The 72,089-nt window shown below is 40.0% G+C and overlaps 1 protein-coding gene across 1 annotated transcript; it reads right to left on the bottom strand.

The window, feature by feature from the left end:
- Positions 1–46,681: 46,681 nt before the first annotated feature.
- On the bottom strand, positions 46,682–47,991 carry LOC142176001 (uncharacterized). The gene is made up of 3 exons (XM_075243025.1): positions 47,911–47,991; positions 47,789–47,830; positions 46,682–46,987 (listed from the first exon to the last, which is right to left on the bottom strand). Exons 1-3 carry the CDS (start codon positions 47,989–47,991, stop codon positions 46,682–46,684), a joined length of 429 nt encoding a protein of 142 aa, XP_075099126.1.
- Between the last annotated feature and the right edge of the window lie 24,098 nt (positions 47,992–72,089).

Below are 72,089 nucleotides of genomic sequence, written 5' to 3'. Positions count from 1 at the left end.
TCATTTATCTAGGCTGGAAAATAGAGGCCATGTCACTGAAGAAGAATCAATCAAAGAAACATTCCCTAACGAACATTTGCTTGCCATCACTTCGGATGAAACACCGTGGTATGCGGATTATGTGAATTTCATTGCAAGTGGGGTGACTCCACCAGAATTCACAGCTGACCATAGAAGAAGGTTCTTACATGATGTGAGATTCTACATGTGGGACGAGCCTTTTCTATACAAGCAATGCGCAGATCAATTGGTAAGAAGGTGTGTCCCTGAGGAGGAGATGAATGCAATATTGCATGACTGTCATTCTTCTCTTTATGGAGGTCATCATGGTGGAGACAGAACTGCACAAAAGGTTTTGCAATCAGGTTTTTACTTGCCAAAATTATTTAAAGATGCACATGCTTTTATTAAAAATTGTGACAGGTGCCAAAGAACCGGAACGATCACGAAGAAGCACGAGATGCCTTTACAAAATATTTTGGCAGTAGAGCTCTTTGATGTATGGGGATTAGATTTCATGGGACCATTTCCGTATTCTAATGGGCACAAATATATTTTGGTTGCAGTGGATTAGGTGTCTAAGTGGGTTGAGGCCATTGCTCTTCCTACTAATGATGCGAAGGTAGTGGTAAGTTTTGTGAAGAAGCACATTTTCACACGCTTTGGAACTCCAAGGGTGTTGATAAGTGATGGAGGAGCACACTTTTGCAACAAAATGTTGAAAAATGTTCTAGCAAAATATGGTGTAAGACACAAGGTTGCTACTGCATATCACCCTCAAACGAGTGGTCAAGTTGAAGTGTTAAACAGGGAGGTAAAACAGATTTTGGAGAAAACTGTGAGCGCAAATAGGAAAGATTGGTCTGGTAAGTTAGAAGATGCATTGTGGGCTTACCGAACTGTATACAAGACTCCAATAGGTACTTCTCCATACAGGTTGGTTTATGGAAAAGCATGTCATTTGCCTGTTGAGATAGAACATAAAGCTTATTGGGCAATCAAAAAGCTAAATATGAATATGGACTTAGCTGGAGAAAAAAGACTGTTACAACTCAATGAACTTGATGAGTTTCGGTTGCATGCTTATGAAAATGCCAACTTATATAAAGAAAAGACCAAGAAGTGGCACGACAAACACATCCAACATCGTGAGTTTGAGCCGGGTCAAGAAGCTCTCTTGTTCAACTCAAGGCTAAAGCTTTTTCCTGGAAAGCATAAGTCCCGTTGGGCAGGCCCTTTTGTTATAGTAAGTGTAACTCCTCATGGAACAGTTGAATTGCGAAACATTAGTTCAACGGGCATGTTCTTGGTAAATGGTCAACGAATTAAAAACTATTGGGGTGGGGACATTCAACGTCACAAAACCTCAGTAGATTTAATTGATGTATAATGCAATATGGCGTCGTGCCGCGACGTAAAATAAGGCGCTGGTTGGGAGGCAACCCAACGATTGTGGTATTTGTGAATATATAAATTTTTTTATTTATTATTTTGTATACTAATAAATGCAGGTGAACAAGGGCGGATGCTAAGGTAAGAATATAAAAAAAAAAACCCAAGAGAAACGTTCAGTGATTAGCGCGGGAGCACATAACCAGCGCATAGCCCGCGCTAATCAGGTTTCTGTCTGCCCTGACCTTCAGTGATTAGCGCAAGAGCGCATGACTAGCGCAGAGCCCGCGCTAATCGGGTTTTAGTCTGCCTCGGAAAAAAATGACTAGCGCGGGAGCGCATAACCAGTGCACGACCCGCGCTAGTCACAGGTAACTTCGTTTTAAATTATTTTTTTTTACTTCTTTAACTTAATAATACCCCCCCCCCCACACACACACACACAACCTAAAAACCCCCATTCTACTAAATCAATCTGAAAACACTCCCCACCTCTTCTTCTTCCCAACTCTCCCAACAAAACCCTAATCTTTTTCTTCTTCTTCTTCTTCATCAAATATCCCTACCTCTTCATTCACTCCATACCCCATCTCCTCTAAGGTATGTCTTCTTCATCTTCTTCTTATTAGTTAATTTTTTTTTATTTTCAGATTAATTTTGTTTTTATGGTGAACATAGTTTTAATTCTCTATTTTTTGTTCGATTTTCAATTTCTTTGCATATATTTAGTATAATGTCTTCATTATTTTCCTTGTTTAGTTTTATTATGTAACATTATTATGTGGTTGTCAAGATTGTATATTTTTAGGATAGTTTCTTAAATTTTTTCTTATTTAACATTAGAATGTAGCATTTATAGAAGATTTAAACATATGTTTGATGTTTGGTTGGGTTGAGGAAGTGAAAAATTAGGAGTATGGTGGTGTAAAGTAGTAATTGGGTTGGTTGATGGTGAATACATTGTGACATAGGGTTGGAAAAAGCTTGAAACTCAACATGCTCACAATGTGTTTGAAAAAATGCCTCTTTGGAGGAAGTGATGTGACCAACTATGTGGTGAAGTCTAAGTAGCCCGGTTTGGTCACCCAACTGAATAGGGCTAACTCTAAACTACTTGCAGGTACCATGGCCCCTCGTAAACGCCCAACATCAAGTTCCTCATCCAAACGCCCAGCTACAGCAAATGTTGGTGGATGACCCAGAAAATCAGTTGATACTAGGCTATTCAACAGTAAAAAGTTTCTGTCAGCCAAGGCACAGGACAGATTTAACAAAAAGGAGGAGAAAACAATAGTGCCTGAACAAGCAACGGATGCAAATGCTTTGGCTATTAATTGTCCCAACATAGCAAACGAGTTGAGGAGGCGTGGGCTTGACATATTCTTCGAGGAGCCAATCGCGGCGAATGTAATGCTAGTGAGGGAATATTATGCCAACCTTCCGGAACATGATAACTACAATGTTACAGTCCGAAAGCGACAAGTCAATGCATCTATAGAAACAATTCGGTATGTGTACATGCTACCCCCAGTGGAGGAAGATTACATGGATATGTTCCAGGCATATAACAGCAAGCTAATACCATGGTCCACGTTCACCAACATAATTTGTCGCCCAGATGCAGATATCCAATGGTATAAATATGGGAACAAGTTCCATGCTAATGCCCTGAAGTTCGAGGCCAAATGTTGGTTGTACTTCATCAACATCCGTCTCTTGCCTTCCAAGAATTTGTCTGAAGTAAACATCCCTTGAGCTTGCTTAATATGGTGTTTCATGAATAGGGGATGGTTTGATGTTCCATTGTTGATACATAAAGAAATGTTCTAGAGGGTTAGAGTTCAACGCTACGGGTTGTATTACCCATCTCTTATCACCCTACTGTGCCTTCGAGCCAATGTACCAAACAATCTTGCTGCAGATGGACGACTAGCTAAAGTCAATCCTTTCACGGCTAATATGGTCACCACAGGTAAGGAAGTTGTACATCCAGCTGAATTGGTTGCTCCTGATTCTGATGACAGTGACGATGAGGAAGGAAAGGACCAACAAGAAGGAGCTTACGATGTGGAGATGGGAGAAGATGCACCACCTGCACAACCACAAGCTTTTGATGCAGCAGGACCGTCTAGGGCTAGTCGGGGACAAAGGATAGACCTCATGGAGCAGGAAATCACTGAAATTAAAACATCAATGACAGTTCTGGGGAGACGTGTTGATGAAATGCAAGATCAGCAGAAGAAAACGGAAAGCCGGCTCTTGGGTTGGCTTCGTGCAATTGGTCGGGCATGCAATGTGGATACCGGTTCTGTCTCCGACCAGGAGTGACTCCTCGGGGAAGTATCTTTGCTTCATCTCTTGTTTATAATGAAAGACATGGGGACATGTCTCGCTTTAAGTGTGGGGTGGAGGATTCCCTTAAACATATGTTTAACTGTTCTTAAATGTTTTGGATGGTAGTAATTATTTTGGATTTTTAGGTTGTTTCAATTGTTTTGGATTGTTGGAATGTTTTGGTGGTGTGGTACAATATATAATATTTTGGGATTGCGTGACTATTTCACTTTTGTTTTTAAATGTTTTGGTGATTTAGTATTGTTGGAGTAATTGTTGTCTGTTCTTAAACATTTTTTTAGTAGTTATATTGGCGCGGCCCGATGACGGATTCTTTTAGATAGGAGTTCTTGAGGGACTGAGCTTATAGAAAACAACAAAAAGATTTTTGTTTTTATTTTTTATTTTTAGGTAGTATAACAAATCCCCCTTGGTTTTTCTTTAAGTCACAGTTCTTTTCCAAGGGTTTATTTTGAACCGGGCATATGTAGTTTTTAATTTCTGTTTTCATTTTTTTGATTTGTATATTAAATAAAGGGATGCAAGCTATAGAAGAGAACTCATAGCGTTGACGCACCTTGACATATTAGACCCTAGAGTGTAACGCTTAGTCCTAATTGTTGAATCTCACTGAAAGTGCCTTCATTTGTATGTTTATACTGAATTGAATGCTCGTAATGGAGTGTCTTGATGAGCTGATCTGGAATGAGTCATATGCCATGTGTGGTGAGTATTTGTGTAGTCCATGTATTGTACTTGTGTCTAGAACTTGCCCAGTATGTGAGTTGAAGCGAAATTTGAGGTGATGCTCGGTTTGAAAAATGATGTTAGGCTTTCTTTGACCTTTTTGAGCTTAATTGCTTATTAAAAATAAAATTTGTCCCTAGTTAACCCTTTTAAGCCTTCAGACTTTTTGTTTGGCACCCGCATTACAAGCCTATACCCTTTTGTTCTTAATTGACATTGTTTTGATCCTTTTACCTCTTAAAGAACTTTAATTGTGAGAAGAGCGCTAAAAGAAGTAAGAAGGAAATAAGTGTGGGGTGACTTTTGAGTGGAACCAATAAAAGGATGAAAGGTGTACTTATGTTGTAAATGAATACACCACTAACAGAAATTGAGTGAAAAAAAAATATAATATAATTAAAAAAAAAATTGAAATATGAAAAGGAAAGAAAAAAAAGAGATGATTACATTGTGTTTTGCTCTAGCTAGTGGGAATGTATTAATAGAGTGCTTAAAGAAGAAGAACATATTTGTGGGATGATATTGTGTATGAATGAGAAGTGGGTTGAAGAATTTACGTTGAAAATTGCTCGTGTGATGTGTTAAAGTGCTTAGGGGTTGAGTCACTATTCCTAAATACATCCTACCCATCCCTTAGCCCACATTACAACCATGAAAAAGTCCTAATTGATTTTGGATCGAGCTAGCCTACCTTAGTAGAGATTTACATTAAGGGAAAGCTTATGGTACCAATTGCATGCATGTGACCTCTTTTGTGAGAGTGAGTGATTTCCTTGATATATGTGAATATATGAATTGAATGTGGTGGATTGAACTTAGTTTTTGTTGATGTAATTGTGAGGGCATATGAATCGTGACGGAGAAGCACGTCTTGATTTCTGTGTAGAGTACTTTGAGGAAGTGTGAATATTGTATGGCACTTGAGAGTTGGCTTTGAGGCTAGGATTGTTCACTGCTAGGCGTAATACATGTACATTGTTCTAGGTGTAATGCGTTAAGGGAAATGGTTAAGCGAAGGATTCTCTAGAGAATATAGTTGATTGCTCGAGGACTAGCAATAAGCTAATTGTGGGGTGTTGATAATAGGCTAAATTGTTTAATATAGCCTATGTTTTAGCTCAACTTAAGGATGGTTTACTATTGTAAATGTTCAAATAATGCAAAAAATTGGCTTTAATCATGACTTTAATGTCTCACAGGAGTTCAATAAACAAATGAGGATTTATGATGGTAATCAAGTGAAAAATGGAGTCAAATGACGAAAGGTTGAGCAGCAACATCTTAACAAGAGAAAACCCCACTAGCGCGGGTCATGCGCTCCCGTGCTAGTTCAATGATTTGGACAGAAAGAAACTCGATATGCGCGGGTCATGCGCTGGTCATGCGCTCCCGCGCTAGTCCTGTCCGGAAAAGCAATTATTGAGGGGTAAATTGGTCAATTTGGGAGGATTCATTCAACTTACATAAAGTAAAGCTCCATTATTGAGAAAGGAGATCAGATTTTGAGGGAGAAAAAGCCATAGAAGAAGGGGGGAGCTTCATCTTGGAGCTAAGAAAGGAGAAGAAGAACAACATCTTGGAGTAAGGATTCAAAGAGTTCTTCCAAACTTTCTTCTTGTTGCTTGTTAATATTATGTTTAAAACTTTTATTGTTGATTTTTGTGTGATTATGAGTAGCTAAAAACTCTAGTATTCTTGGGTCATGGATGTTAGATAATTATGTTATTTGAAGCTTAGATTGAAGATATTGAATTTATTGTTATGGGTTGTTTATTTGATTATGCTTCTAATTATTTTACTGCGTTGCTAACAGTGAAATATTGTTTACGAATCTTAAATTAAACTTGACAAAGAAAATTCTTGGTTACATATAGAATCAAATAGAACAAGTTTTGAATCTCGGGCATCGGGTGAAGAATTCGCAATTAAGATAGACATACTTAACTGCCTTGTTTGGTTGAAAATAGGAGTTGTAAATGCATTCTTGATAATATCAATACCATAGACATATAGGTATTAGTTTAACTTGAATAGATGCATAAGAACTCGAAAGATTCTTATGAATATTATTAACCCTATAATCAATAACCCGGATAATTCAATAAATCCATTTTAAGCTAAAATAGTAGCATAATTTCTAGCAAGTCCATGACCCGGGAATATCTTTACCCAAATTGTTATCAAAATATTGTGTAATTAGTGTAGTAATTTTGTATTGAATTATTGTTTAAATACTAAGTAAATTGTAAATTGTTTCTTTATATATTTTGTGATAATTTAGCTTGAATTGATAATTGTTTGAGTCTACATCAGTCGATAAGTTGATCACAATTCCTCGTGGGAACGATACTTTACTTACTACTATATTACTTGTCGATCGCGTACACTTGCGTGAGTGTTTTGGTCGCAACAGGACCCTAGTGATAAAATAATCTTCGCATTGCACGGTGATGTGCAACGCTTTGTTGTGACTCAACCCTTCTGGTGGCAGCTCATCTTCATGAAAAATGATCTTGTGACTTTCCAATACCTGCTCTACAATGTTTGCCATTTCTCCTCCGGTGATGTTGCTTGGTACATATGCCTCACTCAGCACCTTCAACAAGGCATTCTTATGTGCATCGGAACTCTGCAACAAAGCTAGAATAGAAATTTGTGTCGGTGTTTTGTTCAGCTGATCAATGACTGAGTATTGCTTGTATCTTTCTCCAAAGATCATCGAGCCTGGTTTCAGTGATAGTCGGCCGACCAGAGGCATGCTTACTCGACTCAGCTAAATGCTCTAGAGTATAAACCCTGCCATTTCTTGTCATACCCTGTGCCGCAACTGTTTCCCCAAATTTAGCTTTCCCTTTCCTTCTCGCCTCGTCTATGTAATCCCAAGGTATGGCATTTGTATGGAACGGTGTTACGACCGACATTGCTACTAGGATGGGCACCTTTACTCTGAATGGAGCATGTGTTTTAGATGGTAAAACCGCAACTTCAAACGGTGCGTGTGCATTTTCTGGAGACCCAAACTCGACTTCAATTGGTGTTGGCATCTTTGTAGGGTGTGCTGCTTCAAATTCAAGTGGTACAGACATGTTTACCTCGGCATCCCTAGAAGGCTGAGCCTGGACTACGATCAGATTGAGGGTGACTATCGACTTCTTTGGTTCGTCATCTTTTGTGATTAAACCGATCGATCCTTTGGGATCCCAATCATCCTCTATTTCAATCATCTGAACACATCCACCCTTATGGTCCGGTAGAGGGTTGTTGCAAACATTCGGAGTAGGCTTCTTTGCTACAATGATCTTATTATCGATCAGGGTCTGGATCTTATCTTTCAGAGAGCTACATTCATCAATGGTATGTCCTTTCATGCCAGAATGGTATGCATAGGATTTATTTGGATTGACCCACTGAGAAGGGTTTTCAAGGGTTATAGCAGGGATAAGGGTGACGTAACCAGCAGCTTTGAGCCTTTCATACAGCTGGTCAATCGGTTCAGCAATGGTGGTATACTGTTTGGGGGGTCTGCGGTCGAAATTTGGTCAAGGTCTAGGAAAGTTTTGACGTGTGGGAGGTGATGGATAGTGGGATGGCTGAGCATTGTAGGCTTGGTAGACATGTACGGGTTGGGAATATCTGGGTGAAGTAGGTTGATATGTAGGAGGTGGGGGTGATTGGTAAGTAGGTGATGGAGTTTGGTAAGAGGGTGAGGGTGCTTGGTAATTCGGGGTAGACTGATATGTGAGTGGAGGTATCGGATAGGCTTGGTATTTAATAGGGGATTTGGCCCTTTGTGCAACCATTACGACACCTACGTCCCTTTTATTGGACGTACCACCATACTGTAAAGCCTTATTGGTAGCTTGCAAAGCTTCAAAGTTTTTGACCATACCACTTTTGATGCATTCCTCGATCCTTTCCCCTAGCTTGATGATGTCAGAAAATTTCTGGCTCTCAATCAACATCAGCCTTTCATAGTACTGCGGGTCTTGAGCCCGAACAAAAAACTTGTTCATTTGTTTTTCTTCTAAAGCAGGTCTGACCTTAGCAGCTTCTGATCTCCAGCGAGTGGCATAATCGCGGAATGTTTCCGTGGGCTTCTTCTTTATGTTCTGAATGTAGAACACATCTGGTGCATTTTCTATGTTGAACTTGAACCTATCCATAATGTCAGACGCCATACTCACCCAGTCCGACCATTTCTTCTGGTCTTGGCTAATGTACCAAGATAGAGCATTTCCCTTTAGACTTCTCGTAAAAAGCTTCATGCGAATCCTTTCGTCTTTCCCTACTCCGACCAACTTGTCACAGTATGTTCTCAAGTGGACTCTCGGATCCCCTGTACCATCAAACATCTCGAACTTAGGAGGTTTGTACCCCTCGGGCAGTTCGACATCCCGTTGTATGCAAAGATCTTCGTAGTTCAACCCTTCAATCCCCTTACTTCCTTCGACACCCTGAATTCGAATAGTCAATTTCTTGAGTTCCACAACAATGTTCCCGATGAGTGAGTCTTTATCATCAGACTCGGGTGTGCTTGAGACAGGTTGGGTGGAGTGTGGCATGGTTTCCACATAGATAAGGGTGTTATGGTGGGCATGGAAATGGTCATTTGTGGAATTCAAAGAGAGTAGTGGAGTGTGGCAAGTATTGTAGTGGTGGTGAAGAGAGGGATGGTTTTTTAGTTTTGGGATGTTTTGTGGAGGCGTGGGGTTCTGAGCGTTTGGAAAATTGATATCTGGAGTGGTGAGGGAAAATGACAAGTTTGCCAGATTCCGAACCTGATCAAGTTCCTCTTGAAATTTCAACAGTTTCTGCTCGAGTTGGGATGCACTTTCTTTGGAGACCTGAGCACCATGAGTGACCTCTACCCATTCAGTTGAGTTTTCCTTTTTGATGTTGTTCGAATCTTCCATCTTTCCTTTGTTCCTACTTCTGATAAGACTAGGAGGAGGAGTGAGTAGAGGGCCCTTTGATCTTGTGGAATATGATGACGATGCCAGAGTGCACGAACTAACCTTTAGGGAGGGGAGTAAATAAACAAAAAGGTAACAAGTCATTGAGGATTATAAGAAAGTGTTGCGATATTTAAACACGTAGTGCAAGAATGTAAATCGTGTCCTATTTAGGAGCCTCGTTGTGCCCGAGGTAGGCCTAGCGACAAATTGATTTGGAGAACTTAGAATGCTAAATGTTTTATTTTATTGATAAAATTAGACGAATCCCAAAACGACACTAAATAACAAGGAATAAATGTCACTAGTGGCCATTGGCCTTATTACATTTCATAAAGCAAAATAAAACTCCTATCTATTTGGTCCCAGAAGGGCCTTCCCCAGACTCGGCATCTTTGGCTCCATCGAACAACTTCACCAGCTCGCAAAGTCCCAGCAGCAGGTAGGCTCTATCCAGGTGTCCACCCTCATTTCCTTCAGCATTCTGGCAGTCCTCGATCCTCTTGAGAAACTTCCTTTCCAGCTCCACTAAACCTCGTTCCAGGTATCCTAGTCGTTTGTTGGCACTGACAGCCATGTCTTTCTACTCTTCAATTAGTTTTGGTGGGATTCTTGAATTTCACGGTGCTCGCTTTCACATTCCCGAATCCTCTTGCGCAGTTGGTTGTATTTGACCTATGCTTCAGCCCTTTCATCGATGATTTTGTGACCTCGAACAAACCCGGGTTGGCCCAGGCCATTGTGATTATCGTCCAGCCACCCTGAATAGTGTGGGGTGCAGACAACATGGTATCTGTCTGGTTCGATAGTATCTCTTCCCATGATAATCTTGCAATACCACATATGCTGAGCTTGGCACTTATAAGGACTGTCATCAACTTGGAAGTCGGCTCGGAAGTGACTCATCTTGTCGGCCCTTGGTATAACCTGCTTCCTACCAGCCTGTCTCATAACTCAGAGAGGGACATAAGGGTAGGTTCCTCTCAATCCGATCAGTATCAGAAATTGTGCATCCCTGGATCGGGCGATGAACTCTTCAGTAGGGAACCACTCGAACATCCATTGTATTTGATCCTCAGTTGGATTTTCAAACAGCTCTGCCCACCCCTTGGCATCTTCTGGCTAAGCAAACATGTTGGGAATGTAGTTTATTCGCCATGGTAGATGGAAGGCTATATGATCATCCTAGTCTCTATGCTGAATCTCTTGCCGATATTTACCCCTTTGAAGATGCTCCATGAGCCAGAGCTAGAGTAGCAAGTTGCAACCCTCAAAGTGTGAGGCTCCTTGTTGACACTTTTCCAAGGCTCGGTATACCTCTACGATGATCATGGGCACTATGCTAAATGGTTGTCCACCAATTCCCTCCATCAAAGTTTTGGTGACCATGGCTAGCCTGGTGTGGATCCTTGCTTTCTTCATTGGAAACACTATCATCCCCAAGAAGCAGAACATGAAGACAAAAACCTTTCGGTGAATATGCTCCAACGATGTAAGGGCGAACTCATCCGAATAAGTACGGTAGGATTTGCTGTGACTGTACCTCTCGTATAAATAATCAAAGGGAATGTAGGACTCCTTCAAACATGTCAAGTCTGAATTCTTCTTTAGGCCCATCATTTTGGGAAAACCTCTACCCTTGCAATTTTCCAGCATTAACAAACCCGGGGTCTCCCATGGTATACCAGCCAATCCTCATATTTCCTCTAGCAGGGGTGTCATCTCAATCTCCCCGAAGCAAAACACAAATCTATCACAATCCCAGAATAGAGTAGCAGCTTCTATGATTTTGTTGTTGGGTTGGACCTCCAAGAGGGAAGGTATATTTCCTAGGTATTTTCGGACAAGAGTCTGATCACTGGAATGAAGATCCTCCCACCAGCTTAGCAACCTTGGGTGGATGTTTGTAATCATGCCGAATCTGGGGACTTCATGCCTCATGTTTCTGCAAGACAAAAGGGTTAGGCCCTTACTCCCACCAGACTCGACTATTAAATACCAATAATCGGCATAAGACATTTAGTTCTCCAAATAAATGCACAAAACGTGGTAGTGTTCGTTTGGGTTTTGGGGAAACCCAGTGGACTTTAGACAAGGCTATCTTAAAGAGTCATTATATGGACAACATAACTGACTCGGCTAGGTTTGACCATGATGCATGTATAGTTAAACATAGTAAGGTTTCTATGAGGTTTTAGACTGGTACCCTTGAGCGGACAACTGAAGGGGGAAAGGCACGGAACCATCGACTACACCGTTGATCGACTGGTTTTACTGCAAATACATCTTTTCTGAATTTAGGGTGATAATAACAGAAGAGCGCAACCACTCATTATAAGCGTTGCTATGGTATTTGTTTGGCGCGAGTGGAATATGATGTTGAAAACATGTAGTTGCAATAATTAAAACAAGTTGTCACATATTTGCACATTCATAAAGTAATAATTACAATAATTTAAAACAGTAATAAAGAGTGCAATAAAGGAAACCAGTAAAGAAATAAGGGAAAGAAACAAGAGACAAGTTAGTTTTTGCAGTAGAAGAGGGAATTAAATGCTTAAAGGTATTAAACAAATAAAGGCACATAAGAAATGTAAAGTCATAGTAATAGCTTGAAATGGTAGAAGCCTAAAAGATATCCCCAGCAGAGTCACCCCCTGTCACGCCCCCTTTTTTTCTTGTGAAAATCTGGTTTGTGACATTTGGGAGACAACTCGTTCCCTTTCGGGAATTTGGTTTGAATTGAAGAGTCGTCACCTAATGATTTAAGTGCATTAAGACACTAAGAAAGGTTTGATTTGAACAACCAGAGATTGGGTAAGGGCTTGAAATTATCCCAAGGGGAAGGTGTTAGGCACTCCTCACGATCCACTAGTGTGGTTCCCGGCCAAGCTATTGTTGTGACTTTAGTGCAAATAATACATAGGCAAATAAAGACTTCAAATAGAGGGGATTTTCACGTAATGGTTACAAATAAACAAAAGTAAGAAAAAGGAACTAAAAGGAGTTGATTTTCTTAAAAGAAATGGTTTAAAGAGATTTAAAAGAAACAAAGAAAACAAAGAAAAGGGGGGGGGCAAGGTTTATTAATAATATGGATCACCCCACACAACATCTGGTAATCACTCCTCAATGAGGGGCTACACGAGATGTTATCGCGTGGTCATCATAGCCATATCTACCCTTTCCCACCTTGTTGAGGTATTAAAGCATGGAATAGCCTCGATTACTTATTGCATGCTATTACCCGTCCCCATCTTATCAGCCTTGGAGGCACTTGGGACTACTAATCCTAAAGGGAGGAGGTATTGGGCTTATTTGTGGTTTCAAAAGGTAAAATACTAAGGTGACAATCAAAACACATATGGCAAGTATGGGGAAGCATATAAACAAATGAAAAGGCTCAAACAAACCTCCTTTAAGCAGAGAAAAGCAAGTAATTAGCATGACTTACATATACTATTTAGGGTCTGATTAAACTTAAAGGATCAAGGCAGTCTGTTTTATTACATAGTTCAGATAAGAAGCCCGAGTCAGGCCTGCTTGCTGGTTGTAGCATATAAAATCTGATTTATAAACTTTCACCCTATGGCTTGCCTAAGTGTTAGACGAAGACCCCTATAGGCATGATATCTACTGATTCCAAAAATAATGAAACAAACATGAATACATACCGATTTAAGAAAATCGTCTGTTATTAAAGAAAGGCGAGTTTTAGCAAAAGAGCATACGTCATTGTTACTGGTTTTTTGACCTATAAGCGAGTGAAACGATTCAGATTCGATTAAAGCTCCTATAGGCATGTTTTCTATGTGTTGTCGATTTTTGACACTTTTATAAACGTAGTAACAATGCAGAAATCCTATAGGCATGACATCTAGATGCTGAATTTCGTTTAAAGCCTATGAACATGATATCTAATTGCAGTTGATTATTTAAGACCTACGAACATGTTTGCCTGATAAGGAATGCATATGCAAGATTCAGAAAGAACCTATAGGCAGGATATCTACATGATGTGCAGAATTCCAGAAATTCCTATAGGCGGGATATCTGTATGCTATGCAGAAGTTCAGAAATAACCTATAGACATGGTACCTATATGAGAATGCAGAAATTCATAAACTCCTATAGGCATGTTATCTACCCCTTTTGCATACATAATTAACCCTCCCTCTTCACTAACCATCCCCGAGAGTTTTATTACAAAATTGTTACAACCCAGAAAAAGTAAAGTAAAGGAAAAATACATCAGAAATTAAAAAGCACAATGAAGGAGAGCCTGATTGAGACTTCCTGTTTGAAGTATGAAGTAAATCAACTCCAAGAGCTCATATTTCAAAGCCTTTCTCCTATTTGGGGTGTGTTAGAGTTCCCTAAGAGTCTCATATGAACTCCGGGCAGTGCATACACCCAAATGTATCACGAATTAAGCCATAGTTCAGTGTGGAAGGGCCAACCCTCAGGTGTCAAAGTTCAGAGGGAGCTCGAGGTGCCAAGGCAAGGCTCTCAAGGGGGGGGGGGCAGAACTTAGGGACTAAGAGAGAGTGCAAGTGCAGAAGTAGGATTCTGAAAAAACACACATAAGGAAATCAACATGCTAATTTAACTGCTGAGATATACAGAAATAGTAGATGAACATGGATACAAAAGCAGCAACTACACATTGTTGTGGTGCTAAGAATTAAATCAGGACATACCAGTTTTCAGGGAAACAAGTAAAGGAAAGCAGTAAGTCTTGTAAAACAGGCCACAGTGTAGTCAAGAAGAGAATATTATTATGAGTAAGTATGAGTTCAGAAGGATTCTGATGTTGCAATGTGTGAAGAAGGTCATGCCTTTTATAGGGTAAAAATCAGGCAGAAATAAGGCAAGAAAAACAGTCAAGGAGGAACTGATTGTCAATCAATTACATAAGGCTTCCCTTAATTAAGGGATTCAAATTCAAACGGGTGAAAATCATTTAAGGAAAGAAATTGAGTAAGCACTTTGTGCACATCATGCAATCAGGGACAAATACATAAAAAGTTATTTAAGGACAAAGTTTTGAAATACACGGTTTGTGCAAATAAGGTAAGCAAATCAATTGACAAACAATAAATCAAAAGAGTCTGAGATTTTGCATGAATGAACCGAGTCAGAAAAGATGAAGAAGTGTTTTAACTTAGGCCGAGTAACAGGGAGAATCATCAAACAATGGAAAGAAATCAATCAAGCCATATTCAGAAGGAAGTTTAAACTAATTGCAAATTTGAAAACCATTTTAGAGGGAAATTCATCATATATAAGGAGCATGCGAACATGTTAAGCATAAAAAAGACTGTGGTGTCATTGCAAAATCAATATAAAGATCCAGTGAAGAAAGAGTTTTAGAAGAGTTTTCCAAAGGTCAGAATCATATGCAAACACGGATGTCCAAACTCGGTTCAAAGACTCGAAGTTGGTCTGAAAGAGTTAGAGGTTTTGAAATAAAAACTCTAGTTCAATTAAATCACATAATCAAACTTGGCAGAACCCCCGAATTCTAGGATTTCCACCTTGAATCAAGTACATAGATGAGAAGGCAAGTAATCGAAATAGGCCCAGAGGTTTCAGTTCTATGAAACCTCTTGCATGTTTCTTTCAGCCGCATAAACTCATGAGAAAACAATGATAGCAAGTAAGACGTAGAACATGGTAGCAGAATTCAAAGAAAAAATAGAGTAGCAGAAGCTAATACAAAACATAATAGAGAAGATTGATAAGAACAATAGAAGAAGCATGCTAAGAAATTTTATAAGAAACTTTAAACAGAGCTCAGTAAAAGGAACTTAATAAGGAAACTTAAGAACTTAGTAAGAAAATATAGTAGGAGAAACATGTCAGAACACAGTAGAGAAGCATACGAGAATACAATATTGGAAAATACAATAGAAGAAGCACGTAAGAACACGATAGAAGAAAATACAAGAACCCAGTAGAAGCAAATACACATAAAAGTAAAAAGAAAGTTAGAAAACACTTAAATACTTTCAGAAAACCCTAGATTGGAAAAGAAAGATTTTGAAAGTAGTTTTTGAAAGAAAAGTCAGGAAAACATTTAAGACCTTAAGGAAAGCATGGATAAACAACAGATCTAAAGGAATCGGAGAAAACCTCGAAGGGTTAGGGTTTTAGAAGAGCCCTAGAAATGAGAAAGGCTTTGAAAAGTCACCGTTCTGAGTCGGAGAGGTCAGAATCAGGCACAAATAACCATGGTATGCCGGAGCATGGCCGGAGATGACCATTGAACCTCGAATTGATAGAGGATAGGGTACAAAACTTCAAGGTCAGGCCTTGAATCTTCAGAGATCAGGTGTTTAAGAGCAACAAGAGGTAGGTATAAGACTCCCATAGCCATGGAAGCCATGGATTCCGGTGACTTTCAGGGTGGAAGCGGTGAGAGGCTACTAGGGTTCTAAGAAGACTCGAAAGAGTTTGAGAGAGTGGAGGGTTTCAGAGGCAGCTGGGGTTGTGAAATGGTTAGGGTTAGGGGGTAAGTCGGGATTAAAAAAGGAAAGGGTATTTGGTGGTCGTTGATCATTTTGATCAACAGCCTGGATTAATTGAGTAGGTGGGGCGGTTTAACAGGGTTGGGTTTGGGTCTGTTCAAACAGGGATTGGGTCAGGGTAATTGGGTTTAAAATTGGGTTCAATTGGAGGTTCAAATAAGGCTAAAATTGAAATAAACGGGGCAAACATTTAAATAGACATTTCCCCTTATTTATTTTATAAAAAATAGTAAAATAATTTCTGGAAATAAATTAAAGATACTAAAATGATTAATAATACGTAATTATCAAATTAAAAATACTGGAGTCAATTTTATAATTATGAAAACAGTTAAATCTTAAAATAGGCTAATATCGCAATTATACGCAATTTAGCTTTACAAATACTGAATAAATTTGTAAAAATATGCAAAAATTATGCCAGATATATTTTAATATAAATATGAGAATCCAATAAGTGAATCACCCAAAATGATAATTTTGTGGATAATTATTGGGTTTTTCTTGATACAATAGGGCAATAAATAGATTTAAAAATCTATAAAAATTAAGAGAAAAAAAAGTAAAACCTTGGGACATACTTATATAAACATATACATGCTATTTTGAAAGTATTTTGCTTACAAAAATATACAAGAAAAAATTGGGTATCAACAACATTTTCTACTAGCGTGAGGAACATGGGATATATAGTGATTTTCTTCTAGATGGGATGAAATGGAAAAATTCTTGGCTGGTTGAGTACGTAGTTGCTTGTAACTCAGAGTAGATTATGAAGTTCTCATATTTTATCATAGAATGGTATGGTATATGCGGTATGTTGTGTGGGAATGAGATTTGCATGTGCAAGGTCACAATTCAATTTTGAAAGGAGGGTCATAAATTCTTAGGCAGCATGGACAATTTCAGATGACTAGGTAAATGATATTATTAATTGGTATGTTTTGATGAGAATATACATTCAGAAAGGGGCGAAGTGTTTGAGTTATGGATACTTCATTGATATTGCGGCACTCCCTTGTTTGATCGATTGCTGGAGTTCAGATTTTTCCTCGTGGCACAGAAAAATTTCAGAAGTATTCCTCATAGGATGACCATGTAATTGGAGAAATGTGGACATTCAGGCAGTGGAGTTGAGACCAGAGATGGTGATTCGTATGTTCTATGGATTTGGAGACTGAGAGTTTTTGTGAGTAGATTATTTCGTGGTTGTGGACTGTGAAAATGTAGCTAAGGTTAGTCAGAGGGTAGTATGTGTTGTGATTCAGTCACTGTGGACTTTCAGAGGGTTATTTATCTATTGTGGGTGACCAGAGTTGATTTGGGGTTCATTGGTAGGCCCAACATGGTTGTGTGTTGTGCACCGGGTCGGATTTGTTGGCTCCGAACTGCTATTATTGAGGGATGTTCCATTCGATTGTTTTTGAGCTTGTTATGGAGTGATCTATGAGTTACTCTTCTGTGTTACAAAGAGTTGTGATTCGTTGGTTATATGCACATATGGTGCGGTTCAATTTGAGCTTTATAGAAGAATTTGAGCGAGATGAGTATTTGGGTATTGCACGATTGATTGCGCATTGGGTATGTTCATTCGGGCCGGTGTGTCATTGCTTCATTTGCTTCTCCGTGGTTACGGTGATTCACTATTGGTACTAGACATCAAATTGCGCGTGGTTGTTGATTTTGAGCATGGTGACTTGAGGTGTTTCGTGTGGATCAGTATTTGGATAGGATCGCGCATTGCAATGATGTTAGGTGGAGATATGATCCTTCGAGTTAGATTCGAGTGTTCTGGTTCTACGGTGTGTGATGGGTTCTTAGCATCATGTTGTGGTGGTACTGGTGAGCTTGCGGTACAGATCTCTCATTTGAGTCAATTTTCATGATTTGAGTATGTCCAGATTATTGCTTATTGGTGCACGGATTACACGAGTTGTGGCTTTAGATTGTGTTGATGTGTCATATCAACAGAGTAATCGTGTTGGATGAGATGAGGTCATTAGACCTAGAATGAATACTATCAGATTCGATTTCAGCATGTTGGAAGGATAATATCGAAATTTGGCTTAGAAATTTGCTACAGTCCTTGCGGAAGGAGAGGGAACTCCATAACTGGTTGAACTGAGAAATGATTATGATTTTTGCCTATTTCTTTCATCATTAGCAGTATATGAAAGTGTTGGAATGAGGCTTTGGTTTGATAAGAGGTTTATTACCAAAATTGGGTTGTTTAAGCAGTTGCTGTGTTTAGAAGTTATCGCTATGAGTGTTTGAGTTATGTGGTATATCAGGTTATTACATCTTGGGTTACGTATATGGTTTGATACAGCTTGTTCGGACTTATATAGTGCATAAGTGTGAGATTCTGATCTTCTAGATGATTTAGGAAGTGGAAATTTGGTTCTATGGTTTATGGGCTAGGATGGATTACGAAATTTCAGTTAGGTTGTGATATTGGACCGATATGGGACAGGGTGACGTAGGATAACCCCCGGATATGTGCATAGTGAGGATTCATAGTGATTTGTTGGCTTTTGGAACAACTCTGGACACGTTTGAGGACGAACGTATGTTTAAATGGGGGAGGATGTAACGACTCGACCGGTCGTTTAGAGTATTTTCACTTCACTTGCCAGTTCTCGGGCATGACTAGCCCCGTATGATGTATTATGACTTATGTAAATCGTTGGTTCTGGTTTTCAGTTTAATCGGAACAGATATGGAAGAAAAATTCTCAGCTTGAAGCTTTAAATTTGAAAGGTTTGACCAAGTTTTGATTTTTTAGTATTTGACCTCGGATTTGAATTTTGATGATTCTGTTAGCTCTATTAGGCAATTTTGGACTTAGGAGCGTGTTCGAATTGTGTTTTGAAGGTCTGTGATAGAATTAGGCTTGAATTAGAGAAATTTCGCAATTTTCGGGCGGCAGTGGAAAATTTGATATCGGAGTCCGAATAGAATTCCAAGAGTTGGAGTAGGTTCGTAGTGTAACTTGTGACGTGTGTGCAAAATTTGAGGTCATTCGGACGAGGTTTGATAGGTTTCGGCATCGGTTGTGAAAGTTTGAGGTTTCAAGTCCATTAAGCTTGAATTGGTATGCGATTCATTTTTTTGTTATTGTTTGAGGTGATTGGAGAGCTCGATTGAGTTTGTATGGTATTTTAGGACTTGATGGTACATTTGGTTGAGGTTCCGGAGTCCTCGGGTGTGTTTCAGGTGAGTTTTGAGCGAGTCTGGGCATTACTGGAACTCAGGCATGGTTCTGGTGCTTACTTTTCGTTGAGGGCGTAGGAATTTTTGCTGAGGGCAGATCGTACTATGTTTTTTGTGACCGCGGAGGGATGAGCGCTGGGGCAGTGATTTTTGGTGGTCAGCCGAAATGGGAATCCGAGAAGTGCACTATAAATACGAAATTTAGGGTTTTATTTCATATTTTGACCTAGAGAGCTCGAATCTTGGCGATTTTTCAAAGGGTTTTCAAGAAATTCATCGGGGTAAGTGATTCTAACTTGGATTTTTCTAGAATACATGAATCTATCATTGATTTTATCATTTGATTAGTGATTGAGGTGAAAATTTGGGGAAAATTTGTGGAACTTCATAAAATAAATTTTTAGAAGTTGAGAGCCGATTCGAAGTCGGAAACTAGTATGGTTAGTCTCGTAATCGAATGGGTTGTTGGATTTTGTGACTTTGGTTGAATTTGGAGACAAGGGCCTCGGGCCCAACTTTTGAGTTGACTTTTTGACTTTTGACCTTAAGCTTAGCATTTTTTTATGGGATTGACCCCTTAGCTCGTGCTGATTGTATCGAATTATTTGTGGCTAGATTTGAGGCATTTGGAGACCAGTTCGAGAGGCAAGGGCATCACGGATTTGGATTTTGATCAGTTTGAGGTAAGTAATGATTGTAAATCTTATCCTGAGGGTATGAATCCCCAATTTTCACATCGTTTCACTATTGTGAGGTGACACACATGCTAGGTGACGGGCGTGTGGGCTTGCACCGTTAGGGATAGTGACTTTGTCCGTCCCGCAGCGACTATAGATTTGCATATTTTGATTTAAGCCATATAATAGCTATATGTTTTAGAAAGAATTCTTATAACCTGGGTTGAATGCCATGTATGGGGCCTTGTGCCTGTACCGTTTGGACCCTCAAGGGTATTTTGTTACTATCATCACACTATTTTTATTTGAAATCATATCCTCAGTCATGACTTTACCTGTTCATTGTTTGACTCAGTTTCATTACTCTATTTTTTAAATATATGAAAGTTGTTTGGGCTGAGTTTCCCTAATTATTACTGAGATGCCCGAGTGGCTTGTGAGATTGATGACTGAGAGAGGTCGAGGGACTGATTGTAAGGATTATATATTAATAGACCGGGCTGCACGTTGCAGCGATATATATATATATATATATATATATATATATATATATATATAGATCGGGCTGCATGCCACAACGGTTATTATAAGGTACCTATTGAGCATGAGTGCTGATTGACGAGAGTTAAGTCACGAGTGACTAAGAGGTTTGCCATAGGTCGATTCACGAGTGATGTTTTACCCGAGGTGCTGCTTATGGTTTCATCATTTTTACTTACTGTTCTATCACCTGTTCAAAAACTATTGAAAGATGTTTTAAAAAGGGTTTTACTGAAACAGAATTTCTAACAAGATGATTTGATTCATATACTGAATTAAAGGCATGTTGTACTTACTGAGTTTTCATGATTTGGATTTTATGTGTTTCCTACTGCTCAGTCTTTATTTACTTTTATTACTTACTGAGTTGGCATACTCACATTACTCCCTACACTTTGTGTGCAGATCTAGGTATTTTTGAATCCGGTAGCGAGTGTTGATTACTCAGTGGCAGGTCCATCGGAGTTAGCAAGGTAGCTCCCTGGCGATCTCAACAAGGGATCACTCTGTATATTTCTCCATCCTTATACTCCCTTAGTGGTAATCGGTTGTTTCCAGGCTATGTTAGTTTTGTTGTTGTTAGACGGTTGTAGTAGATGCTCATGACTAGTGACACCGCGATGTTAGACTTTCTTTCTACACTGTTGTTTTTGATTTAAACACGTTATGAAGGTTTATTTTTAAATAGCTTTGATTTTATCTTAAGAATGAAAATATTGATTGGTTTCGGAAATGTGTCGGCTTGCCTAGTACCACGTTAGGCGCCATCACGAGCGGGTTGGTTTTTGGGTCATGACCATTTTTTTACAGTATGTCAGAGGCCTTGACGGCCCATATGTATTCATGTTTTAAGAAAAATGGTTCAGTGATACAACATTGCCTACTTATAGTTATACATTACGAGTTGTGGTCATGTTGGCCCACGATTGTTTCAAATAAAAAAAAGAGTTGCAGAGTGGTTCGCTCGGACCAGTGCGGCATCGGGTGCCAGCCACGCCTCCCCAGGTTTAGGTTGTGATACCTCGCCTCACTTAGGTTCGAACCTACACTGCCCCGCACTCACACCGCTCCATTGACATCCCTACTTTTACCTAATAATCATGTGACTATGACTCACTTTTCGTAGTTAGGAAAAAGAAGAGATGCTTTTTAGCCGTATATTTGCTTTAGCAATAGTATTTGTCTAGGCTTGAACAAAGTTCTTTCTCCCTCATCAACATCAAGGATCTTTTCTTAACAGTCGAAATTTATATTTTGCTGGCCAAAATCTTTAGTTAACTCTTTTGTCCTAATTTTGATATCCTTTACTTATTTTCTGTCAAAATATTTACAAAAGCATAATATTTATTTATATACCTCTCTTTGTGTCTCCATTATTACCATTTAGTACATCTAAAGTAATGCGATAAATCTAAAAATATTAGATAGCGCGTAAATCCTAAACAGAGAGCTTACTTATTCTTCTTAGCGGAAGTAGAAAAGACGGATGAACTACAGATGGAATTACCGGTTAGTGGTGGTGGTTGTTTACCGTGAAAATGGTAATTACAATTAAATTTGTTAATGTAACTCTAAAAATATGTGATCTATTTTTATGCTAGTTGTTAGAGTAGTTGATGCTAGGCATAGGTAGATGAGAGATGAAATGCGAGCTAAAACAAAGTTATAATCAAATCGAGGGGCTTGTTGTCCGGGCCTCGGACTGACCGATAAGGGGCCTCGAGGTCAATGTCTGGGCTCAATTTCGAGCTATCACGGATAACCGGGAAGGGAATAACAGTTAGGATATAATTAAAAGAGGCTCTTTATTGTCAATACCAAGTAATAAATGAAGAAGAAGTATGAAAGCAATAAATGAAGAAATAGCCTCGAGCGAGTAAGTTAGAGAGAAAAGAGAGAGAGTTGTTATAGATCTTATGTAGAATAGTTGGAGTAACCTCTTTTTACAGAGTGTTAATGATTCCCCTTTTATAATAGGGGGAATCCAAATTTAGTACAAGATACGATGGGTGATAAAAGAAGCTGGATGGGACAGCTAACTAGCTTCATGATGTATACGTAGACCAACGTTAGGCTTCCCAGGTAGATTTAATCGGCTCCGGATGCATTCTTCAGAAGCCTCCCATGCTCGTAGGGGTCTCGGCCAACATTATCACCAGGCCAGGTGTCGACAAATCTTGAGGGATATACCCGGCTCGAGGTCTCGAGCCTCCGAGGCGACCTCCTGAAGCACTTTGTCAATGAGAAATTGATCCCCCCAATTTCACCACACACAGATAGTCTCCGTGTTTCTTAGAGAGAAGCGATAAGAAATGATTTTGACATCCCACTCTATGGGCTCCCATAATGACGTCGTGTTGATGATGCAACCCTTCATGAATGCCGAAACGTTTCACCGTTTCAATTTTTCAGGGTCGTTTGACGTGCCGTGATATCTCGTTCTTCGGGGTCATAATGTTGTCGTTGATTCAACTCCCATGAACGGATTGAATGCGCCCGTAGTTACATTTTTCGAGGGCGATAATGGCACCGTCGGACACTTTGCCCTTCTCCTCTATAAATGGGGTTTCTTGTGACCAGTTTTTCATCCAAGCATCCTCCGATATCTATCCTTTTCTCATTTGTTGCTGTTTTTATTCTTTGCTATTTCACTATGTTTGAGGCCCATGACCTCAAGATTTAATGGTGACATCATGCGTGCTACGGCCTATCTCCCGGACCTTCTCTGGTCGGACAAAGTTGTGCTACCTTGATGTTATTGTTGTTGTTGTTATTGTTATTGTTGTTGTTGTTGTTGTTTCTATTTCCATTAGCTCGGGGCGATGAAGTAGAGGACCAATTTCCTCCGACCTGAGGAAGTATTTGGATTATACACCACTACTTAGGAGGGGGCCCGGATTATACACAGTTGCTCACCCTCCTTCCTCACCTTGGCGTATTACACCCCCTTTGGATTCCTTGGGGTATGGCGGCACTTTCCACTAGCTGTCTCCTCCCAGGCCGAGGCAACGTCTCAAGAAGTGGCTTTATGATGGTAATACTGGTTGAGTTCATACTAGCCAGATTTTTCACCTAGCCATTTCTTGTCTCCTTTCGGCTTCTCCTTCGTCCCTTTGCTCTTCTCCATCACTTTCTTCTTCTATATCCTCCTTTTTGAAGATGCCATTCTTGGAGAATTTAGATGAGACTCACGAGGGGATTAGGCTTGGAAGATATTGTCTTTGAGGTCGCGTGCCCGAGAAGATGATACCGAAGATGTCGTTATTGAGGACGTACCTTTGGGAATAGGGTAGATTTCTTAGGCTTTTGGGAATAGGGTAGATTTCTTAGGCTTTTGTTGTATGTACACCCTTCCGCCTCTTTGTTCCTGTGTAAGGATCCCCTTGCAGGCTTTTGTAACCATATGTAAGGGTCCCTCGAGGGCCGTTGTAAGCAAATGTTTATTAATATAAAAATATTTTCTTTATTCCTGATTTTGATGCTTGCCATATTTCTTTATGCTTGCGGAGACCCCGAAAGCATGATCCTGCTTATCGTTGCTAACACTGAACCTGGATGCGGGTATTCGTTCTGACCTTTGGTTGATGAAAACGGCTTCGTGCATGGTCTTTTGTGATTCCTTGGATTGATATTGAATAAGGCTGATAAACTCGGGCCGTCGGGACCCTAGATTTGCGTAAATATGAGAATAATGTTCTGGGCCTCAGAGTCGTGACTTACTAGTTGAGTTCTGTAATAACCTTTGAGAAGAAATTTGCTCGGGGATCCGCGGGCGGTGGCTGCTTTTAATCTCTTGAAAGCTGTCTCCGAGCTAAGAATTGCTCGCACTCGGACCACCCGTGAGCACATTTGAGTGTAAATAGCCTTATGGTGCTGTAGATAGATTCTGGAAAAAATTCCTCGGACGACACTCGGAACCAGGTTCACACGTGCGACGTTCGGAAAAAGCTCATTTCTCTAGGGCTTGATTCCCTTTGATGGAGATCCTCAAAGTCGGGGTGCCATCCTTGTGTTGGCGAAGGTGTTGTCGGCTACTTGGAGCATAGCCTTACCTTGACGGAGGTCTTCGAGGTCAGGTACCACGTCGGGATCGGAGAGGATGTTATCGGCTAGCGTTCCCGGCCGGCTTTGAGGTAGGCGAATCGTCGTTGCCTTTCCCACATATAATATGAGGTAGTTTCCGCCTTCTCAGGGGTTACCCTGTTTTAAGAAGTTGCCATTTTCCTTCTGCGCCATGTTTTCAGTATTTCGGTATTAACACGCCTGTACATCTTTTTGCCTTTTAGTTCTTCAACTTTGCGATCGCTATGGCGGATATGTCGGGGTTTATCCAACGGAGCGGGTGGGGGAGAGATCCTCCCCCGGTCTTCGGGATAATCGGGGTCTGTTAACTTCACTGTGTTGATTGATTACGCCCTTCATTGCTGTCGTTGAGGACAACAGAGACCGGATATAGGCAAGCCGCTTCGCCCGGGTGTTGACTGCTGGCATTATACCTTAGGAGCCCGTATTATTTATTGGAGAATGGAGTTATACTCTTAGGTTATGCGCCCCATGCTTCATCAGTACTGCCTATGGCGTGAGCAGATTTAGTAGATGTGTCTTCCTCTTTTCTTCTATAGTGGTTCTACGGGCATCGGGTGACGTTCTTGATCTGCCAGGCTTGGCCCGAGGATTTGGCGGCCCACTCACCCTTCGAGGAGTGCAAGTGACGAGCTTTGTCCCAGGGTAGATAGGAAGCAAAATTCCATGGCGAGCATTGCACTTATTCCTTTCTCGCTATCACCTTATGTTTATTATCGAGTTTTATTCTGTAGGCATCCGACAAGCTTGAGTCCGGACTGCTTCATTGTGGAGCTAGGCTCGGGAAGGCCCTAGATGAGGGTATGTCCCTTAGGATCCTTTGCGAGTAGAAGGAAGTCGAGTTGATGCACTAGCGATATGGGGCATACCGGAGCTCAAATTACGAGAGCTATTTGATGGAGCAGGTAACCTCTCGTAGTACACATTTTGCTTTTTAACCTTTAAGGTTAAGTTTTTGCCTATCTCAGTCGCAGAAGAAGACGGAGGCTCTGGAGTACCTTAGGGGTGAAGCCGACTAAGTTAGGAATAAGTGTGGCGAACAAAGAGCTCAGGTGCAAGCTCAAGTTTCAGAGGAGAAGGGTGACTTAGCTAAAGTTCCTACCTTTGAGGTCCAACTCCGGTTGGCTCGTGACAACGCTTCAGTTCAAGCAGGTATGATTGCGAAGCTCGAGTCCGAACTTTCAAAGGTCAGGGCTGAAATCGTTAATGCTCGGGCTGAAGCGGCATTGAGTCGAACTAAGGCTGATCAGGAGATGGCGATTCATTTGAAGTATGCTACTGATGCCCAAGCCGAGTTGTAGAGGGCCCTCGATCGTGAAAAGAGGATTAAGGAATATGTTCGTTGCAGATCCCGAAGAGAGGTACTTGAGGAGATCGGCGCTAGGGGTTTTGTTCTCCCGGAAGAGCTGGCTCGAGCGAGTACAGACGAGCGTGATGCTTAGTTTCTTCCGGCCGACACCGTGGAGAGTGAAGATGAGGCAGGGAGGCTGTAGCCTTATGGAGCGGAGCGTAGACTTTGCCATTTTGTATGTGATATTCGCAGAGCGCGTTTGTATATGGAGAATGCACCTTTTTGTATATGTAAATAAAAGAAAACCTGAAGCTTTATCTCTTACTTACCCCTTTCTACTTTGCTTTCGACCAGGTGGACTGGTTTCGGAGTTGGTGAGAATCCTTAGATTCGCAATATGGCTCTAGGCTCATTAGGCATGCCCGGGGGCACTTATGCATTCGGTCGACGCGGCCTTTAGTGTAAGCTGGCGTGGGAGCCCTTACGTTTTTTCTTGACTGCCTTGTGTTCAATCTCCGAGTCGGATTACGACTTGAGCTCAATTGACCCTTAAGTTTCGTGTTTTCGTGGGCTAGTGACAACGGCTCTTACGCCTTGCCCTCTGGCATTTATATTTTCACTATTTTGGGTTCAGTCTCTGAGTCGGGTTGCGACTCGAGATCAATCGACCCTCAAGTTTTATTTTTTTATTTATAGCTAGCGACAATGGCTCTTACGCCTTGGGTCGAAGCGACATTTTATGTATATGGCCCTGAGGCTCATGAAGCTGGCGACGATAGCTCTTATGCTATGCTCTTAGGCATCATGTGTAGTTAACTATTTTAGATCCGGTCCCCGAATCGGGTTACGACTCGAGCTCATTTTGATCCTCAAGTTTTCAAATTTTAAGCTGGTGACAGTGACTCTTACGCTTTTGGTCGTTGCGACCTATTAGTGTGTGGCCCTAAGGCTCATTTGCTTGGTGATAATGGCTCTTATGCATTTGCACATGGGCATATGAAGGCTTTGTTTTCCTCTCGTTAAGGACTTTTTGAAATGATTTTGACTGACCCGTCTTCGGTTCGGGAAGAACCTCGATTTCAAGTCGTTAGCAGCGATGTTTGAGCACCTCGGAATGTTTAGCTCATAGGCTGCGTAGCTCAAAGCCTTTTGATTTGGAGTTGACATGGTCGAAGCTCATTTGCCTGTTGAGGGTAGCTTGTTTTAACCGGTTCTTTTCGAAGCAGATTTGAAGTAATGGCCTGTGATTTTGTAGTGACGGTTGGGCATCCCCGAGTCGCGTTAATTTGTCTGGTGCAGCCGTATTGACCGTAGTCATTTGTGGTTGTCCGGAGCCATTTTTGATCCCGAGTATGGTAGTTTAGGCGTCTACATTGAGGGTATGCCCTTTCGGGAGTCTTACAAATGCGACATATAGCCTAAACTTCAGGATTGCGTTTTATGCCTGTAGTAAAGTCTTACAAAATTTTCATGTCTGTTGAGGTCTTACAGTTTTTCACGCTTGTTGAGGTCTTACAGTTTTTTCATACTTGTTGAGGTCTTACAGTTTTTTCATGCTTGTTGAGGTCTTACAGTTTTTTCATGCCTGTTGAGGTCTTACAGTTTTTTCATGCCTGTTGAGGTCTTACAGTTTTTTCATGCCTGTTGAGGTCTTACAGATTTTGTTGCTATGTTAAATTCTTATAGTTTTTTCATGCCTGTTGAGGTCTTACAGATTATTTTCATGCCTATTGAGGTCTTATAGTTTTTTATACCTGTTGAGGTCTTATAGTTTTTTTTGGACATTAAAGTCTTACAAGTTTTTTTTCATGCCACTAAGGTCTTACAGATTTTGTTTTTATATTGAATAGACCTTGCTAGACCGAGTTTGGCCGCTCGAGGTCTTACGGCCTTGGGGTTTTTAAGCGGGTGGCGACTGACGACAGTCTCCGAGTCATCGAGTTTGCTTAGGCGCGAAGGCCATTACTCGCGAGTTCGGAGTTGCCTCATTGAGGGAATATGATCATGGGGTTCCATCCCTTGAGTAATCGAGGTTCCTCCGATGTTGGAGATGCTTAGCGATTTTTGCGTTGCCTTACCTGAATGCTTTATGGTTTTGGAGTTTCGACCCGGAGGTCGTCTGAGCGTTGAATTGCCTACGTCAGTCCTCGAGTGTTCGGGATATTTCTGGCAGAGGAATTGTTGCTTTATCTTGCAAAGGTGTTTTTGACAAAAGATATTCTTTGATTAATTGGTACAATAGTACACGTATTCACCGATGGGAGCCTGGCTATATGGACACGGTTTGTTTGACCATATGGCCCAGTACATTACTTTCCTACAGAGACCCCATTTAGTGTTTCATTACTTTTTCGAGTGGGTGGCTTCCTGGGGGAATGCCCCCCAGCATTCAAACTTGACTGCAAAAGAAGTTTTGAGCATTTGTTGAGTTTCCCTTAGGTAGCACGCAGACGTTACCTCATTAAAAACCTTTTCGGTAAAACCCTTCTTTTGGGACAAAAACTCGGTCGAAGGAAAAGAGTGCAGCAGGTGCTTTTAGAACCTTAAGGTCTTCGGGCAGGGTTAGCGTTCTGATCGCTCCGATTGAGTGCCTGCATGAAGGTTAGTCCTAAATTCGAAACAAAAAGGGAGATAGACGTACCTTGAAGTGAGATATGCCGGCGATGCCTCGAGGATTGATACGCTACAATCGTGAGGGATGATTTGTTTCAATTCCTGAGGTAAGGACGCGATATGGAATTTGGCGTCTTGGGTCGTGCCAGCCACGGTGACCGGAAGGATGATTTCTTCTTTCGTTGTTTCACTTGCCATGTTGAATCTGTTGAGGACTCGATTGGCGGGCACAATTTGGTTGAGCAATCCTAGCTGCTCTATCACTCTCGGCCTAACAATATTAGCCAAGCTACATGGATCCACGAGTACACGTTTTATTTGAAAAGAATTTACAAGGAAAGAGATTACCAGTGCGTCATTGTGAGGTTGAGACAAGGTCTTAGTGTCTTCTTCGGTGAATGTGAGGGCATCCTCGGGAATATATCCCCGGGCGCTTTTCTCTAGTGATTGATATTTTCGTTCTTCTCATTACAGGTTCCTACGGGGAATCGGTGCCCCCCATGATCATGTGGATGACATGTTGTGGCTCGTTTGCCTTGTTCTTCTTGGTTGCCTCCCTTTCCCGGAACTGATTTTTGGCTCGATCGCTAAGGAATTCCCGGAGATGTCCTTTGTTAAGCAGTCGAGCTACCTCCTCTTGTAGCTAATGACAATCCTCGGACCTGTGGCCGTGCGTGTTGTGAAATTCGCATACCAAGTCGTAATTCCTTTTCGAAGGATCCGACTATATAGGTTTGGGCTACTTGGCGTCTCTGAGTTTGCTGATGGCGAACACGATGTCCGACACATCAACGTTTAAGTTGTATTCTGACAAGTGGGGCTCACCCGTTGTCACTACGTTCTGTTTGAACCTGGATCTGTTGATAAGCCCTTGAGGATCCTCTCCTCGATCCACTCTCTAATCATTGCGAGATAGGTTGCGCCTCGGGGCATTCCTCTTATCTTCGAGGTATGGCTGATACCTTTCTTTGTTTGGTTTTGGTTCCTTTGCCAGGAACCTGCTCGGGTATATTGAGTTTGAAGGGGCTCCCAGCTGGTCATCCTCAACCCCAATCTTCGACTGTTACCGGTTGTGAACGTTTGACCAGGTCACAGCTGGGTACTCGATCAGGTTCTATTTTAGCTATTTTGAAGCCACCGAGCTTCGTTCGTTCAGACCTTGAGTGAAGGCTTGCACTGCCCAATCATCGGAGACTAGCAGTAGCTCCATTTGTTCCATCTGAAAGCAAGACACGAATTCCCGCAGCATCTCGTTCTCCCTTTTCTTAATTTTGAAAATGTTAGACTTCCTCATCGCTACTTTGATGGCACCGACATGTGCCTTTATGAAGGAGTTTGCTAGCATCCATACCTCCTCGGGGAACGACCTTTGTATGTACTCCTTCGAATCCATGCCCTTGAGGACGAGGGCTTACCCTGGATCTGGTCGCCCCTAGAGTTGTAGGTCTCGACCTTCCTGTCGTTGGCTGCTATCATTTTATCGCTGATTCGATCTTTTTGGTGAGATCCTCAAGCATTTTTTTTATGGTTGGGTCTGCTATTGATCCGTTATTACTCAATCTCTCGGGTACCTGTTCGGCTGGGGGAGCTGTTTCCGGTGCTGTTGCGCTGGGAGTCTTGGGGTGGTTTTGTAACTGAGCAATAGCCAACTGTTGTGCCTGCAACATTTCGAAAATAACATGAAGACTAACTTCTTGTTCTTCCCGAGCTGGGGTCTTCTGGGCTTCCTGTTGGTCGCCATGTTGTATGCTTCTGTCGGTGTGCGAGGTTTTGTCGACCTGTTGCGCATCTTCCGAACCCGCGTCCGCTGGAATCGGTCCAGGTGCGTTATCGGGGTTCAGCGGTGGTGCGCCAATGACTGGAATAACCACACTCTTTTCTCCGTGGTTTTCAAGGTTGTCGTTCTCAACTCTGTTTACCAAGCCAGTCATTTTGACCTGAAATCGAAGACCCTGGACAAGAAGAAGTGTGAAAGATAATTTGCGTTGTGTAACGAAACCAGCAAGAAAATAATCACTATTATTTTTAGCCCCACGATGGGCGCCAAACTGTTTACCGTGAAAATGGTAATAACAATTAAATTTGGTAATGGGACTCTAAAAATAAGTGACCTGCTAGTTGTTAGAGCAGTTGATGCTAGGTGTATGTAGATGAGAGATGAAATGCGAGCTAAAACAAAGTTATAATCAAACCGAGGTGTTTGTTTTCCAGGCCTCGGACTGACCGATGAGGGTCCTCAAGGTCAATGTCTGGGCTCGAGTTCGAGCTATCGGGGATAACCAGGAAGGGATTAACAGTTATGATATAATTATAGGAGGATCTTTATGGCCAATATCAAGCAATAAATGAAGAAGAAGTATGAAAGCAATAAATGAAGAAGTAGCCTCGAGCGAGTAAGTTAGAGAGAAAAGAGAGAGAGTTGTTATTGATCTTATGTAGAATAGTTGGAGTAACCTCTTTTTACAGAGTGTTAATGATTCCCCTTTTATAAGAGGGGGAATCCAAACATAGTACAAGATAAGTTGGGTGATAAAAGAAGTGGGATGGGACAGCTAACTAGCTTCATGACGTATACGTAGACCAACGTTAGGCTTCCCAGGTAGATTTAATCGGCTTCGGATGCATTCTTCGGAATCCGCCCATGCTCGTCAGGGTCTCGGCCAACATTTTCCCCAGGCCGGGTGCCGACAGATCTTGAGAGAAGTGCCCGGCTTGAGGTTTTGAGCCTCCGAGGTGACCTCCTGAAGCACTTTGTCAATGAGAAATTGGTCCCCCCGATTTCACCGTACACACACAGTGGTCACAATGTATCAGATCAACCCCCTAAGTCACAGTCTAAACCCTAGATTAATTGAACAGAAAAGAAAGCATCTAATGTTTCCTGCATCTTTAGAAGTACGCAATATGTGTACTTATATAGGGATAGATAAGGTAACAGTAATTACTGGCTTTGCCCTAATGGGACCTAAGAGACCCCTTATGGGTGGACTCCATTTCTTACATCTTCCACTCACACATAATGGGAGTGCTCATCTAAATTTGAGAAACATATTCTTATCTTATCTCCTCAATCATTCATACAGGGGTGTAGACCGTGCGACCAACATACTGTGAGAGCTAAGTGTTATACATCTGTTAAGAGAATATAGCCTCTCGTCGAGTGCTAACCTGCAAGTAGATCATGTAAATCACATTTGATATAGTCTCAAAATATCATATATCATTATTTCTTGTATTCACAATCGTAACTCATAAGTTATAACTTGCACACCAATGAATACAAATTAATGATATTCCATTAATGATCTTCTTCTTCTCACGATCCCTTTAACATTAGTTTGTCTTCTTTTCTAGATATGCTCCTCTAGACCGAATTCGTGTATATGGTTCTTTAGAAACATACTAAGATAGCTAACATCACACTAAGTCTCAAGTACTGATCAGAGTCTCTTAGGGTACAAAATCTTAATCCATCATAAAAGCTCTAGGTCTCACACAACAATAAGTTGAAAATATACTTATGTTAACCCAATTGGTCGAAATTAGCATATATGGTATGAAATACGTCATTTTCTCCTTTTTTCCAAGGATTGTATGTCTTTTATCTTATAAATAATGTTGTAAAAATTATATTTCGACACCATAAGTATCTAATTTTGAGTTTGTTCATCTACAAAATCATATTTTACTCACATCCGGATCACAAAGTAGATTAGGTGAACGTTTTTTTACCCTAGTGACCTTATGTCATTGTTTAAGTGACATTCTGATTTTAAGCGAATAACTCTCAAAATATCCTTATAATATTTCTTAAAATGATGTCCCATCTACTCACATCACTAAGATAAGGAGGGGGTTGTCTATGTGAGAAGGTCAACCTCTTGTCTATCCGATATACTTATCAAAAAGAATAAAGAATACACATAACATTCAACAATAACACTATGTATGTATGTAAATCAATTTTATTGATAATTAGAGAACAACAGTTTTATGAACATAGAAAAAAAATAAGAACATAAAGAATGTCAAAGTCTACACATGTGTTAAGATCTAGTATGTGCCACAAATACATCTCTATATTAAGGCCTTGTCAATGGATCTGCTAACATATCTTTTGTAGATACATACTTCACATTCACTACTTTGCGTCTAACCATGTATCTCGCATAGTTATACTTAACATCTATTTGTTTGGTTTTACAATGAAACTTAGGGTCCTTGGCGGAGGATATTGCAGCCTCACTATCATAGTAGACTAAGACTGGTTCAGTATTTTTAGTAATATCCAACAAGTGTTCCAATAACCTTTTCAACCAAACAACTTCTTGTGGTGTTGATACGAGAGCAACATATTCGGCTTCCATCGTAGATAGTGATACACATGATTGTTTCTTACTACTCCATGATATGGTGGCATCAATGAGTAAGAAAACATATCTTGAGGTAGACTTCCTTTCGTCTAGATCTCTTCCATAATCAGCATCAGTGTATCTAACTAATTGCAGATCATCGCTACCTTGGTAACAAAGGACATAATCATCGGTTACCATCAGATATCTGATGAACCTTTTTACTGATTGCCAGTATGCTAAACCTGGGTCAGTTTGATATATACTTACCAAGCCAACTGCTTGAAAGATATCAGGTCTAGTGCACACCATACCATACATTATACCTCCAATTGCGCTCCTATAAGGAACTCGGTTCACTTTTTCTATGTAATGAATGGACCGGTTGTTTTGAGCTTTTGCATTTCATTCAGTGGTTCGAGGTCTTGAGTGGCTTCATATTATATATTATGACTTGTGTATATGGTCGGATTCGATTTTCAGATGTTTTGAGATAGATTTGGATGAGTGGTCCACATTTAGAAGTTTAAGTTAGAAGAATTGACCTAGTTTGATTTTTTGCTGATTTGATCTCGGATCGATGTTTTGATGACTACGATAGGTTTGTATCATGATTTTAGACTTGGGCATATACCTGAAATTAAATTCGGAGGTCCCTAAGTTGATTTGACTTGTTTTGCCGAAGGTTGACAATTTGAGGTTAAAATGTTTCCCTAAGTTTGACAGTAGGTTGACTTTTTAGCTGTCCAGTTTGGAATATATTTTTGGGACTTGAAATAGGTCTGTTTTGCTATTTGGAACTTGTCTGTAAAATTTAGTGTAATTTGGAGTTAGTTTGATAGGATTCGGACGCTTGGTTGCAATGCTAGAGGTTCTTGACTTTTTTTTTTGAAATTCATGCATTTTGATGTTCGATTTGTGGTTCTAGATATTATTTTGGTGTCTTGACCACGTGATCGAGTTCGTATGATATTTTTAGACTTGTGTGAATGTTTGGAGCGGAGCTTCGAGCTCGGGTGAGTTTCAAATTTGTTTTGCTAAACTTTGTGTGTTGGTTCTAGTGTCATTGCATTTGCGATGAAAATGTTGCAAATGCGACCATTGCATTTGTGGAGTTTTAGTCACAATTGAAAATCAGGGATACTGAGAAGGGACCTCCATTTGCAAGGAAAAGCATCACATTTGCAATTGCTGTTGGGTTCGCATTTGTGGACTACTTATCGCATTTATGATAAAAACATGGTTGGGTCAGGCTTTGCATTTGCGACGCCTCTATCGCATTTGTTATGATTGCATTTGCGAACCTTAAATTGCAAATGTAACATCTGAAGCTGGTTATAAGTTTTGTATTTTGGGACTTAGTCTTATTTTTTTTCATATTTTTGAACCCTAAACTCGGTGAGGTGATTTGGAGAGGGGATTTTTACACACAATCATTGGGTAAGTGATTCTAATATTTCATGATTATATATTAGATTTAACATCAAATTTATGAAAATCAAAGAGGATATTGGGGGATTTTTTCCAATGTTTTTAAAAACAAAAATTTGGATTTTGAGAGTCGATTTGGACTCAGATTTGAAAACAAAACCCATATATAGAGTCGTGGGGTTATGGGTAGTCAGAATCTGCCCTTTGACCTGGGTCTTGACAAGGTAGGCCCAGGATTGACTTTTGGAGAATTGCGTAAAGATCTTAGCTTTATCTATCGTAATTGATTTTCCTTGAATTGTTTGATGATATTAAGCCATTTTTGGTTAAATGTGAGCCGCGTGGAGGCGAATTTTAGGGAAAAAACTATTTTCAAGGGTTGATTTGGCATAGTTGAGGTAAGTATATTGTTTAACTTTGTGTGAGGGAATTATCCATTAGGATTTGGGTTGATTGTCTTCTTTGTATTATGTGGAAAACGTGTACACGAGGTGACGAGTGTATACACGGGCTATATGTGGTATTTTGACCGGTTTAGACGTTTGGACTTCTTCCATGCATTTAATTGAATTTGTCATAACATGTTATATCTTTCATTATTAACTTTACTCTCACATGCTCTATTTGATGTTGTTAGCATTTTTTCTACCTTTTATTGTTATGTTTGCTCGTACATGCTTCACTTGAAGTTGTTATCTCTATTATCTCTCTTATTTTTGAATTACTCTTACTTGAAGTTGTTGCTTCGTTAGAATATCTTCTTGTTGGGTTATTTATGTAGAAGATGTGAAAGCCACTATCACATTGAGGTTAAAGTTGCTGATTGTTGAGATATCTTTCCTTGTTAAGTGTTTCTCAATTTATTTTGTTATTTTTGGGATTTCTTTCATATTGTGGTTGAGCCGTGGGGTATATTTTGTGGTAACATTGATATTGTTAATTTTTAGCAAGTTGTGGCATATGAGCATTGTGGTGCAAGTTATTATTGCGTTCTGATATTATTGTTCATGCGGCGGTATAAGGATAAGGGTTAATGTGTATGTTGCGACATAAGGTGGGATTTATGTATGTGTTACTAGTAAGGGAATTATTTGAAGCCATGCGGCGGTATAAGGCGGCCAAAGCGCATGTAGCTATTTCGGAAAAAATGTTTTAAAAAATATCTAAATGTAAGGCTGGCGCGGCGGTATAAGAAAATATTGTGATTGTGATTTGTTAAATGTGAATATGAGGTGTGGTACCTCGATGTGATTATTATCTTACATTCTATGCTGGAACGACTTGTTGACTTGAACAGTTATTGATCTTCCTTCAGTCATTCATTTGTATTTTGGTTGTATTTGGCTCTTCGTTGTTATCTTGGTGTTGGAATAATTGTGGCTTCTTGTGTTAGTCATGCATTCTACGTAGTTTGTTGTGTTGATTTAACAAGCTAACATGTGCCTCCGTTATTACTTGGTAAATTGGTTGTCAAGATGAATTTATGTTAAGTAGTTGGTAACATAACATTTTTAAATAAAGGGATTATTAACATGCCTTATTCTATGTGTCTCTTAAGATATAACTCGTTATCTCACTCGGTGTTTTACTATATCAAATGGTTATCACATTTTTACTTTAATTGGGTTCCAAAATTATACTCATAATCCTATTTGATGTTTACTTTACATATAATTGTTATCACGTTTTACTTTAACAAATTATATATTAATTCATTAATTTAACTGATTTTTATTTTGTTTAAAAACTATTCTCAAAATCCCTATATCTACAGTTGTGGCAATAGGGGCGTGATTTGGTAATATGCCAATTTGACCGCTATTAGTAGATAAAACAATTTCTTCCACTTCTGAATCCCAAACAATTCGATTAGGGGTCAGTACACTAAGATTTAAGGTTATTTCTTCAAATTTCTCTATATTTCTAAGTTCATGGCCTTTGCGGTAGTTTCATCGATATTACCTACCAAATAAAAGGCCTGTTCAGGAATACCATCTAATTCTCCGGAAAGGATCAATTGAAATCCTCGAATTGTTTCTGCTAGACCAATATATTTCCCTGGAGGACCGGTAAATACTTCTGCTACAAAAAAGGGTTGTGATAAGAAACGCTCAATTTTTCGCGCTTTTGCTACGAGTAAATGATCCTCTTCGGATAATTCGTCCAATCCAAGGATAGCTATAATGTCCTGAAGTTCATTGTAACATTGTAAACTTTGCTTAACTCTTTGGGCGGTTTCGTAATGTTCCTCACCAACGATCCGAGGTTGAAGCATGGTTGACGTTGAATCTAAAGGATCTACTGCTGGATAAATACATTTGGCAGCCAATCCTCTTGATAGTACGGTAGTATCATCTAAATGTGCAAATGTCGTAGTAGGAGCAGGGTCGGTCAAATCGTCTGTGGGTATATAAACTGCTTGAATAGAGGTTATGGACCCTTCTTTGGTAGAAGTAATTCTTTCTTGTAAAGAACCCATTTCGGTACTCAGGGTGAGTTGATAACCCACAGCAGAAGGCATTCTACCCAATAAGGCCGATACTTCGGATCCTGCTTGGACGAAACGGAAGATATTGTCAACAAAAAGAAGTACGTCTTGTTCATTAACATCTCAGAAATATTCCGCCATAGTTAGGGCAGTCAAACCAACTCTCATACGAGCTCCCGACGGTTCATTCATCTGACCGTAAACTAGGGATACTTTTGATTCTGCAATATTTTCTTCATTAATTACTCCAGATTCTTTCATTTCCATGTAAAGATCATTTCCTTACCGAGTACGTTCACCCACTCTGCCAAATACGGATACGCCCCCGTGAGCTTTAGCAATATTGTTAATCAATTCGATAACAAATACTGTTTTACCCACTCCAGCTCCCCCGAATAGTCCGATTTTTCCTCCACGGCGATAAGGGGCTAAAAGATTTACTACTTTAATTCCTGTTTCAAAAATAGATAATTTTGTATCCAACTATATAAAGGCGGGCGCAGATCTATGAATAGGAGACGTTGTACTTTATTTTATTTATTTCTAAACTAAGCCCATCTGATACTCTATTTTGTATAAATTATACTTTATTTTACTTTATTTGACTTCTAAAATAAACTCATTATAATATTTGACGCCTTACTCTATTCAAGTTTGTTATCATGCTTTATTGTGCTTAAATATATCTCTCAAACGTTTTAATTGATATTTGACACAGATACAACGTATATGGTAGCACGTGGGTGTTGCCGTATGAAGGTGATTGTTATTGTAGGCACGAGGTGCCAGAACGTGTAAGATTTGAAAATTTTGACTCATGATTTGTGGTTACAAGGTTGCCTCGGGGTAATTCTTGTTGTATGTCCATGCGTTAGGAACGATTTGATTATTTAAGTTGTCATCTGATTTCCTTATTTGAGTTCATTCATATTTCATTTGTGTTCTGATTATGTTGCTGCTTTATTACCCGTTTACTTCTTGCTACCATTTGTGCTTCTATTATTTCATTGTTGGTCGTAAATTAATAATCTTTCCATTGTTAGCCTTACATTGACGTTCTTTTCATTGTAGCTTTACGTTATATATTGCACAGGTTTCTATGTTTAGCAAGTGTCTTGAACTAGTCTTGTTACTACTCTACCGAGATTAGGCTTGATACTTACCGGGTACCGCTATGGTGTACTCATACTACGTTCCTGCACATTTTTGTGCAGATTCAGGTACCTCTGAGTGTGTCAGCCGTTAGCTAGCCGTTGGAGTTTTGCTACGGTGACTTCAAGGTATACCTGCCTTTACGCTCGCCGGCCTTGAATTCACCTTCTTCTATTGCTTTACTATTATTTATCTTTATCTTAAACAAAATTATATTTAGAGACTACTAGTGCGCTTTTTTCAGTGCTTATGACTAAGTTTTAACCGGTTTTGGGAATATTGTAATTGTTATTCATCATTGATGTAATATGAGACTTACTATCATTATTTAATCTTAGTAGTTGTTTTTGGCCGATTCTCTTGTTCGTTAACCTTACCTAATCTTAAAGACTAGGTGCCATCACGACTATCTCTGGTAGGAGTTTGGGGTCGTGACATTCTGTCTCTTCAGGAGTCTTAGAACACATCTTACTTCCCAAGGCATGGCCTTTACTGATAGGAGTGTCAATTGGGCTACTATTTTGCATATTGAATCGTTCAAGAACTTTTCTAATGTAATTTTCTTGTGAGAGATACAATAGTGTCTTTGGATGCTCTCTTAAAATCTTAACTCTAAGAATATGCGTAGCTTTAGCCATGTCTTTAATCTCAAATTGGGATGACAACCATGACTTTATCTCGGTGATAAACTCCTTATCATTTCCAATTATAAGTATGTCATCTACATATAATGTTAAAATCACAAGATTGTTCCTTCATCTCTTGGTATAAATGTAATGATCTTCATCCATCATGGTAAAATCATTGGATATAACAACATTCTGAAAGCATATATAACGTTACTTTAAAGATTGTTTGAGGCCATAAATAGAGTTCAAAAATCTACAAAACTTTTGTTCGTGTCCCTTTTCAATGAAACACTCAGGTTGTTACATATAGATTCCTTCTTCTAGTTCTCCATTGAGAAAGACAGTTTTTACATCCATCTGATGTAATTCAAGATCTATGCTTGCAACAATAGCAAGACCCAGTTGAACAGAGGGAAATCGCACAACAGACAAGAAAATCTCTTCGTAGTCTATTCCTTTCTGCTGTGTATACCCTTCTGCCACCAATCGAGCCTTATATCTCTCAACTTTGCCATTAGCCTTGAGCTTCATTTTGAGAACCCATTTGCTCCATGTTGCTTTGCATCCTTCAGGGAGGTCAACTAGTTCCCAAACTTTGTTGAGTCTGATAGACTCCAGTTCATCTTCTATTGCTTTTGTCCATTTATCCTTAGAAGGGCATGAGAGAGCCTCTTTTACATTTTTTGGCTCGTTGTCTTCTTGTAAGAGCATCATAAATAGTTCACGGCCTTCAACATCAAATTGTCGACAGGGAATCTTTTTACGAGAACCACGTCTTATTTGTGAGCCATCATAGTTTATATTTGGATCAATGTTTCTCCCACTCGGATCAAGTACATTCATCTTGCTCCCACTTGGAACAACATCTGTGAGCATCTCACTCACACTTGGAACAAGATCTATTTGGTCACTTCCACTGAATGTAGAAGGAGTACTTTCATTCTCTTCTGATGATGAAGGAGGTCGTTGATGAGAAACTAATTCATTATATGCTAAAATTATCCAACTCAAATGAAGTGATCCTTGTACGTCTTGATCCATTATCTCAAACAAGTATAGGTCTTGACTTATCTCTCCCTTCTAAGGAAACTCATTTTCTAAGAATGTGACATCTTGTGATTCATACTCATTTACACTATTATTTTCTTACTAACCTATCAACACATAACCCTTTGAGGTTTAATAATATCTTATAAAGATAATTTTCTTTCCCCTTGGGCCCAATTTGCTATATTTATGAGAGAAATCATGTGTATCACGACCCAAAACCTATAATAGGTCGCGATGGTGCCTAACGCCGTCGTTAGGCTAGCCACATTTAAACCTCCAATTCAATTATATCTTTTTAACTCTTAAAAACAGAAATTTTACTTAAATACACCGAATAAAAGTAAAATCTCATGCAACTGTACATACTTCCTTCCCAAAAATATCAAGTCTGAATAATACATAAACCATAGTGATAGTAATACTGAGTACAATATTGCATAAATGTTAGAAGCCCCCAAAACCTGACACCACAAGTGCATGAGCAATCTAGATAATATACAAAACTACTACAACTAATATCCGAAGTAAAATAGACAGAAACTGTAAACAAGTTATAGGGAGACTCTCGTGCCGTAGATCGCATCAAGTCAAGAAACTCACCACTAAGTCTCTGTTAAAGTCTGTCGACGCGCGTGAGCACTAGAAGTACCTGTCTCAGTACATGCACATTCAGTGCAGAAGTGTAGCATGAGTACGTAAAATAATGTGTACCCAATAATTATCTAGTCTAACCTCGAAGAAGTAGTGACGAGGGGTTAAATTGGCACTTACTAGTGGTAAAATAGTAATAAAATACATAAACTAGACATGGAGTTTGTACAACAAGAAATGCCAAGGATAACATTGAAATCAACCATATCGAGTAATAGGAGATCCACTCTGGTCTCATAACCACATAAATATGCTATACAGGACCGGTAGACCACAACAACAGAATCACCTATTGGCATGGACACATATACAGGAACACCTAAGGACTTGCGAGACACATCTAGATAAGGAGAAAATAGAGAAGAGACATAGGAATAAGTAGACCCTAGATCAGATAGTACCGAAGCATCCCTACGGAAAACAAAAATAGTACATATGATCACTCCATTAGAGGCGACTGCCTCTGGCCTGGCTGGGAAAGCATAGAATCTAGCCGGAGCACCACTTAAATGTTCTCTACCTCTAGGGCGACCCCTACCCACCTACCCTTCGCCTTTGGCCGGGCGGGCGGGCATTTTGGTAGTTGGCGCGGTAATCATGGGTCAATGGTCCTCCTACACTGCCTTGCCCTGAATTCTGGGACAAAACCTCTTCATATGGCCTAACTCCCCGCACTCAAAATGACACCTCAGAGTGGTGAACTGCTAACCCAAAGTCTGAACCTGATGTCCTGAATACTTACTGAAAGAACCCTAAATAGCTGGCGCATGATAAGTACTCTCTGGAATAACACTGATGTAGGGCGGGGCTGGAGCACTCCGAGTAGGCGGTGGTGCTGAATACATGGGCTAGCTAGACGGGCCCCTCATGAACTGGCCTCTGCCCCCAAGCAGGGCGCCACTGAACCCACCAAAATTTTAGGGCCGCTTATCACTTGGCAAACTCTCCACTGTGGTTGCGTATATGCTTGAACGGCTCGATCCCATAAGAAAAAATGAAACTCAGTCCTGCCGTGGAGAACGACCTGATCCCATAAGAATAGTGTTAACATACTTCAGAGGCCAAAGGCCCAATACCATAAGATTAATTTACAACACTGTCAAGGCGAATGGCTCGATCCCATAAGAGTAGAAAAACTACATCGCTCGCGGAAGTACATGTGAGTCGAGATGACACGGATCTATCGCTCAACAAGTATTTCACAATATTCCAAAGTAAGAGGCTCAATCAATATTTTTATTCTAACCTAAATCTCAGTCATAAATTAAGGAAATCAAGTATGCAGGGTAAATACAAATAGCACAATTACGGCATGATGTGAATATAAGTCTACCGGACATAACATAAATATAGCTACGTACAGACTCTCGTCACCTCGTGCATATGTAGCTTCCAACAACAAGTAGCACACAAAAATTAATACACCTACGGGGATAAATTCCTTCTTACATGGTTAGGCAAGAGACTTACTTCTCTTCCAAGTTCACTATCAATCTGTTTAACCTCACTAGAACTTCTCAAATGACGCCGAGAAATACGAAACTAATCAAAAGTCGTATAAACTATTCAATATAAGCTAAAAAGTGCATAATTTAACTACTAAACTACCTTCTCAACTAAATTCGGAAAGTCCATAAATGTCACCCCCAGGCCTACGTGCCCGAATTCTAAAAATTTTCCAAGATAAATGTTACCCATGACCTCACAAACTTAAATATATAATTTATTTCCAATTCCATAATTAATTTTGTGGTCAAATTCTATTTTTACCAAATCATAGGTTTCCAAAGAAATCCCACAATTTTCACTAATTACCATATTAAAATATACAAATAATCCATGTATTTAACTCAAAAATGGGTAGAATTCACTTACCTTGTGATGCTTGATGAAAATCCATTCAAAAGAGCTCTCAAAACCGTCCAACCCAAGTGAAAATGAATTAAAATGATACAAATCCCATATTAAAATTAAATCTGCCCAGGTCCGCTCTTCTTCGCGATCGAGAAAAAAGCCTCGCGATCGCGAAAGTCAACTTTTTCCAGTTGCATAGGTACCCTGCGTGTTTTCTATCTCGTGGTCGCATTCGCGATGCCCACCTGACCCTGCCCTTCGCGTTTGCGTTCCAATAGTTGCGTTCGCGAAGGCCTTCTGCCTCTCAGCCCATCCCACTCCCAGCCTTTCTTCGTGTTCGCGTTCAAGCCTACGCATTCAGAATGAAGGACCATGTGCTTCTCCGCATTCGTGTTTGCCTCCTCGCGTTCGTGAAGAGTAAAATATTGGGGCCTTCCTCAGCCTCCTTAGCGATCACACGATTGCGAAGAGTAAAATATGGGGCCCTTTTTCAGCTTCCTTCGCGATCGTGTGATCGCAAAGCACACTAGCAATTTCAGCCAAGTTCAAACATGCTTTGGGTGGTCCGAAACACACCTAAGTCACCCGAGACCCCTTCAAAATGCATCAATAAGTCTGTAAACATATTGCGGACATAATAGAAGCCTCAGATCACATTAAACAATGTCGGGATCAAAAATCGAGCCTCAAAACCTAATTAATCAACTTCTAAGATTCAAACTCATTTCAACCAACTCTGAATGCGTTGAAACATACTTAGACAACTAGGAATAATGCCAAATTTTACGCACAAGTCATATCACAATACAAACCTATTACAAGGCTCGAAATCCTAAACAAATATCGATAACACCAAAATTCACTTCAAGTCAAACTTAGGAAATTCTAAAATCATCATATGCCCTGGCCCACCCGAAACTCAATACGAACATGCGTCGAAGTCAAAAATCATCATACGAACCTATTGGAACCTTCAAATCCTGATTTTGAGGTTGTTTACTCAAGGCATTGAGTCAAGTCAAATTTGGTTACCTTATGCGACTATTATGGAACTAATGTTCCGAATTCAACTTGAACGCTTCCAAAATCAAACCAACCATCCCCGAAAGTCGTAAAGTAGTAAAAGCACATTTGGGAAGTCATAAATAGGGGAGATGTGATTCTATAAATTAAAATGATTGGTCGGGTTGTTACAATGTGTATAGGCAGTACAATGCCAAGGTCTTAATACACTCAGGTCGGGTTGTCTTTCAGTCCATAATTCATATGGAGTGATAGTAATTGATTTTGTAGGCACTCAATTAAGTACATAGGTGGCAGTCAACAATGCATCACCCCAATAACTAATTAGGAGGTTAACTTGTTCCATCATTAACCTAACCATTTTTAGGAATGTTATGTTTCTTCTCTCTGCAACACCATTTTGTTTTGGAGTATTTGGGATAGTCAACTGATGAACTATTCCATTTTCATCACACAAGCCATTAAAGTGGGTTGATAAGTATTCATGACCACAGTTAATTTGAAGAACTTTTATCTTGTCTAATTGATTTTGCACTAAGCTCATATAACATTTAAAACAACTTATTGCTTCTGATTTTTGGGAAATTATATCGACATAACTAAAATGGGTAAATTTATAAATAAATATAATGAAATAACTTGCTTCATGCCTAACCTTAACATTTATAGGCCCATAGATAGCAGAATGGACTAATTGTAAAGGATATTCAGCTCTAGTCCCCTTACCAAAAAGTTTTCTTGCAAATTTTCCTACTATACAACTTTCACTAGGGGACAATTCCACATGTACAATACTAGAAAGCAGATATTGTCTTTCTAACCTTTTCATTATTTGTTGGCCAATATGAGCAAGTATAGCATGCCATATGTTTACATCACTATCATATTTATGTGAAGAAACAACAATAACAACAACCACCCAGTATAATCCCACAAGTGGGGTCCGGGGAGGGTAGGATGTACGCAGCCTTACCCCTACCCTGGAGGGGCAGAGAGACTATTTCCGATAGACCCTCGGCTAAAGAAGGTGAAGGAAACCCTAATAGCAAGTAATAGCAAGACAAATAATTAGAAAACTAAATCGAAGATAGCAACAGAGAATGCGAAAGGGGCACATATAACAAGTAATAGCAAGATAATATATTTAGAAAACTAAATCCAATGCAGCAAATGAGAATATGAAAAAAGTACTTCTAGCAAACTATGGACTTACTGATGGCAAGTAATAATGGAACAAGACATGTGAATATAGCAAACTAAGGAAAAAAAGGATACCGTACTAGCACTAATACTATCAAACTAGAGAAGATAAAGGGAAACGCATGACTACCTACTAAACTTCCACCCTAATCTTCTACCTCCACACCCTTCTATCTAGGGTCATGTCCTCGGTCAGCTCAAGTTGCACCATGTCCCGCCTGATCACCTCTCCCCAACACTTCTTTGGCCTACGTCTACCCCTCCTCTCACCTTCTAAGGAAAACCTCTCACATCTATTAACATGTCTGAACCATCTCAACCCTTTTTACACATGTTTGCCTCCACAAGGGCCACTCCCACCTTGTCCTGATTAAATTTATTCCTAATTCTATTCAACTTAGTATACCCACACATCTATATCAACATCCTCATTTCCGCTACTTTTATCTACTGGACATGGGAGTTTTGAACTGCCAACACTCTGCCCCATACAACATAGTCGGTCTAATCACTACCTTGTAGAACTTACCCTTAAGTCTCAATAGCACATTTTTATCACATAAGACACCGGAAGCGAGCCTCCACTTCATCCACCCTACTCTGGTACGATGTGTGACATCCTCATCTATCTCCCCGCCCTTCTGAATTATAGATCCCAGATACTTGAAACTCTCTCTCCTTGGAATGACTTGTGTATCGAGTCTCATATCCCCGCTAACTCCTGGTTAACATCGCTGAACTTTCACTCCAAGTATTCTGTCTTGGTCCTGCTCAACTTGGTCCTCCAACCTCTTGTTAATGCCACCTCGCATCTCATCAATCAAGGCTATTTCATCTGCAAATAACAAGCACCAAGTAACCTTCCCTTGAACGTGACACGTCAAAGAATCCATCGCCAGGAAAAACAAAAACAGGCTAAATGCTGATCCCTGATGCAACCCCATCTCAACCGGAAAGTAGTCAGAGTCTCCTCCTGTTATCCTAACCCGTGTCTTAGCTCCATCATACATGTCCTGAATCACTCTAATATATGCTACATGCACTCCTCTAGCCTCCAAACATCTCCATAGAACCTCTCTCGGGACTTTGTTATAGGCTTTTCTCCAGGTGAATGAACACATATGCAAATCCTTTTTCACCGCCCTATACTGCTCCACTAGTAGTCGACCGTCCCGGCATGAAACCAAACTGGTTCTCGGAAATTGACACACACCTCCTCAACCTCCCTTCAATCATCCTCTCCCACACTTCCATCGTTTGGCTTAACAACTTGATACCCATATAGTTGTTGCAGTTTTGGAAATCCTCCTTGTTCTTGTACAACGGGATCATCGTACTCTGCCTCCACTCTTCGAGCATCTTATTCATCCTAAAAATCGCGTTAAACAACCTAGAAAGTTATTCCAAGCCCTCCTTATCCATGCTCTTCCCTAATTCCACTGGGATCTCGTCCGGCCCAGTCGCTCTACCCCTACTCATCCTGCGCATAGTCCCTACAACCTTTCCCACTCATATGCGTCTACAGTACCAAAAATTCTCGATGCCGCTCCGAGTACTCCAACTCCCCCAGCATAATGCCCTTGTATCCCTCTTCATTCAAGATTTTATTGAAGTAAGATTGCTATCTCTGCCTAATCTGAGTCCCCTCCAACAAAACTCTTCCATCCTTGTCTTTTATGCATCTCAGTTAGTCCAGATCCCGGGCCTTCCGCTCCCTCACCTTCTCAGGCATGCACAACTTCTTATCCCTGCCTTTACCCCCAATTTCTTTGTATAAACGACTAAACACCACGGTTTTAGCCATAGTAACCGCCAACTTTTCCTCCTTCCTAGCCTTCCTATACCCTTCCCTATTAGCACTCTTCTACCCCTCGTTAATACTCTCTACTAGCTTCAAATATGCTGCTTTCTTGGCTTCCACTTTCCCTTGAACCTCTTTGTTCCACCACCAGTCCCCTTTATGGCCACCAGAAAAATTCTTTGAGACCCCTAACACCTCTCTCGTTGCCTGTCTAATAAAATTTTCTCTCATAGACCACATACAACTCGCGTCCCCGCTACTCCTCTAGGCCCTCATAGCCAGCAACTTCTCCCCCAATTCCCAGGCCTTGTCCTTAGTCAATGCACCCCACCTGACCCTATGTATACCAGACATAGCCCTCTTCTTCCTCATCCACCTGATCTCTAAGTCCATAATCAAAAGCATATGTTGGGTCGTAAGATTCTCATCCGAGATGACCTTGTAATCTGTGCATAGACCACTGTCACATTTTCGAAGAAATAGATAATCAATCTGAGTCTTGGATACCGTACTCCTAAAATTTATCAGGTGATCCGCCTTCTTCAGGAAATACGAGTTAGTGATCACGAGCTTAAAAAATTTAGCGTACTCCACCATTTCTATCTCTAAAACCGAAGCCACCATGCACACCGTCATATCCCCCATGCGACCTCCCAATGTGGCTATTAAAATCAACCCCTACAATAAGCTTCTCAATGGAGGTATACCCTGCACCAACCCAACCAAATCTTCCCAAAAGCATCTTTTAACCTCCTCTTCCAAACCCACCTGAAGCACGTAAGCACTAACTACGTTCAGAGTACACCCTCCCATGACAATCTTAATGGCCATCAACCTGTCATTCACCCTCTTAAACTCAACCACTAGCTCCCTTAGATCTTTATCAACTAAAATGCCTACCTCGTTCTTCCCTCTAACCCTCCCTGAATACCATAACTTAAACCTATCAGCCTCCCGAGCCCTGTTCCCCACCCATCTAGTCTCCTAGACACAAGCTATGTTAATCTTCCTCTTATGGAGAATCTTTGCTAACTCTATAGACTTCCCTGTTAGAGTCTCTATGTTCCATGACCCCACTCTCAACCTAGAAGGTGCCTTACCCCTACCACCCTTCCCCTCTACCCCCTGCTCCCCCCGGGGACATGCCCTCACTCTATCATAGCTCGACGCGGCCACTAGACCAGCACAAAGCTACAAAAAGAATAGACTAAAATGGAATAAGCTAAACATAAACCTACAGGTACACAAGGTGCTAATATGGGATCCGACTAAGCAGAGACTAACTATGTATTATCTATAACACTAAAGTGATAGTCAGAGACAAAGATAAGTAGACAAGTCTAACTAAATATAATTTAAATAGGATATTGTAGATGTCAAAGGTACAAGCAAGCAAAAAAGAAAAAAATAACAATACAAATACCGATACCACGAATACCAGCTATAAAATGAAAAAACTTGGAGCAAGTTTTCCTAAAGTGTGTTGGATCTACTCAAGAGCACTGATAGTCCTGCTGCGTCCTTCCAGAAAGTTGTTCGGAAGTCGCTGGAATTTATGAAACTTGCCAGAAATCTATACAGACGCCGAAAAATAATCCGTCCTTGCTTGGAAAATGCTGCACCTGTCCAAAGAAACAGAACGCACCCCCACACACACAAAGGGGGGAGAGATAAAGGTAATGAGAGATGGAGAGATGAAGAATAATATGGAGCAAAGGTCGCCGAAAAATGCAAACTAAGAAAAGTCATTGGAAATCAAGGGTCTCCGGACTTGCAGCAACTCACCTGGAACACGTACGTCCCCACTCCGGCGAGAAGGGCCAAAAGCTACCAGAAAAGAAGAAAAAGGAGAGAGAAAGATAAAGATATGAGAGAGAGAGAAGACGGAAAGAGAGAAGTGAACTTACTTGTAACAGCACCTGCAGCGGCGGCGACAACGGAGATGGCGAAACAGCAGATGCCAGAGTGTAGCTACTGGGGGTTACCATTGTTAGGGGAGGGGGGAGGGGGTTAGAACGTTAGGTAGTAAACGTTAGAAAGGAAGGAGAGAGAAAAAGTCAGGAAGGCTACAATGAAAAACTAGCATTATTATTAAATGAATCATAATCCAATTCCATAACAATTAAACCTCTAGTCACATAACCAAAACCAAATAAATTTTAATCATAAGTGTCACGACCCAAAATCCAACAAGTAGTGATGGCACCTAACCCATCCCTCTAGGTAAGCCAATTAACAATAAATTAATTCCAATGAAATTTAATGAAACAAATAAATGATAAAAATATCTGAACCTTTGTACATTTCTCAAGGACTAGTAGTACAAATTATGAGCTTCTAAGATTTAGAGTTTAGAAAGCTTGTCTGAAATAAATACATTATCTGTTTGAAATAAACATGAGCAGATTTAAAATTATAAAGCTACCAAGACCAAGAGGCAGCTATGATCGGAACGCAGGTACGTCTTCAAATCCAGCTCCTGCCATATACGGCAACATCAACATCCAACATCTGCACGCTGTTGATACCCAATTTTTCCTCAAACTATTTTTCAAATTTGCATATATGCCTTCAAAATCACTTTTTATAATAATTGGTATTTTTTCATAATTTTCCATATTATTATCAATTTATTTTTCTATTTTATTCAGTACTTTATATTCAATAATTATTCATAAATTACATTACAAGTAATTTGAAAATATTTCTTAGCTCAATATATCATTTTTAATCCTATTAGAATTTAATTATTTCACAAATTAGCCAATTTGGCATTATTTGGCTATAATTACAAAAATTTTGCAATTATAGCCTAATTGTACACTTTATGCTATTTTAATTCAGTAATCGGTCCTTTTGTATTTTAAATATTAGTTAATTACCTTAACTTCACCTATTTAGATTTAATTTCATTTTATCTAATTATTAGTTGTTTTATTAATTATTTATCTAATTTTAATTGTGTATTTAACAATTAACCACTCCCTATTTAAATTCTAACATAAATCCAACCGGACCCCTGACCCAATTAAATAACCCACTAGACCCAATCGCAAACCCAAACCATACTCGACCTAATCCTCGGTCCAGTCTGGACCATTGATCAAATCTAATCAATGGTCCTGATTCCCCCATACCATATAAAACCCTAATGACTACCCTCATCTCTCATTCCCCCCCATTCTCTTTGAACTGGTCTCTCTCTATCTCTCTCTCTCTATCTCTGTTTCTCTCTAGAACCTTCTTCTCTCCCCGCCTCTCCGATGGACCTTGTCTACCTTCTTCGGCCACCTCCCTCGCCGGAAACCATGGCCTCTCATCATCTCCTGGCCCCTGCTTCACTCCACGCCGGTTTGACACTACCCTAAGGTCCTCAGGTGAACCTGGAGCGATTCAACTCCTACCCATCGTCCTTCATGCCATTTTTCGGCCACCTCAGGCCGTTCGAGTAAGATCTGTGACTTTTCCGATTAAAATCGGTAACCCTTTTAAGATTTTCTCATTTTCTCTGGGATCTCTGAAACCCTAACTCTTAAGATTTTCCGATTTCTTTTAGATCTGTCTTAGATCTGTGTATATTATGAGCTTTTGTTGTTTTCCTCAAAGATTTTTCCGATTTTTCTAAAGTAACGCTTCATCTTCGAACTAGGGTTCTTAAACACCTTTTCAAAACGCTTCTTTCTTTTGATTTTTTGTATTAATCTATGAGTCTCTATGGTTAAAGCATTTGTTTAAGTTTTCTCCTCTATTCGAGTTATTCTGTTGAAAACCCTAATTTCGTCTCTTAAACTTCTTAGATCTATACAGATCTGAGAAGGATCGAACATTTTTTTTTTACTTATTTTCATGGAAAATCTCTTGATTTTCGAATGGCTTGTCATCTTCCTAAACTAGGGTTTCTGAAAAATCTTTTTATTTAAATGCTTTCTGGTTTTAAGTGCTTAATCCCCTGCGTCTATGTGTTTTGACTGATTTTGTTGAGTTCTTCCTTAACCCTAACTAGCCTATGTCAAAACCCTAATTTTTTAGGGTTCTTCGTTTGTTTTCTGTGTATTAGCATGACTTATTGATTCTCATGTTTCTTTCGAGTTCTTGTGATTTCTTGTGACTGCCTTGCCTTGATATGCTTCTACTGAGTTTCCCAGCCTAGACTTACACCAATTCTATTTGTTTGTGTTCTTCTTGACTGTTCGCATCAAGACTTGCATCTTTCTAACTGATTCAGTATCATTTGATCTTCATGTTTTGCTGGAGTTGTGTGCCAATTCTTGACTACCCATGTCTTGCTCTATTTATAAGTTAAACATGCTGACTCTTTTGCATGACTTTCTCTTTGATTGATTCTGAATTCCTTATTACTTGGCGTGATTTGAACATTTTCTTCTGGACCCTCCGACTCCTACCTTTCTACTTAATTTGATTAGTTACTTCCCTTAATTAATTCTCCCTTGCTTTGTCTGCATTGCTACTTAATTCTTACTGATTGTTTCCTTAGTTTGAAAACTTTCTGAACCTAGCCTTAATTATCTATTCTATACTGGTACTATTTTGAAATCTTTCCTTTTTTGCTATACTCTACCCGTGTATGATTTCTTTCCTTACTTGTCACCTACTATTTACCATTTACAGTGACTCCCTTAATCAAAGGGAGATTCGAACCATTTTTTTATATACTGAGTTCTATAATTACTGAAGAATTGATTTTTTCCTATTTTAACCAGTTTTCAAACTACTATATAAATGACTATCTTATACAGTCTTAAAACCCGAACAATAGTGGAGAATACACACACACACTCAAACTCTCTCTTCTTTCTCTGCTACTTGTGCTAACTACTTGTCTACCCAGCTGAAAGTCAAGGCTAGACTATGGAACTCTACTTGAATTACGTTCTGCACTTTACTTCCTTAACTGGTATGTTCCTAGTTCAATTCTGAAACTCAACTCTATGTGCTCCATGTCTGTTAATTCATGTCTCCTTCTGCATTAGTTTAATGGCTTGGGTATTTAATTGCTCTTCTTCTTTACTGCTTTATACAGTATGCTTAAGTTTTGCCCTCTCTTGTTCAAGTGTGTAATCAGCATGTCTGGGTCTCACTTTTCTTGTATGATACTGGGCCAGCATGTTTACTTGAGTTCTTGTTTATTCCCCTCAACAAATATGCTCATAGACTCCTAATGTATTTGATTAACACTAAGTAGCATGACTAACTCTGTGTAATAGCCCCTTCCCTGTAATTCAGCTTGTCTACTGCTTTCTTACATTTTTCTATTACTATTCTGCCCTAACCCCCAATACATTGTAAGCATGTGTTTGTGACACCCAGTTATTATGTACTCTTGAACCCTTCCCCCTACACCTACTGAGTAACTCTGTTAACCTTCCGGCATGAACACTTTGTGATAGACTATTGTTGCTATTTAATTTCTGTAGCACTTCTCTGGTGTTAACCTGTGTGCAAATATTCTTTCACATGTGAACTATCTGTCCCCAATTCCTCCTTTCCTTGTTGTGTTTGAACCATGTATGTTGATTTGGTCTTGATTTGCTGATTGTCTTTTTTTTTCTTCTCCAAACTGGTTTTCACTAAGGCAAACTCTTCTATTGCTTTTTCCAAAACTTATTTCAAACTAATCATTGTCAAAATTGTTTCCAACTCAACTCTTTTAAACATATGTCAAGCACTCTCACCTTACTCTTAGATCACTAGGTTCTGCCCCTTTTGTGTGAGCCTTGCCTTGGGACCCTTGAGCTCCTTCTGAACTTCGACACACAAAAGTTGGCATTTCCACACTACACTTACTCTGTCTTGGCTATGAAATCTAGGTGTGAGTTTTGTCCGAGATCCCTTGAGGTCCTTAGGGAACTTTGACACACCCATATATGAGAAAGGCTATGGAACAATCTTGGCACTTAAAATGATTTATTACATAACTCAGGGAGGAAGTCCTAATCAGGCTCCCTATAGTGTAACTTCTTATTTTTCATTTCTACTTATGTAATTCATTTCAATGTTGGTCTGTAATAACCTGTTATGAACAAGTATTGGGTTGGCTAGTAAAAAGAGATGAAATAAATATGCATGCTATAGTTGTTAAGGGTAGAAAACATGTTATTAGGTTTATATTCCTAATTGCGCAATAGAAACAATGCTTAGGATTCATACATGCATTAGAAATCATGCTCTTAGGTCCCCATGTTTATTGTTTCAGCATATGCATCCTTATAAAATCATGTGTCAAAATCTGCTAATAACTAGCGCTTTACCATTATGTTATGTGTTGCCGTGTACACTTAGAGATCCTGCCTTAGGATAAAAACAATGCTAATAAACAGGTCATTTCCATATCTTCTGCATATTCTAAAAGTACGTGATACATATGCATTTAGAAAAACATCCTGCTCAGGTCCTGCATATACATCTGCTTAGGCATCTCTAGTTTAATAGATTAATCCAATTGGTAATAATTCTGGAATTCTGAACATTTAGAATAGCATGTTTAGTAATACAATTCAAACAGTCTTCTCTGAGTAACTCTGATAATTGGAACACTGTTTACACCTAGGCAAGCCTTAGGTGCTAAATTTGTCAAAACTGGAAACATGGTTCTTTATGTATGCTGCTTAATTATCAACTGTTAAAATCAGTAGGCAAGCCTGATTCAGACTTCTTTTCTGAGTCATGCAATAAATCTGATTCTGTTGTTGTCACATAGATACCATGCATAGGATCTGAATGTGGATCTTATCTGTGCATGAGTCGTGTTATCTATGTGCATTACTTGTGGAGGTATAACCGAGCCTTCTATCTGTTTTCTGTGTTTTCCCCCTAAATGCAGTCCTATGTGTTCTTATTTGTTACCTAGTATTTTGCCTTTAAACCTGAGAGTCTTCCTAGCACCCATTTTTATAGGATAAGAGTTCTAAATTCCTCCGGGACTAATAGGAAGGGACGGGTAATAGCATGCAATATGGATCGAGACCAACCTTCGCTTTAACTACCTTCACGAGGCGGGGATGGGTAGATATGGACATGATGACCGGTGCATTAATACCACGTGTAGCCCCTCTTTGAGGAGCGTCATACCGGGTATTGCATTGATGTGATCCATATTACAAACAAACCTAGGACACCCCCCTCTTTACATTCATAAACATGCTTAGATTGTAATTCTTTTCAAAATTTCGTTTTTCACTAATTGTTTTTCAAACATTTAAGTGTTTAAACTTAAATCCCCTACTATTTAAGCCATACTTGTTTATTTGCTAGTTGTACAAATTCACAAAAAACTGTTTGGCCGGGAACCACACTAGTGGATCCTGAGGGGTGCCTAACACTTTCCCCTTAGGATAATTTCAAGCCCTTACCCTATTTTTGGTTACCAAACGTAGTTATAAATGAACCTTATAGGTGCCCTAACGCACCTTAAATAATTAGGTGGAGACTCTTCAAACTACAAACCCCCTTTTCCAAAAGGAAAGAGTTGTCCTAGCCAAAATGATATAAACCTGATTTCGCAAAGGAAAAAAGGGGGCGCGACAACACGGCGACTATGCTGGGATATTTAGGCTTTTACCATTTCATACCATTTTTGTGAATTTGTACCCATCCCTATGTGCAATTATTTATTTAATTACTTTAAGCGTTTGATTTCTTCAAAAGCAAAATTGACATATCTTTCTTGTTTCCTTCCTTTATAACTGCTTTAAACTATGAAAATGTTGTATTTATCGCTTTCTTAACGTGCAAATACATGTCAACATGCTTTTAATTATTGCATAATCATGCTCAACATCATACTCCACTCGTGCCAAACAAATACTATAGCAACGCTTGATGAGTGGTTGATCCCTTCCTATACCATTACCCCCTAAATTCAAAAAGGCTTATTTGCCATAAAACTAGTCGATCAACGGTACAGTCGACAGTTCCGTGCCTTCCCCCCTTGAGTTGTCCGCTCAAGGGTACCAGTATAAAATCCCATAGAAACCTTATTCTGTTTAAATTGCGCATGCATCATGGTCAAACCTAGCCAGGTCAGTTACGTTGTCCACGTAATGATCCTTTAAGATAGCCTTGTCCAAAAGTCCACTGGGTTTCCCTAAACCCAAATGGACATCATCATGTTCTGTGCATTTATTTGGGGAACTAAATGCTTCATGCTAATTTATGATATTAAATAATCTAGTTTGGTAGGGGTAAGGGCCTAACCTTGTTTGTCTTATAGAAATATAAGGCATGAAGTCCCCAGATTCGACATGGCCACCAATATCCACCCAAGATTGCTAAGTTGGTGGGAAGATTTACATTCTAGTGACAAAACCCTCATCAGAAAATATCTGGGTAATCTACCATCCCTCCTGGAGATTCAGCCTAACAACATGATAATAGAAGTTGCTACCTTATTTTGGGATTGTGAAAGGGCCGTGTTCCACTTTAGGGATATCAAAATGACACCTTTGCTGGAGGAAATAGGAGGACTGGCCGGTCTAGTATAGAAAACCCCAGGTTTGCTAATGCCTGTGAACCACACAGGCAAGGGTTTCCTAAAAATGATGGGTTTGAAGAAAAATGCAGAATTGGTATGCCTAAAGGAGTCATATATCCCTTTTGACTACCTGTATGAAAGGTACGTTCATAACAAATCATACCGTACCGACCATGACGAGTTTGCCATCATATCCTTGGGACATATCTATCGTAGGGTTTTTATCTTCATGTTTTACTTCCTGGGTCTGATCGTGTTTCCAATGAAGAAAGGGAGAATCCATACTAGTTTGGCTATGGTAACCAAGACCCTAATGGAGGGGATTGGTGGGCATATATTTAGCATTGTACCCATGATCATCGCAGACATATACCGAGCCTTAGAAAAGTGTTAACGAGGAGAGAGACACTTCAAAGGATGCAATCTACTACTTCAGCTTTGGCTCATGGAACATCTTCAAAAGAGCGAATACCGACAAGAAATTCAGTGAGGGCCTGGGATGATCACATCGCTTTCTACCATCCAAAGCGAATGAATTACATCCCCGACATATTTGATCAGCCTGAGAATGCCAAAGGATGGGTTGAGCTCTTTGATAATCTGACTGAAGAACAGGTTCAATAGATGTTCGAGTGGTTTCTAATAGAGGAGTTAATCGCCTGATCTATAGATGCACCTTTCCTGATACTGATTGGTCTAAGAGGAACATACCCTTACGTCCCTCTTCGAGTTATGAGGAAAGAAGGTAGGAAACAAGTCATACCCAGGGTCGACAAGATGAGCCATCTTTGAGCTGACTTCCAAAATAATGATAGTCCAAACAAGTACCAAGCACAGCACATGTGGCATTGCAAGATCGTAATAGGGAAAGAAACCATCGATCCAGACAGATATCATGCTGGTTGTACCCCTTTCTATTCGGGTTGGTCGGAAGACAATTGGGATGGTCTGGGCCAGCCAGGGTTCATTCGAGGTCATAGAATTATAGAGATCGAGGAACAAGTCAGGTACAACCAGCTGCGCAAAAGGATCTGTAAATGCGAGAGTGAACACCGCGAAATACAATAGTCCAACAAGAAGCTGATTGAGGAATGGAAAGACATGGCTATCAGTGCCAACAAAAAGCTAAGACACTTGGAGCGAGGCATAGTAGAACTAGAGGGAAAATTTCTCAAAAGGGTTGAATACTGTCAAAAGGCTGACGGGACTGAAGGTGGACATCTAGCCAGAGCATACCTGTTGCTGGGACTTCATGAATTGGGGAAGCTGTTCGACGTAGCCAAGGATGTCAAATCTAGGGAAGGTCCTTCTAGGACCAAATAGATAGGAATTTACTTTTTCGCTTTATAAATCTAATAAGGCGGATGACCATTAGTGACTTGTATTTCTTGCTTATCTAGTGTCATTTTGGGATTCGTCTATTTTTATCAATAAAATAAGGCATTTAGCATTAAAGTTCTCCAAGTCTATTTGTCGCTAGGCCTACCTCGAGCGCAAAGAGGTTCCCAAATTAGGACATGCTTTGCATTCCTGCACTATGTATTTAAATATTGCAATACTTTTTATAATCCTCACTAACTTGATTACCTTTTGTTTTTATTTTTATTCCCCTCCCCAAAGGTTAGTTCGTGCACTCTAGCATCATCATCTTATTTCACAAGATCTAGAGGCCCTCTACCCTCTCCTCCTCTTAGTCCCATTAAAGGCAAGAATAAAGGCAAAATAGAAGATTTAAACAACATCAGGAAGGAGAACACAATTGAACGGGTAGAGGCCACTGATGGCTAGGGTATTCGGGTTCCTAACGAAAATGTGTCACAATTTGAATAGAAACTGTTGAAATTCCAGGAAGAGCTCGATCAGGTTCGAAATTTGGCAAACCTGTCATTTTCCTTCAGCACCCCAGATATCAACTTCACCAACGCTTAAAATCCTACACCTCCTCAAAATATCCCAAAAGAGCAGAATCATCCTGCACCTCATCATCATGCTGCTCCACCAAAGAACCAATGTAACACCTGCCATACCCCAAACAACACTCCACTACTTATCCCGGAACTTCAGAACTCCACAAACGATCATTTCCATACCCATACACCAGGACACCATAACACTCTTATATTTGTGGAGACCATGCCACACTCCACCCAACCTATCTGAGGCACACCTGAGTCTGATGAAAAGGATCTGCTTATCAGGAACTTGGCCGAGGAACTTAAGACTGACCAGCCGGATTCAGGGTGTTGAGGGTAGCAAAGGAATCGAGGGGATGAACTATGAGGATCTTTGCATACAGCCTGATGTCGAACTGCCTGAGGGATACAAACCTCCTAAGTTCGAAATGTTTGATGGTACGGGTGATCCAAGGGTCCATCTGAGGACATATTGCAACAAGCTGGTTGGAGTAGGGAAAGATGAAAGGATCCACATGAAGTTGTTCATGAGGAGTATGAAAGGAGATGCATTATCTTGGTACATCAACCAAGATACCAAGAAGTGGCCAAGTTGGGTGGGCATGGCATCTGACTTTATGGACAGATTTAGGTTTAATACAGAGAATGCACTAGGCATGTTCTATATCTAAAATTTGAAGAAGAAGCCCACTAAGACATTTCGCGAGTATGCTACTCGTTGGAGGTTCGAAGCTGCTAAGGTCAGACCCGCCTTAGAAGAAGAGCAAATGAACAAGTTCTTTGTCTGGGCTTAGGACCCGCAGTATTATGAACAGCTGAAGATTATTGAGAACCACAAGTTCTCCGACACTATCAAATTAGGTGAGAGAATTGAAGAATGTATTAAAAGTGGTATGGTTACAAATTTCGAGGCCTTGCAAGCTATGAATAAGGCTTTACAGTTCGGTTATGTGTCCAAGAAAAGGGATTTAGTGGCCATAATGGTTGCACAAAGGACCAAGTCTCCCCTCAAATACCAAACTTATCCAACACCTCCACTCACACACCAGCCAACCACAAATTACCAAGCATCCACACCTTCATACCAAGCTCCGTCACTAACCTATCAGTCATCTCCACCTCCTATTTATCAACCTACTTCACCCAGATACTCCCAACCTGCTCATGTCTACCAAACCTATAATGCTCAACCATCCCACTATCAATCATCCCCTGCACGCTAAAATTTCCCTAGACCCCGACCTAATTTTGATCGCAGACCTCCAAAACAATATATAGCCATCGCTGAACCCATCGACCAGCTATATGAGGGGCTCAAAGCTGCTAGTTATGTCACCCTCATCCCTACTGCAACCCTTGAGAATCCTTCTTACTATATTAACCCAAACAATTCTTGTGCATATCACTCCGGCATGAAAGGGCGCAACATCGATGAATGTCGCTCCTTGAAAGACAAGATACAATCCTTGATTGATAACAAGATCATTGTGGCAAAGGAGCCCGCTCCAAACGTCCACAACAACCCTCTTCCAGACCATAAGGGTGGAGGTATCCACATGATTGAAGTAGAAGATGATTAGGATCCCGAGGGATCAATCGGGTTGACCGCAGAAGGTGATGACCCAAAGAAACCAACAATTACTCTCAATCTAATCATAGTCCAGGTCCAACCATCTGAAGATGTTGAGGTGAATATTTCTATACCTCTTGAGTTTGATGCAACGCTATCCACAAAGGCACCAGCACCAATTGAGGTTGAATTCACGTCTCCGACATATGCACCTGCACCATTTGAGGTTACAGTCTTGCCACCCAAGGCACATGTTCCGTTTGAAGTGAGGATAGCAGCGCCAATCCCAGTGGCGATGTCAACATTCCACCCTTCTATACAAATGTTGTACCCTGGGACTATACAGTTGAGGCGAGAAGGAAGGGCAAGGTCAGGATTGAAGAAACTGTCCAGCATAGGGTATGACAAGAATTGGTAGAATCTATACCCCTGAACATCTAGCTGAATCAAGAAAGCAGGCCTCCAATCGGCCACCCCTTATTGATAAAGGTCCAAACAACCTTTGGAGGACAATACATGCCAAGAAATATTCGGTCATCGACCAGTAAAACAAGACGCCACCACAAATATCTATTCTATCTTTGCTGCAAAATTCTGAGACGCACAAGAATGCTCTGTTAAAGGTGCTAAATAAAGTATATGTACCAAGTAACATCACTAGCGGGGAAGTGGCTAATATGGTAGGACAAGTGATGGAAAGCCATAAGATCACCTTTCATGAGGACGAGCTGCCACCTGAAGGGCTGGGGCACAACAAAGCACTACACATCACCGTGCAATGCGAAGATAATTTCATCACCAGAATCCTGATCGATGGAGGTTCCAGTCTTAACATTTATCCAACGGTAACATTCAAGAAGCTGGGTAAAAGGCTACATGAGATAAAGGATGGAGAAATCAATATGAAAGCCTTCGATGGTTCTCAGAGGTCCACCATTGGTGAGATTAGTCTATGCCTGCAGATGGGACCAACCTGGTTCGAGGTCGATTTTCAGGTAATAGATGTACCAGCATCTTATAACTTGCTGCTGGGACGGCCATAGATTCATGCTTCTGGGGTCGTATCATCAATGCTTTATCAGGCAGTAAAGTTCGAATGGAATCACCCGGAAGTGATCATTCACAGTAATGGTAGCAACCCAATATACAGTCGCTAGATCATTATGGCGATTGAGGGAAGAATGAAGCTGGGTGGAGAAAATTACCACCATATTGAGCAGATCAATGCTATCAACAAAGACAAATGGTGGAATAGCAAAATCGAGAGTATATTGAGTTGGAGTGGGTACGAACCTGGCAAAGGGCTCGGCAAGAACCTCCAAGGAATCTCTAAACCCATAAAACTCAAGAAACATGGCACTACCTCCGGTTTAGGATATGAATACACCTGGGGAGAATTCAATAACCGGTCGCCACCATGGCACGGTACTTACTATCCACTAGAGCAGCCAATACCACATCTGGAGCAGACCTTCCAACAGGCCGACATTATTTATGGGCCAGATGAAGAAGAAGCACGTGTAGTAGTTAAGAACTTGTTTTTAGAGGAAAGTGATATGGACTGTTGTGTTATTCTCGAGGAGGAGGGAGAGAAAGGCCCTTCCATATAGGTTGTGAGTAGAGGGGCACATCTCAAGAATTGGACCATCAGGACAACCAAAGCTCGACGAGCCTCGGAGTAGCAAGGCTAAAACAAGCATTATTCACTGGTTTATTTACTAAATGATTTTCTTTTCGTATTTTTCAATTCCCACAATAAGAACTCCAATGTTTAAAATAGTTATTCAACTTATCAAAAGCATTTTTCTTATGAATTAATATTTATTGCTATTGTTTTCTCTCCTTGCTTTACCAATACATCATTACTATTACTTGTCTTGTTGAACCAATGACTGTGACATGCAATGAGACAACGCAACAAAAGGACGTGGATTCAGAAGAAGATGACATACCTGACGAGATTGTCAAAGAAGTTGAGAACTTTGAGAACAGACCTAACTCCAACCTGGATGAGACCGAGATTGTCAACCTGGGAGATGCATAAAACATTAAGCAAACACGAATCATCATTCACCTATCGCCATCAGAGAAGAAAGAATACATGAAATTTCTAAAAGAGCATGAGGACATATTCACATGGTCGTATGATGACATGACTGGTCTGAGTACGTCTATTGTTGCTCACAAACTGCCAACTGATCCAATATCTCCACCGGTAAAGCAAAAGCTCAGAAAGTTCAAGCCTGATATGAGTTTGAAAATCAAATAAGAAGTCACCCAGCAGATCAATACTAAGGTTCTCAGGGTAGTAAAATACCCGACATGGTTAGCCAACATTGTGCCAGTGCCAAAAAAGGAAGGGAAGGTCAGAGTCTGTGTTGACTACTGGGATCTCAACTGGGCCAATCCGAAAGACGAATTCTCTTTGCCAAATATACACATCCTAATTGACAATTGCGCCACGCATGAACTACAGTCATTCATAGATTGCTTCGCTGGTTATCATCAGATCTGGATGGATGAGGAAGATGCTGAGAAAACGTCTTTCATTACGCCGTGGGGAGTGTACTATTACAAGATGATGCCATTCGGCTTGAAGAATGCAGGGGCCATTTACATGAGGGCCATGATTACCATCTTTCATTATATGATACACAAAGAGATAGAGGTATATGTGGATGTTGTTATTATCAAATCCAAGAAGGCCATTGACCACATGGAAGATCTAAGGGAGTTCTTCAATAGACTGCAGAGATACAACCTGAAACTAAACCCCGCAAAGTGTGAATTTGGGATTCCTGCTGGGAAATTACTTGGGTTCATTGTGAGCCGTCGAGGAATAGAACTGGATCCATTGAAAGTTAAGGCCATTCAGGAACTACCACCGCCAAAGAACAAAAAGGATGTGATGTGTTTCTTGGGAAGGCTTAATTAAATCAGTCGATTCATAGCACAGTCCACAGTTATCTGTGAGCCAATCTTTAAGATGTTGAAGAAGGACGCCGCCACCAAATAGACCGATGACTGCCAAAAGGCCTTCGACAAAATCAAAGAGTATCTGTCAATGCCACCGGTCTTAGTCTCGCCTGAGCCAAGTAGACCCTTATTACTCTACCTTGCAGTGTTGGATGGAGCATTTGGCTGCATTCTAGGGCAGCATGATGAAATGGGGAGGAAGGAGCAAGCCATTTATTATCTCAGTAAGAATTCACCCCGTATGAGGCCCAATATTCTCTATTGGAACGCACCTGTTGTTCTTTGACTTGGGTAGCTCAGAAGCTGAGATGTTACTTCTGCGCCTACACTACATATCTCATATCGAGGATAGATCCTTTGAAGTACATCTTTCAGAAGCCCATGCCCACCGGCAAGCTAGCTAAGTGGCAAATCTTGTTGAGTGAGTTAGACATTGTTTACGTAACTCAAAAAGCAATCCAGAGATAGGAACTGGCAGATCACCTTGCTGAAAACCCCGTGGATGGAGGATACGAACCCCTGAAAAATTATTTTCATTATGAGGAGGTATCATTCATAGGAGAAGACATTGCGGAATCCTATGACGGTTGGAGAATGTTCTTTGACGGAGCAGCAAACTTCAAAGGAGTTGGAATAGGAGCAGTCCTAATATCAGAAACCGGTCAGCATTATCCAGTGTCTGCCAAACTCGGGTGCCCTTGCACCAACAATATGGTCGAATATGAAGCCTGCATCTTAGGACTCAAAATGGCCATTGACATGAACGTTCAAGAGCTGCTAGTAATTAGAGATTCAGACTTACTTATACATCAGGTACGAGAAGAATGGGAAACCAAGAACTCTAAGATACTCTCATATCTGCATCACGTATAGGAATTGAGAAAGTGGTTCACAAAGACGGAATTCCAGCATGTTCCCAGAATCCAGAATGAGTTTGCCGATGCATTGGCTACCCTATCATCTATGATACAGCATCCCGACAAGAATTTCATTGATCCTATTCCAACGAAAATCCATAATCATCCAGCTTACTGTGCCCATATTGAAGAGGAAGCAGACGGAAAGCCTTGGTTTTATGATATCAAGGAATATTTGGCAAAAGGAGAGTACTCGGAGCTTGCTAATCCCACTCAAAAATGCACACTTCGGAGATTTTCCAACAGCTTCTTTCACAGTGGGGGAATCCTGTATAGGAGGACTCCCGATTTAGGATTATTAAGATGTGTCGACGCAAAGGAAGCATCCATGCTACTAGAGGAAATTCATGCTGGGACCTTTGGTCCGCATATGAACGGTTTTGTCTTAGCAAAGAAGATACTACGGGCCGGTTACTTTTGGATGACTATGGAAACAGACTGTATCCAATATGTCTGGAAATGCCACCGTTGTCAGATACATGCAGACATGATAAAGGTACCCTTAAGCGAGCTCAACACAACAAGCTTACCATGACCATTCGCCGCCTGGGGAATTGACGTTATTGGACCAATCGAGCCTGCTACTTCCAACAGAAATAGATTTATCCGGGTATCCATCGACTATTTCACCAAATGGGTCGAAGCAGCATCTTACAAAGCAGTGACTACGAAATTCGTGGCAGATTTTGTCCGTGACCGCATCATTTGTCGATTCAGAATTCCAGAGTCAATCATTACTGATAATGGATCCAACCTCAAGAGTGACTTGATTAAAGCTATGTGCAAAACATTCAAGATCAGACACAAGAATTCCACAGCCTATAAGCCTCAGATGAATAGAGTTGTAAAAGCCGCAAACAAGAATATCAAGAAGATATTGAGGAAAATTATAGAGAAACATAAATAATGGCACGAGAAGTTATCATTTGCTCTACTGGGGTATCATACCACAGTCTCCACATCAACCGAGGCAACCCCCTATATGCTTTTTTACGGTACAGAGGCTGTCATTCCCGCTGAGGTGGAAATTCCTTCCCTAAGGATCATACAATAAGCTGAGCTTGACGATGCGGAGTGGGTGAAAAGTCATTATGAGCAACTAGCCCTTATAGATGGAAAGAGAATGAATGCAGTCTGCCATGGTCAAAACTATTAGAACAGAATGTCCAGAGCCTTCAACAAAAGAGTCAAGTCAAGACAGTTTGCACCGGGACAGCTGGTGTTGAAGAAAAATTTTCCGTATCAAGATGAAGCCAAAGGGAAGTTCTCTCCCAACTGGCAGAGTCCATACATGGTTCACCGGGTTTGGACAGGAGGGGCCCTCATACTTGCAGAAATGGACGGAGAATCTTGGCTAAAGCCGATCAATTCAAATGCAGTCAAGTGTTACTATGTGTAATCTTTATTCTTCCCTTATATGATGTAAATTGAACTACGCCTAACATGATTCCCGTTTAAGAGGGGAGTATGTAGGCATCCCTATGGGTTCGGTCATAAATCAGTAAAAAATTCTTTCCCCCCCCTCCCCCGGCAATTGGAAACTGGGGCAAAATTTTGAGGAGGACCCTCAAAATTCCGAATTAATTTTAGCCGATCGTCGCACGAGCAACAGTCAGAAACGTCAACCCATCAAACTGGGGTAGAATTTTGAGGAGGACCCTCAAAATTCCATATCAAGAGAGGTTGTAATGTCCTGAACCACGTCACAATCGTCGGTTCATCTAAAAGCTATTTTTAATTTATGTCATATTTTTACAAAATCATGCATGATTATTATTGAAACTGCTTTGTTTAGCAACGCTGCCCAAACGATACAGACAGTATCACCAGATCAAAGTCGAACGAGTTAAGCAAAGCCAGCGGGGATACGAACTAACCTCCCCCCTTACAAAACTCATGATTTTTCTTTGGAGGCATGCACTAGGATTGCGAAATCATTAAACATATTGTACGCCCATGGGACAAACATTGTTCAAAATAAGACTCTTAGAACCGTTGCCCTCACCAACATTTGCTATCAGCACACACAAGTAATGCTCCGTAGTCACAATGCTCCCAGTAATCACAATGCCGCAATCTGCTATCAGCTAAGAAAACTCTACTATCATTTGTTATTTTATTTCTTGCATAAGGCTATCATTCTGCCTTCCGATACTAAACGTTATCTCCATTTTCATTTGCATTGCATAAGGCTACCATTCTTCCTTCCAACTTGCATATGGCTACCATTCTGCCTTCCGAGACTAAAAGATGTCTCCATCTGCATCTACATTGAATAAGGCTACTATCATGCCTTTCAATCTGCATAAGGCTATTATTCTGCCTTCTGAGACTAAACGTTGTCTCCATCTACATCTGAATTGCATAAGGCTACCATTCTACCTTCCAATCTGCATAAGGCTACTATTCTGCCTTCCGAGACTAAACGCTGTCTCCATCTGCATTTGCATTACATAAGGCTACTTTCTGCCTTCCAACTTACATAAGGCTACCATTCTGCCTTCCAAGGTTAAGCTCTACCTCCATCTGCATTCATATCTTTGCATAAGGCTATCATTTTGCCTTCCGAGGCTAAGCTCGGCCTCCTATTTTCTTCGAAACTAAGCACTATTCCAAGCACTATTTATCTCGCTTCTCTTGCAGGCTAAGCTCTGCCCTTCAATTTGCAAGACTAAGCTCTATCTTGTTCGCATCATACTACTGCATGCTTCATAGGCTAAAATATAGCCAACTCATCCGAAGTCATCATCATTCGGAGGCACCATCTTCATAGCCCGAGAACACCATGTCATGGCCTGAGGATCTTTTTCAGTCTTTTGCATATCATTATTCAAAGGCATCATGGTTCGGAGGCACCATCCTCATAGCCCGAGAACATCATTTCATGGCCTGCGAATCCCTTATCATACGCTTCATGGCCTAGGACATCATGCTCTAAGGACATCATCCTCATCGTCCGAAGGCAACATTCATGGTCCAACGGGAATTTGCATCATGTTTAAATCATGCAATATATGCTTGTATCGTTTATTGGCAGGTAATCCAGTGAGCAACGACTATACCACCAGGAGCGATCCCGCTCCAGTTCCCTCAGCCATATCAAACCTAACCATTTTCGTAAACCATGCACTCACTCAGCCCTAGATGTTGCGTCCGCTCTTGAAATAACTTCATCGGTATACTCCGTCGATGGATCCTGAACTACATACAGCCTGATTTTTGTAAACCCAAGGATATGTAGGCAACTCAGAAGCCAGGGTGCAGCCTAAATCTTCCCAAATTGTTTCACTCGATCAAATATTGGTCATTATTTCTTTACCCGAAAACTCTTTCATCCTTTTCGGGTAAAGAGGAGCAGTTGTTGATACCCAATTTTTCCTCAAAATTTTTCAAATTTGCATATATGCCTTCAAAATCACTTTTTATAATAATTGGTATTTTTTTCATAATTTTCCATATTATTATCAATTTATTTTTCTAATTTATTCAGTACTTTATATCCAATAATTATTCATAAATTACATTACAAGTAATTTCAAAGTATCTCTACACTCAATATATCATTTTTAATCCTATTAGGATTTAATTATTATACAAATTAGCCAATTTGGCATTGTTTAACTATAATTACAATAATTTTGCAATTATAGCCTAATTGTACACTTTATGCTATTTTAATTCAGTAATCGGTCCTTTTGTATTTTAAATATTAGTTAATTACCTTAATTTTACCTATTTAGCTTTAATTTCATTTTACCAAATTATTAGTTGTTTTATTAATTATTTATCTATTTTAATTGGGTATTTAACAATTAGCCACTCCCTATTTAAATTCTAGCGTAAATCCAACCGGACCCCCAACACAATTAAATAAGCCACCAGACCCAAGCCCAAATCCAAACCAAACCCGACCCAATCCCCTGTCCAGTCTGGACCGTTGATCAAATCTAATCAACGGTCCAAATTCCCCCACACCATATTAAACCCTAATGACTACCCCCCCCCCCCATTCTCTCTCAACCGGTCTCTCTATCTCCCCCTCTCTATCTCTGGTTCTCTATAGAACCTTCTCCTCTTCCCTGCTCTCCGATGGACCTTTTCCACCTTCTTCGGCTACCTCCCTCGCCGGAAAACATGACCTCTCATCATCTCCTGGCCCCTGCTTCATCCCACGCCAGTTTGACACTACCCTAAGGTCCTCAGGTGAACCTGGAGCGGTTCAACTCCTACCCCTGGTCCTTCATGCCATTTTTCGGCCACCTCAGGCCGTTCGAGTAAGATCTGTGACTTTCTCTGGGTTCTCTGAAACCCTAACTCTTAAGATTTTCCGATTTCTTTTAGATCTGTCTTAGATCTGTGTATATTATGATCTTTTGCTATTTTTCTCAAAGGTTTTTCCAATTTTTCTAAAGTAACGCTTTATCTTCGAACTATGGTTCTTAAACACCTTTTTAAAACGCTTCTTTCTTCTGATTTTTTGTATTAATCTGCGAGTCTCTATAGTTAAAGTGTTTGTTTAAGTTTTCTCCTCTATTCGAGTTATTCTGTTGAAAACCCTAATTTTGCCTCTTAAACTTCTTAGATCTGTACAGATCTGAGAAGGATCAAACTTTTTTTTTACTTGTTTTCATGGAATATCTATTGATTTTCGAATGGCTTGTCATCTTCCTAAACTAGGGTTTCTGAACAATCTTTATTTTTTAAATGCTTTCTGGTTTTAAGTGCTTAATCCCCTGCATCTATGTGTTTTGACTGATTTTGTTGAGTTCTTCCTTGACCCTAATTAGCCTATGTCAAAACCCTAATTTTTAGGGTTCTTCGTTTGTTTTGTGTATTAGCACAACTTACTGATTCTCATGTTTCATTTGAGTTCTTGTGATTTCTTGTGACTGCCTTGCCTTGATATGCTTCTACTGAGTTTCTCAGCCGAGACTTACACCAATTCTATGTGTTTGTGTTCGTCTTGACTGTTCGCATCAAGACTCGCATCTTTCTCACTAATTCAGTATCGTTTGATCTTCATGTTTTGCTGGAGTTGTGTGCCAATTCTTGACTATCCATGTCTTGCTCTATTTATATGTTAAACATGTTGACTCTTTTGCATGACTTTCTCTTTGATTGATTCTGAATTCCTTATTACTTGGCGTGATTTGAACATTTTCCTTTGGACCCCCCGACTCCGACCTTTCTACTTAATTTGATTAGTTGTTTGCCTTAATTAATTCTCCCTTGCCTTGTTTGCATTGCTACTTAATTCTTACTGATTGTTTCCTTAGTTTGAAAACTTTCTTAACCTAGCCTTAATTACATGTTCTATACTGGTACTATTTTGAAATCTTTCCTTATTTGTTATACTCCAACCGTGTATGATTTCTTTCCTTACTTGTCACCTACTCTTTACCATTTACATTGACTCCCTTAATCAAAGGGAGATTCGAACCATTTTTTATACGGAGTTCTATAATTACTGAAGAATTGATTCTTGCCTATTTTAACCAGTTTTCAAACTACTATATAAATGACTATCTAATACAGTCTTAAAACCCAAACAATAATGGAGAATACACACACGCACACACTCAAACTCTCTCTTCTTTCTCTGCTACTTGTGCTAAATGCTTGCCTAGCCGGCTAAAAGCCAAGGCTAGACTATGGAACTCTACTTGCTTTACTTTCTGCACTTTACTTCCTTAACTGGTAAGTTCCTAGTTCAATTCTGAAACTCAACTCTATGTGCTCCATGTCTATTAATCCATATCTCCTTATGCATTAATTTAATGGCTTATGTATTTAATTGCTATTGTTCTTTACTGCTTTATACAATATGCTTAAGTTTTGCCCTCTCTTGTTCAAGTGTGTAATCAACCTGTTTGGGTCTCACTTGTCTTGTATGATACTGGGTCAGCATGTTTACTTGAGTTCTTGTTTATTCCCCTCAACTAATAAGCCCACAGACTCCTAATGTATTTGATTAACACTAAGTAGCATGACTAACTCTGTGTAATAGACCCCTTCCCTGTAATTCGGTATTTCTACTGCTTTTTTACATTTTTCTACTACTATTCTGCCCTAATCCCCAATACATTGTAAGCATGTGTTTGTGACACCAAGTCACTATGTGATCCTGAACCCTTCCCCCTACACCTAATGAGTAACTCTGTTAAGCTCCTGGCACGAACACTTTGTGATACACTATTGTTGTGACTATTTAATTTCTGTAGCACTTCTTTGGTGTTAACCTGTATGCAAATATGCTTTCACATGTGAAATATCTATCCTTAATCCTCCTTTCCCGGTTGTGTTTGAACCATGTATGTTGATTTGGTCTTGATTTGCTGATTGTCTTTTTTCTTGTCTTGGAAAAAGCGCATGTCTACTGCTTTTTCCAAAACATATTTCAAACTAAGCATTGTCAAAACTGTTTCCAACTCAACTCTTTTAAACTTATGTCAAGCGCTCTCACCTTACTCTTAGACCACTAGGTTCTGCCCCTTTTGTGTGAGCCTTGCCTTGGGACCCTTGAGCTCCCTCTGAACTTGGACACACAAAAGCTGGCCCTTTCCACACTGCACTTACTCTGTCTTGGCTATAAAATCTGGGTGTGAGCACTACCTGGGATCCCTTGAGGTCCTTAGGGAACTCTAACACACCCAGATATGAGAAAGGCTATGGAACAATCTTGGCACTTGTTGTGATTTATTGCATAACTCAGGGAGGAAGTCCTAATCAGGCTCCCTATAGTGTAACTTCTTATTTTTTTATTTCTACTTATGTAATTCATTTCAATATTGGTCTGTAATAACCTATTGTGAACAAGTATTGGGTTGGATAGTAAAAAGGGATGGGGTAAATATGCATGCTATAGTTGTTAAGGGTAGAAAACATGTTATTAGGTTTATATTCCTAATTGCGCAATAGAAACCATGCTTAGGATTCATACATGCATTAGAAATCATGCTCTTAGGTCCCCCTGTTTATTGTTTCAGCATGTGCATCCTTATAAAATCATGTGTTAAAATCTGCTAATAACTAGTGCTTTACCATTATGTTATGCGCTACCGTGTATACTTAGAGATCCCGCCTTAGGATAAAAACAACGCTAATAAATAGGTCATTTCCATATCTTTTGCATATTATGAAAGTACGTGATACTTATGCATTTAGAAAAAAATCCTACTCAGGTACTGCATATACATCACTCTGCATTTTTGTGCATTAGATATCATGCCTTTAGAACTGCATTCACATCTGCTTAGGCATCTCTAGTTTAATATATTAACCTACCTGGTAATAATTTCAGAATTCTGAACATTTAGAACAACATGTTTAGTAATACAATTCAAACAGTCTTCTATAAGTAACACTGATAACTGGAACACTGTTTTACACCTAGGCAAGCCTTAGGTGCTAAATTTGTCAAAATTGGAAACATGCTTCTTTATGTATGCTGCTTAATTATCAACTGTTAAAACCAGTAGACAAACCTGATTCGGACTTCTTTTCTGATTCATGCAATAAATTTGATTCTACTGTTGTCACTTAGATGCCATATATAGGATCTGAATGTGGACCTTATCTATGCATGAGTCGTGCTATCTATGTGCATTTCTTGTGGAGGTATAACTGAGCCTTCTACCTGTTTTCTATGTTTTCCCCCCTAAATGCAAGCCTATGTGTTCTTATTTTTTGCCTAGTATTTTGCCTTTAAACTTGAGGGTCTGCCTAGCACCACCTTTTATAGGATATGAGTCCTGAATTCCTCCGGGACTGATAGGAAGGGACAGGTTATAGCATGCAATAGGGGTCGAGACCAACCTTCGCTTTAACTAACATCACGTGGCGGGGAAGGGTAGATATGGACATGATGGCCGGTGCGTTAATACCACGTGTAGCCCCTCTTTGAGGAGCGTCATACCGGGTATTGCATTGATGTGATCCATATTACAAACAAACCTAGGACACCCCCTTCTTTACATTCATAAACATGCTTAGATTGTAATTCTTTTCAAAATTTTGCTTTTCACTAATTGTTTTTCCAACACTTGTGTATTCAAACTTAAATCCCCTATTATTTGAGCCATACTTGTTTATTTCTAGTTGTACAAATTCACAAAAAACTGTTTGGCTGGGAACCACACTAGTGGATCCTGAGGGGTGTCTAACACCTTCCCCTTAGGATAATTTCAAGCCCTTACCCTATCTCTGGTTACCAAACAAACTTAGAAATGAATCCTATAGGTGTCCTAATGCACCTTAAATCATTAGGTGGAGACTCTTCAAACTGCAAACCCCCTTTTCCCAATAGGAAAGAGATGTCCTAGCCAAAATGTCATAAACCTTATTCCGCGAAGGAAAAAATGGGGCACGACACACACAACGTGCAGAAGTGTAGTATGAATATAACTGACCCCATGTACTCAATAAGTAACAAATTAAACCTTAGGTTGAAAGTAGTGACGAGATGGACAAGGGTTAGAGTCCAACTCCAATAAACAACAATAGTTAATAACAACATAATAAAAATGGTACAAGAAATAACTCAGAGGTATGATGCTCAATTCATCCACAGTTACGGGAAAATAGGCATGTTTTTCAAAGATGTCAATAAAACTCAATTCTTTTCGCCAAATCACCAAAAATATGAGTAAGCCTGAAAACTGCGATTTTTTCCAAAAATCTTTCAACAATAAATAAGATGTTTCATTTGTAGATAGCATGAGGAAAGTACACCTCTATGCCTACATGTCAATATGCAAGTGAAAATCATGAATGTTACCAAAACCAGGTAGCATGAGGAAATGCATCTCTATTCTTGTATCTCAAGTATGCATGTCAAATGCAATGAATCTCAGTGATGAACTCATGTACTCACACTCTCAGACTACTCAATATATCGATCTTGCACTCTCACTCATCACGCTCAATACTCAGCATGCTCAGTCACTCAGTACAGTACAGGGCAGATCCAGCCCAAACATAAATCAATCCTCACACTCAGTCACTCAGTATTACATAGGGATCCAGCCCAAAAATCAATAGCAACTATGCTCACTGTGGGTGTACAGACTCCGGAAGGGCAGATCCAGCCCAAGCGCTATAATAATCCAATCATGGCATAAATCAATAATGCTTGTTACGGCGTGCAGCCCGATCCCATCATGAATCAATAATACTTGCTACGGCGTGCAACCCGATCCCATAAACATCCTCACAAACAGGCCCTCGGCCTCACTCAGTCATCATTCTCTCCACTCTCGGGCTCACAATGTCATGAGAATCAGCCCAACATGATGATATGATGTATCAATAAATGGTAACAAATACTGAGATATGATATGCAAATGAATGCGTATGACTGAGTATGTAATTGCAATGTAAGCAAATAACTCAACATAAAAATGACCTTAGTGGGTCCCAATAGGATAAGCATATAGCCTAGACATGGTTTCTAACATGGATCACATCTCAATTACTCTAGCACGTAGAGATTTCATTGATACAATTAAGATTAGATAACTACACAGTACCACAGAAATAACCAAGTCAAAATTCACATGGTGTACGCCCACACGCCCGTCACCTAGCATGTGCGTCACCTCAACGCCAAACATATATCACGTATATTTAGGGATTCATACCCTCAGCACAAAGTTTAGAAGTTTTACTTATCTTGAACAAGATAAATCCAATAATGAGCAAGCCAAATGATGCTCCAAAAATGTCATCCCGCGTATACCGGCCTTCGAACTGCTCAAAACTAGCAAAAATCAACTCAAGAACATCAAATAATGCCTAAGGAAACAATTTCAAATGATAAAGATCGCATCTTTAATCAAAACCCCAAAATCAACCAAAAAGTAAAATTTAGGCCTGCTCCTCAAAACCCGACCAAACTTATAAAATCCCACAACCCATTCAATTACGAGTCTAGACATATTAGTTTCACTCAAATCCGACTCCAAATCGATGTTCAAAACTAGAAAAATTCACTCTATGAGAAGTTAGACAAAAACTCCCAGTTTTCTCTTAAAATTCAGAATCCAATTACCAAAAATGAAGATAGATTCATGAGATATAACCAATACTAAGTAAAGAACACTTACCCCAATCCATATGCTGAAAATCGCTTCAAAAATCTTCTCAATCTGAGGTCTATAGCTCCAAATATGATTAAAAATAATCAAACCCTCGATTTAAAGCTTCTGTCCAGCCATGCTCG

The sequence above is a fragment of the Nicotiana tabacum genome, chromosome 22 (assembly GCF_000715075.1).
Source record: "Nicotiana tabacum cultivar K326 chromosome 22, ASM71507v2, whole genome shotgun sequence".
In the NCBI taxonomy this organism is placed as follows: domain Eukaryota; kingdom Viridiplantae; phylum Streptophyta; class Magnoliopsida; order Solanales; family Solanaceae; genus Nicotiana; species Nicotiana tabacum.
This window is presented reverse-complemented; position numbering and strand designations above follow the sequence as displayed.

What these genes read in the sequence shown, in the direction of transcription:
- LOC142176001 (XM_075243025.1), bottom strand. Translation starts at nt 47,991, where the DNA reads ATGGTAACCCCCAGTAGCTACACTCTGGCATCTGCTGTTTCGCCATCT. An exon ending in CGCTGCAGGTGCTGTTACAA is followed by an intron (nt 47,831 to 47,910) that starts GTAAGTTCACTT and finishes CTTTTCTGGTAG; the next exon opens with CTTTTGGCCCTTCTCGCCGG. An exon ending in TGGGGACGTACGTGTTCCAG is followed by an intron (nt 46,988 to 47,788) that starts GTGAGTTGCTGC and finishes GCTTGTGTCTAG; the next exon opens with GAGACTAGATGGGTGGGGAA.